Source organism: Metopolophium dirhodum, chromosome 1, assembly GCF_019925205.1.
Source record: "Metopolophium dirhodum isolate CAU chromosome 1, ASM1992520v1, whole genome shotgun sequence".
NCBI lineage: Eukaryota > Metazoa > Arthropoda > Insecta > Hemiptera > Aphididae > Metopolophium > Metopolophium dirhodum.
This window is the reverse complement of record NC_083560.1, coordinates 67,036,673-67,108,761: the sequence shown is the minus strand read 5'-3', so window position 1 is coordinate 67,108,761 and position 72,089 is coordinate 67,036,673. Positions and strand designations below refer to the sequence as shown.

The following is a 72,089-nucleotide window of genomic DNA, read 5'->3' as shown; positions in this document are numbered from 1 at the left end:
ATTTTACTTCCAATGACAAACATTTTGTCGTCTGAAAACGTTTGTAAGGACATTTTAACGACACGGAAGCATGGTATTTTAAATGGAAAGTAAAAATAATTAACGAAAAATCTTCATAATAACCTTTACTTTTAGGCAAGGCGTAATCACTATTAGATCCTTATGTCAAATAAAATTATACCATCGGTATTGGTTACTAACGCCAAATACTTAGGTTTGATCCTTGACAAATGCTTAGCTTGCGCGTTAAAATTAGGCGAATGGGAACACAACTTATAAGGCAGTTCGCAGTACCACAGCATTCTGAGATGTAACATAGCCATTGAATCTTGAGTACTCTCACGCCACTCATACACATGTTTTGTACAGTATATTATTATTACCTTGTGATTTACTTAAATTAAACCACCATTTGACATTTCTATTGAAATTGTCTTAAACTAATTATTTAAAAATATTACCATCTGGATTTCTGGCAGATCTTACACAAAACCTATATAATTGAATAAGCCAAGATATTTTTATCTATAAAATGACGTACACAACAATTTTAAATACTTCTATAATACTTTAATAATGTAACAATTTGTTTTAAATTTAACGATAATGGATCCGTGAAGTACGGATTAACGATTTACGGATTAATATTATAATATATTAATATGATGTTATTATATTATGAATAAAAAAATATGACTCATCAACTGATCAGTGTTTAAAATGTAAACACGTATATCGAATGCGATATGATATAATATGGTTAGAAGAAATGAGAAATTTATTTATTTTATATTTGAGCAATTAGAGCGGTTCCCTTTAGTATCCAATAGCTCTCTGGAAAGTCTGTCGGTAATAGCATGGCAATCACAAAATGTGTACTATGTCCAGTGGTCGAAGGAACACCTGTTCGAGCTGTGGTATTATACACAGGACAATTATATCGTAATCTTTTTTCATATATTTCTACGGATGGAATTAATTGTACAACCGGTAGTTGAGAATACAAGTCACCTGGAATCAATTGAATAACGTAGACAATAATATACTAAGTTTTGCAAAGGTCGCAACAACAACGTTTTGGTAGTAGAATAATAGGTATAGTAGGTACACGTATTAAGTTCGACGGTAAAATTTGAGAATAATTACCGGGAATGGGATCAACGAGACGTTTGCTGGTCAAGTCGATGCGTCCAGCGCATAGAAACAGCCCGTGTATGTAAACACCATCACCTCTTTCCGTCAAACCTTTATAAACTTGAGTTTCTTCTTTTAAACTGGTCGAGTGCATGGCAGAAATGTCCTCTTGTGCCAGAACAGTGCTGGTAAGTTCAAAATCGACTTTTAAGCTATATACGGGTATGCCATATTTCCTGGCGTGCCTTTGAAGACATCCGGTGATAAAACATTGTGGAAAATACAAACCAGATATCCAGTAAGAGGGAGGATTTCCAAATTTTGTCCAGTTCTAAATATATGTTTTGTATTATTTTCACTTATTATTACCACTTGATAAAAACCATCAAAATATACAACTCACATTAATAAAGTCAAGTCTTAATATCAAGTCTTTGATCCAACTACCCAATGTCTTCAGCGAGGGATACGCTCTGTTCTGCCACATTGTCGGTACCTTCAACGTTTTCTAATTTATTAAATGTTACAAATTATTATTATTATTATTATATTACAGTATTGTTCATGAATGACCAGTAAACTGTTTCTAATTCTCTAGACATTATCGTATGTCCTTCGACAGCATTACGTAGGTCAGTTAAAGTATTGTGCACGACGTCGAGTAATGTATTAAAACGTCCGATCTCTTGTGATAAGACTGTAGATAATGGAGGCAATCGTCCTTTTTCGTCTGGTTTCAATATTGTAAAATGGGATTGATGAAAATCTATAAAGTTAGTAAGTCTTTTGGAAATATCGACAGCTACGTCTATAACGATTTCGTCATCTGGTTTACAAGCAGGTACTGTTAGTGATTTCGGGTAGACACAAACGATTGCACGTAACGCCTCTTGTGTTTCTCTAGCCTTTTAAATATAATTAGGTCATAATAACTATTTATATACCTACATACAAATTTCACAAATCCAATTCATACTTGATACGCTATGTTGGCATTTATGTGCATTCCGAATATTTCTAGTTCTTCCGTTATTGGTAATTTATCAATTAATTTCTTATAGTTATCGATCGTGGTACAGTTTTTTATTTCCGGACAAATGTAAACACCAGACTCTGAGTATTTATAATCTGAAAATATATTTAATAGTCTATTATTAGATCTATACTCGTATTTAACAGTAATTTGCTCTCGTTAATTACTTGAATCAAGTGTACGAGGTCCTAAGAAATTCAATAGTATCGTATTCAGAGTTTTTTGATCCCAATAATCGTTAACTCTGCTACCATAGTTTATTTCAACAGTGATGTATTGCAAGGCTTTCCAGGGTATTTCTTTTGCAGTTAAGCAATACGTATGTAGTAAGTGCATAGTGTATTCTTGGTCACTGTCAGTAAATGCGTACGGTACGTTCCACCCAAGTGATCCGAATTTCTTTCTTTCTAATATGACAGCGTGGAAAAAACATAGCCCGAATACCATTTTTTGCCAATCAGATCCAAAAGCTATTTCGGTACCAGTTTATTATGTAGTTAATAGGTGAGTAAAATAGTAGAAATATTATTGTAATACTATTCAGTAAAATGTTGATATTACCATTGTCTTCAAAGAAATCTATGTTCATATTTGCAAAAGATTTTTTCATTTTTGCTCGCAAGCTTTTTGGCGGTTCAATAGTAACTTTCAACGAATTTTGTAGGACGAAAGTAGGAAAAGTTTTTGACGGCACTGAACTCAAGAACAGTCTGAAATTTTGGTTGACATCCAACGGGTTATTGATCAGTTCTTGAACTAAATTGTCCATGTGATGCAACCACGACGGTGCTAAATGACAATTCTAAAAATAATGTTTGAAATAACTTGGTTTACCTATATGTTACAGTGTCATAACAAAACACGATTTATGACTAGGATATTACTTGTAAGAAAACCCAGTTCCCCTGTTCTTTGCCATCTTTTATTAGCTTTTCTGCAATAAGTCCCTGGCCCTGGCCTAGAGATATTGTATGTAACTTGTCTATTGTTCCGAATTCCGCTGAAAACTTTTGGAAAGACTCAAATGGATCTGAACCTGGACTGAGTATGAAAATTAACGGTAATGTCGAAGACGTATTGGTGTACAATAAACGATGAGAAACTTCCGGACTTTCGACAAACTTTTTACCGAGTTCGACACTAACGTAATTAGAGATCGCGCAAATTAATTTTTCTTCTTTAAATGCTCTTATAATCATAAGTTTTTCAAATGAATTCAAAATTGAATCCCAATTTACTGCTGGGTTATTATTTTCAGGATCTAAATGAATATTCAGAGCGAAATCGCCAAGTTTGATTTGTATTCGCCCAGTGCAGTTTTCCGAAAGACTTTTAAACTTAGGAAACACTTCAGTCATGTAGTTTACAGTTTTCCACACGTCTTCCGTCAATGCCAATACCAATGGTTTCTCCGGGACGTGTTTCTTTGCTGTAGCCGCAGGCCCATGAACCAAAAAATTCCATTCGGCATTGGTGATTTTACCGATTTGTAAATTTACGTTGATGCTGAGCAAGAAACTGAATATTAATTTATGATGTTCAAACAGGCCTCTAGAAATATTCGAATAAATTGCCAGTGTAATATCTTCGATCATGGTTGGCAATTTCACGTCGATTTTCATCGATTTGTTACTGTTTTTTATTACATTGCAAAGTATCTAAAATTAAGTAATTTTATTAAGACGATAATATTGACATTTATCGTTTTTAATACTTACAGAATTAAAATAGTTCAATGAAAACTGATACATAATGTTGATTTCAGATAGTTGAGCCACAATAAAATAAAGGCATGAACCTCGTTTTGCTATCGCTCGATAACGCTCTCGTGCAGTACTGACGCTTTTTTCGGTTTCTTCCGCATCAATCAAACGCCCAGCGATAATAATTGACGATTCCTGAAAAATAAAAATAAAATTACAAACATAAAAATGTAAATAAATACAAAACGTTATGTTAGTAAACCTTGCTGTTGTTGAGCGTATCGATGAGTTCTTCATCATCTAAAATGTTCCCCTCTGACATGTATAGCATTCTCAACATTTTTTCTTCCATTTCTTTTAATAGATTGTTGTCGTTATTTATAATAACATTTGTTTCAGTCCGTTTCTCTTCTAAATCGGGCCTTTCTAATCGTACAACGTCACTATTTGAAAACAAAATTAAAATTAGGTACCTACATAATATTATAGTTGAAACTTCTATTTAGATATGTATATATAATTACTAACACCAATAACTGATCTTCTAATCCTGTTGGCGTTACCATAAAATTTATCATCGTCACGTGTATCCACACGTTTGGTTGGTAATGAGGATTTGACATTTTGGTCGTCATGTAGAATCTGAACTTGCAGTCGTATTCGACGTCGGCATTTCCGATTCGCATCAAAAGACGTCCATCCTATTACCGATTTAACGATTATAAACAATAATATTTATACATCACAACTAGTATTTTTCGGAAAGTCTATGGAATCAAGTTTTTTTTAAATTTTAAAATTATAAAATTGGTAGTTATAAATTACTTATGTGATTGCGATATGCATAAAATATAATATGATAAGTTAATTAAGTATGAATGACTTGTTAATACATTTATTTACTTATGCGACTATATGTTATGGAATAAATAGTGTTATTATTTGCTATCCGATCACGTACTAATATTTTGTTTTAGATTTCTTGCAGGATCTGGGAATAGTACGAGACAATAGGTTTAGAGATAATGGGATTTGTGTGATTTGCTAGATTGGAGTGAAATCTATAGTGTTTTGGCCTCATTTTGGAATGTGTATAGATTTATGTTTGAACTTTGAATCAAGTTACTCGTAAAAACGTGACGTTCTCCAGCGTGGATCTGAGTGCAGGGCTTATGTGCTCATCGAGGCCTTCGATTAAAACTGCACCACCCAGCCTGACAGCATCGACAATCGCGTCCGTCAGGTCATCGACGGAATCCGTACCTCTGCACGTCCTTAGAGAGTTGTCTGCTTCTAAAGCCTTGATCCATTTGTTTGCCTGCCCTTGAGGGTCTATCATCAGTGGCCATCGACTTGCTCTTGTCGCGATTATCATACTGTCCGTTGAAAACGAATCCTGGGGCAGACCACAGACATTCCACAACCGCAGCTCAGAAGGATCGACCAACACAGAACTCAGGGAATAATTCGGTGAATGTCCTAAGTTGTGTCGCGTTAACTCATGTAACCATGAAAGGGTTATCTCCTTACGATAGCCATCCGTAAATGGACCCAGATAGGTGATGCTTCCAGCTGCTATTATTATGTCTCCAGCTATGGTCAAGAGACGTCGAGAGTACGTCTGCAACAATAAAACGCGTTTGTCAGAATACATGCAGTTATACGCGTGAATAAAATATTAAAAAATACCTTCAAACTGTTTTCCCATCTCTGCTGTTCGTCGCTCAGCGCCGCGACTAGTAAATCTGACCGGTTTAACCGCGATTGCGTTCTCTCTATGTTCAACTCTAATTTGTTCTTTTCTGAAACGCTCTGGTCGTAAATGTCTTCGAGTTTTTGTAGACGTTCTTCTACATCAGCTAACATTTTTTGTTTTGTTCTTAGTTCTTTCAACACGACATTGAGTTCATCTTCAGCTTCTTGTTGCCTGGAGTTATAGGCATATTAGTTATACACAATGACATAAGAGGACTTAACTTATTTTCCAAGCTTAATAAAATGAACGATGATTATAATTAATTGTTTAATGATATTATGCCAATTTTATTTTAAAAATATTTTCATATTTCTTTTTATATAAAAAAAGCGGGCAAGTGGGTATCTTAAAACAAGTGGTGTCTAGAAAGTTGTAATGTATGTGTGAAATGTTAATTAAATTATATAAAATCATTGTAAACGAAACACGATAATGAGCGATTACGATCTGTCAGCCTATAATATTACTTTTTACTAAGTAATATATATTTTAGTGATTAAAGTTATTTATTTTACTATTAGGAATTAGTACTACAGAAGGTTTAATTAACTTTTGCTGAATAAATTGCATTTGAAAATGTCATTGTGTGTATAAAATATAATAGTATACCCTAAAAGTTTAAAGTATAGGTGCCTACGAATAATATTTTTAAATAACAAGAAAATATCTAAAATCGTTATCCTTAAAAATATCTAATTTCATCCAAATTTTAACTTAAAATGTCAGTAAAAAATAACTGTGTTTATATAAATATAGACTTTTTGGTAAGAGTATTAAATATTTATTAGAATTCTCATTTTACATTTTAAATCCTTAGCTATAAAAATTGAAAATTATAAAATTTTTTACTACAATTTTAACATTTTTGAGATTTTGATAAATGCTGTCAACATTTTTAACTTTAAGTACTTATTAAAAAAAACCGTTACTATCTATTTTTATTATTTTTCAACTGCTACAACTCATAAGGAACCTTGAATTACATTTTTAATGATTTTTGAATAAGCGAAAAATTTTTTATCGTCATTAATTAAAATAAACTAATATAAATCGCAAATTTTATATGCCTATAAATAGCTCAACATAAATTCAAAATATTTTGAAAATTAATGATAGTATAAATATTTTGTGAACCTTTCATGTATCTACGGTAATTTTTTAGAGTATACCAATACCCAAAATAGATTTTTGTTGAAAACAGGTTTTTGAAAATATGCCTGTTTTTCCTTAATTTTTTTTTGATTTTCCTGGAGCTTTTGAAAATTACTGTGAGTTTTAAATGTTAACCTCCCAAATGCACTAACTAGATTCACTTTCCCACTAGAAAAGATATCGAAGTTTAAAATCAAAGCATTATTTCAACTATTTATCGAGTACACAAACTAAAAATATAAATAAAAAACACTCTTCATTGTTAAATCAATACATTCATTGCTCCGCTCAGAATCTAAAATGTAAAGAAATATTATACAATTTACATACATTTAAAAAAATATATTTATATGAACTATCATTAGCTATAAATGTTATGATCATTGATCAATACAAATATAAATATAAATATATAATTATTTTTTTAACAGAATATAAATCCGGACACAAAACATTATTATTATTTATTATACTATATAGACGTCATATTATAGTCATTAGTCTTTACTATTAATGAAGGTGACCCTAGTTTTTTATACTTAAGGCCAACGTTCTTAAGTTGAAATCCATTTTAACTAGCCAACCCATTCACATTTAATTACATACCTTTTTATATCAGTAGAACGATATGGTCCATAGGTCCATTCATTAAGGATGAATTACGAATAATATGATATATATTTATTTTTATTGTAATGATTATACGATAATTTGAATTATCATTATGATAACTATATTTTCGGTGTTAGGTAAATTAAATTAAAATTAAATTGTTTACTTCTTTCTTTTGGGTTCTACTATTCGATATACTAAATAGTAACTGTGAACTGCTCGAACCCACATGCACATCGATTTGGCCACTTTTGATTGAGTAGCTACTTTCTGTGGATTGAAATCTGGATCTTCTATATAAGGCTTAAGTTGATTGATCATTTTATCAGATATATTGTCTGTATCGTAGTCTTGTAGAGCTTTTAGAAAATTGGCATCTCCTAGTACGGTTTTGGCTGAAGTCCAATCAGTTCTAAACAAAAAAATAATAAAATTATAACAGTTATTTACCCTTTAAGTAAGTTACTAAGTATGAGCAGAATCGTATTAAAAAATTTATCACCACGGGAAAATTACTTTATTTATATAGTCATTGCAAGCAATTAAGGAATTATGACCATATGTACTGTTATGAATGTATTTATTAAAAGTAATTTAAAATTTATTCAGGGTTTTTGTTCCTTATTAATTGTAAAAAGAAACTAATAAAAAAATACACATCTTAAAAATGTTACTACCCGAGAAAACGATCTCCTAACATGACCTTGTATATGTATTATGTATATGTATTCAGATTACTTACTTTTTTGCCAATAATAAACACACGGCTTCCATAACGGTCTGAACAAGTTTATGTGGCTTGCTTAACATCCGAAGCTCGTTTATATCGTTTTTGTTGAGTGACTCTAATGCTGCTTTAGCCGCTTCCATGGCCGGCATAGCCAAAGTAAGGTCTCTTTGCGCGTCTTCAGCTATTTCCTGCGCGGCCGAAGCTTTCATTTTCGCTGCTGTCTCTTCCACAAGCACTATTTGCCGCACCTTATCTACGCTCGCCTTTTCTCTCGTCAACCCTTCCATTAATTTTGAAGTGGCTTCATTTTTCTCTAACAGTGCCGGTGCCATTGATTTTAATTTTGTTTTCATATCTCCGACCATGTCAAATGTCTCGTACAACTTACGCAAGCCATTCGAAATTCGATCCGAATCGTCTTTAATCTTGTTAGTTTGTGATCCCCGCATTGTCACGTATAACTTGAGAAATTCCAAATAACTCCTGAGAGTTACGTAACAATGCCTAGCCGTTTGTCTGCAAAACTTTTCAGTGGCTCGACTGATCGTCAAATGCATGTTGTGACACATACTCGTTAGACTATCGACGAGGTCTGGGTTTTCTTGTCGTCCAAAAGCCTCGTCTAAACTTTGGTGAGCCACAGACAAAAGAGCTTCGGTCGGCCAATCGTCAAACCAATCTATTGTCGAGTTATAAACCAACGAAGGAAACAGCCGGCATCTTCGTCTAAACGCATCGCCGATCGAACTCATGGATACTACAAGATGGAGTTTAGAACGTACGCGCTGAATGAAAAACCTGAACATCGCTTCTTGGTTCTGGCCGTCGATTCCCAAACTCAATGCTGCCGGCCGGCAAGCAGTTATCACCTTCTCCAAGTCATCAAGTTTAAATAAATTTGGTACTTCCCCTTGAATAGATATTATAAAATATTAAATAAGTATTATTCATAAATAATATTTAATTACATTATTAGTTTTTAGTATCATGCTTGTGCCAAACATTGATTTACCTGAGATTAAAATATTGTTTATATCTTCTAAAAATTCTTCTTCCACTATCTGATTATCCGTGAATAAAAATGTGGTGTTTTCAAATTTCACACCGGTGTTGAGATAAAGACTCACTAGGTCTTCACGAAAAGTAGTATGATTATATGATTTTGTTAACTCGATTTGAAAATATCTGAATATAATAAAAATTAACGCGAAATAAATTAATTTCCAATATAGACATATATTTGTTTTTCATGTTTGTATCTATATTATGTAACCATAACGTATACTTACTTAAAATTGTTAAGGTGTGAAGATAATTTTGTCAACGATTGTTTGCCTATTCCATTAACTCCGACGAGTAAAGCGTTTCCTCTTTCGGATCTCAATATCCTTGCAATGCGTGTGACATGCTCGATGGCGTCCATGAAAAATATGATGTGCATGTTTTTATTATAAACTATATTGAAATCTGTTAAATTTTCAACCAATGTGGTTTTTAATTTATCGATATTAATTATTTCTTCGTAAATCCGTCTCTCTTTTGAAACTGGATTCACGAAATCACCAAATAATAACACTGGAGGACGTGATGAATTTTTGTTTGTAGATTCGGAAAAGTCTAACACAGTAGTGTTAAAATAACGCATGCACACATCCTGAAGAAGGTTAAAGAAATATGACCTGTCTTTTTGGCAAACCAAACGGTCGTGATACACACGCAATGTTTCGTGATACCATAGCCTGCGAGTAAAACAAATAAAACATTCTATCAATAAATATTATTCTTAATGACATGTTAAGCATATTGTGTTATTTATGTTTTTAACATAATTACCCCTAAAATACCCCTAAAAAACTTAAATTTTAAGTTTTAAATATTATTTGTGCATATTTTCAAAAATTTGATTGATTCGTAGTTAACAATACAGAATTTTTCACAATATTTTTTTTAAATTTTGAATTTATAAGTGAGTTAATATCTTGTGTTGTGAGTCATGACTACTGCAATATACCTGTATAAATGTGTTTTATCTGGTATTGTGATGAAATTAGCTTGCAAGACTCCTTGTATGGTCTTCGACAAATCTCTAAGATTAAAAATATAGTGTGGCTTGGCCGGAGTCGGTAACAGGTCTTCTGAAATTCGCAAATAAATTTCAACACTGGCTTGCACTATTTCTGAACTAGAACCAGCTATATTTGGAGGAAACTCTTCAAGAAACCCGTCCAAAATAGAGGTGAATATAGTTCTCAGAGAATTTTCACTCATAATGGGCATGAAAATCACTGATAAGTGTCTTGTAAATCTCGGAGTTAATAGATTTCGTCCTCCTCCTGGAGGTGCGCAGATGGTGCACAAAATAACATTCTCTATGTCTTTCCAATCGAGCTTATCTCTATCATATATGCCACCAGAATCCAAAAGCTGTCTTAGTAATTCAATAGGAGGTTGAGCACCGTAAACTTCGGGTATCGGCATGTTGACGTCATCGATAAAAAGCGCCAAACGTTTATTTACCGGTGCACCGAAACGATTTCGTTTTTTTTTTACTAATTTTGATTCCAATAATTCTTGGGTCCTGTTACTATTTGTGTACGCAGAGAAATCGATCGTTCCAGTTATCCAGTCACCCTTAGATGTCAAGTATTGCATGACAAAATTTGCTACCGAATTCTTACCTACACCTAAAATTATTGTACGATAATGGTATTATAGATAGTTTTACTCATGTTTAATTATTTTTACACACCTGTTGTTCCAGTCAACATCACTGGTTGACTCATTTGTAGTATCATTTCTACAACGTGTGTATACCGAATGCTATCTACTGTAGGAACTAGTAATTCGTGATAAGGTGTACCGGACTTGTACACAAAATCTGGGACGATGGTATTCCAATCCTCAAACTTTTTATTTTCCATGTTTAGATACACGTCGAATAGTTTCATTCCAGGTAGAATACCATATTCAGATTTGTCTGCGAATTGATTGAAAACGAAATTTTCGAATTTTATTTGAGATGAATCGACTAAATTCGATCCCAGAGACCACAAATATGAAAATATAAATGATTGGTAAATATATTTTTGGACTTTTGAAACTTCTGTTGACGCATCAAAACTACCCGGGTCAGTTAATAGAGATTCGAGAATGGTGCACATCGTAGTAGCTTTACTAATTTCAACCTGAAACAAAGTGTAATTATAGTATCAACGCAAATCTTTTTACAATTTTTATTTGAAGATTAATTAAATGAAAAAATAGTGGTACCTGTTTAATGGGAGCCAAACAATATTTGTCAATAAATGAAAAACCTTCGTTGACATAAGTTTCGAATAGTGACACTAAATAGTTTTTTAATTCTGCACTACTTTTAATAACATCATTTTGTAATCTATTTGCCCACGAGTGTACGTATGGTAACCATCCTAGGTCCGATATGTCCATATAAACAATTCCACATCTGCTAACTGTAGCAGGTGATGCTTGTGACAAATCACCAACCTCAAAAATCATTCTAACCTGTAAATTATAATTGTACGTTATTTTATAATACCTATATAATCTATATTAATGTTAAGCCGATAATTTAGAATATAAAACATTAAAACCCTTACCCAAGAGCTCAATTTTATGCGTTCGGAATTGGCCAGACACAAAATCTTAGTATCGTCAAGTACGGTATTTAGATTTTCGACCCATATTGCATCTACGGGGCCGTCGCATACCACCCACTGAAATTCCTCCTTTTCCTCTTGAACTGTTTTTCTTATAATTTTTCCTAGTAATCCGTCTCTCCATTCCATTGTATGGAGATCCAGTCGACCGTAAAGTTCGCTGATAGTAATCGCTTTAGGATTCAGTTGGTATATGTTCACTGGTCTGTAATGTTGGTTTCCTATTTTCTTATTGTAAAGCTCTGATAATGTTTTACCAAGTATTTTTAAAACCGCAGTTTTTCCACTTCCTGCCGAACCAACAGTCATGATACCATGTCGGACAATTATTGTCTGCAATAAGTGTATAACTTTTACATAAATGCATTCTTTAATTTGATAGCCTTCACTTTCCATTACGTCTTTGGCAGTCGATAGAAATATTTCATAATCTTGTTCTGGTAAGAAAACTCCGGGAAATAGATCGTTTAATATATCCTAAAGTTTGAACTATGTTATTATATTTTGTACATTATGTTTCAAAGGCAGTTTAAAATTGTATTCCATACCTTGAATAATATGGCATCATCTTTTAGAAATTTCGGTAAATTACTATCTGTCAATGCTTTGATTACGACTAAATTATCTTCAATGAGAAGATTTTCTCGTCTCAAGAAGCCCGCCATTACTAAAACACTTTTTATAGCTCTACAATAACACAAAATATTTGTTGGATTAAAATATAATACTTGAAATAAATCAAATACTGATTACCTCATTCCAAAATCATAGTGGTTTTGAATGGAAAGCTGTTCACTGCACAATTGATACATTTTTACTATTTTATGAGACAGCATTTTTGACAACTCAAACCCTTCAGAATACAATACAACCTCGGCAATTAAACTATAGTCTGGGATCATCATTGCCACAGATCTAAACAATGCTTGTAGATTATCGGGTAGTTCGCTTCTTCCAACATATCCTGGATTTATCGTTATAAATGCTGCACATGTCCTAATAAGTCTAATCTCTCGACCTTCAAATGTGAACTTATTGGCATTAGTCAGTTTTGCGTTCGTGATAGTGATTAGCTGTTGCGCGATGACCGATAGTACTTCAATCCCTACCCGGTCAAACTCGTCGAAACAACACCAAGATCCCGATTGAGCTAAGCCAGAAAAGAATCTACCCATCGTCTATAATAAAAGAAGAGATTAATGTTTATTAATTTTTTCACATGAATGTTGCCGTTGTAAATCTGAAACAACTCTGCACCTTATAATTCAATCCATCAGAACAGTTGAATACGACACATTGTGTAGCTAACGCTTTCGCGAGGTCCTTGACCGTTTCAGTTTTTCCGGTAGCTGAGGGTCCAGACAATGCACATCCTAAACATAACTGAAGCGCAATCATCATGCATAAGTAGCATCGGTCAGTCAACGGCGTTATCACTAATCGAGGGGATGAACCTAGATATTCGAAAGCATACAACCAACGAGCATTGGCCGAGTACGCGACACAACCGTCCACCGTATCCCAATAGTAACGAAGTTGTTTCAACCATTCGAAGTGCTCCTCGCTATTAATTTTTCGGACGACCATAAAAGATATAATATCTCTTGCGTGAACATCGACGGTGATCAATGCTCGTACTCCGGAACATTGGAGTTTGGTCAAACGTCCTTGTCGAACCATTGTTGACAAATCATTCAAGTCCTAAAACGACAAGCCTTCAACATTAGTGATAAAAATCGAAATTATAACGCAGATTTTAATGCGATTTGTGGTAGAAATACTTAATTTAAAACATTTTCGTTCAAATTCGATCAACGATTCTTGTATGTTGGATTTGAGCTTAAGGATTTCGTGTACGTCGCGACACCATGTAATTTGAGATACTAAAATTACTAGCTGAAAAAACGAATAGTTTCATATTTCAGTACTATAAATCATTCAAATTTTAACCTGGTCAGCGTGTAGTAACACCCATTTTTCTCTAGGAATTTCGTCACAATCTTTAATGGCTATGGACATGAGCGATCGTAGTGTATTTATCATTTCCTTTTCTACCCTCGATAGCCAAAATTCAATGTTCCCGGTGGCTTTAATCAGTGACACAAACTTTACGATCTCTCTTTCCGGAGATATCATAGCGATAATGTCTGTAGATGTATTATACTTTCCATCTATTACCGATTGTAATGGTTTTCCTTCTTCGTCGTCGTTTTCAAATTGAATTCGCCAAATAGCATCAAAACATTTATTCATGTACGGTTGTACAGCTCTAGGATTTCGAGCTTGAGCAATTAATTTTAAAAGCTCATCGTTTGCTAAGAAATTGAACCGCGGGAATACAACTCTTTTTGATTCTAAATATGCTTCTAAATATAACATTATTTGTTCTAATTGTTGGTTGTTTTTTATAAGAGTTTTCAACAGGTCGGTTTCAGTGCATGTGCTTATTGCTAAAGAATTTTTTACAACCTTTTGCATCATACTCTTCCATGAATTGTTTACTTGACTAAATAATTTAGCTTCATTCGGAAGTTGTCGTTGTATGTCCGGTGCACCGAATATCAATTCCAAATGAATCCAATTATTCTGGCACAACATCCATTCCGTCTAAACACATTATGTTCAAACAATTGAATCGGTCTTAAAGTTAAAAATGATTTAATATTCTATAAAATATATTTATTATATTACTTACTAGAATGTCATTCATAATGGCCATAGAATTTATCCATTCTTCAACTTTTGATTTAATCATCGCTATGTGTTTTGAAGAAATGAGAGTATTTAAGTTTATATTTGTTTCTTCTAATGTTAATTGAACTTCCTCCAATGATCCGAGTATAAAAAGATCATTAGTATTTTTGTAGGGAAGTACAATCAAATCTACAGCTTTCCAAGAATCTTCAACTTTCTTTAATATCGCCTCTAAAGTAGCTTCAGAACTTGCTTGCATTGAAACATCTATTATTTCAGAATCATATTTGAAAGCACCTAATTTTTCGAGCATAATAAGAGTAAGATATTGATTAGTCGGAAATGTCGTCCCAAGGATCTGCTCGATTTTAATCCAATGATGGTCCTTCAGATTTGGATTTCTTAACATTGTTATGATCGACATTTTTTGTTTGAATGACTGTACTTTTTGGTCAATAAGATCAACAAGCTTGCATGCAGGAATACTTTTTTTAAATTGCATTACGTAATTTAAATTTACTGCTAAGAATGTGTTCATTTGTTCTACTTCTAAATTATGAAAATGATCTTCTTCCCAAATAGACATTTTCTTTTCCCATTCGTCCAAACTATCCCACAGCAAGATTCTGAGTCCTACAGCTTCACTTGCATCGCTTAGAATATCAAACTTAGTCATCTCTACTAAAAAGAAACCTTGGTAAGACTCATACAAATTCGATTCTTCTTGGCGTTCTACTAATCTGTTATTGAGCTTCGATAATGCCAATTTTACTTCTTCTTTATTACTGTTAATATCAGTTAACCACAATTCCTGAAAATCAATATAACTAATGATACTAAATATTTCATAATGGTTCATACATTGTAAATGTAAGATATAGGTAAAATACTCAAATGCTTATGAAAAATAGTATATTAAATAAAGAGTTTAAAATACTATACAACTATTTCAAATACGCTTAAAATAGTTTTTGTTTAGATATTAAAAAAATTATACTTTTTTTGGGAATATTTGGAATTATAGCCAATGTTTAAATATATTATATTTGTGTAACAATTTATAATCATAATAATTTATGATTTACAACAAAAGAAAAATTTATTTTAATACTATAAAAGTATTTCAAATGCTTTCAAAGGTATTCAGTATATTAGCATTAAATACTTTTGGAAAAAATATTATTAAAACAATTATTACGAATACTGTATTTGGAATACTACTCCCTAGGCTGTATATTATATACATCATATACATTTTATCTTATACATCATTACATTGGCCTCAGCATTTATTTGTTCCACATCTTGAATCATGTCTGTTATATGAATTTCAATTTTTTTGACGAATTCTCCAATTAGTTTGTCTTGTTCATTGTTAATGTCCTCAAAAGCTGTATGTAAAGTAGTTAGCGCTTCTGCAAATTTCTGTAAATACATATTATATACAAATTGCATAAATTATTATTTAACTATAAACCACAGAGTAATAATACTGTTATTAACATCATAATTGTCGATATCCTCATCAGGAACGGGCACATCAAATTTTTCAGCCAAGTCATAAAGTTCTCTAATATAATTTTGATTTTTATCTATCTTGTCCAACTGAAATATTAAATCACGTTAAGGATTACTGTTAATTTCCTTGGAACGTTAGTGTGTAGGTAATATTATTATATTGTTCAAACGCAAACCCTTATGGAAAAATGTTCCAGGAACTTTTTATAATCTACGTATTGTGCAGCAGTAGATGGTGAAGTGTGGAGGTACTTGAGCGAATCATTTATCTCGTTTGACAGTTCATTCACCAACCGTTTTCCCGCTCTAAATGAAGGTATATTTTATTATAAGATAGTTTTTTTACATACTGTTTAAGTATGATCCCGCACATACTTTACAATCGTTTTTTCCACTAGCTCTAATAAATATTCGCAGGTCGGTTTAGCAACATTTTTTAAAAGATGTAATTTTAAATGAAACATGCCCAACATTTGTACGGTCTTTATTTTGTCTACGTCAGTTATTTGTTGTCTGTATTTTTCTAACATTATTCGAAAATTAATTATGCCTGAAAAAATAAAAAGATATTATATATCTATTTACATTTCAACGCTATCCAATTAGTGGATTTCGTGCAGATGCATCAATAAGTGGCTAAATACTTACTGGTTTCGTTTTCGATACTTCCTCGATCGATATCTTCGTTGTCCCTGTAAATAATGTGTACATATTCCAGACGTTTTAAGTACTTGTGTACCGCCTTAAAATTCGTAGTGAAATAATTCAATATTTTTTCTGTTGTGCTCTGATACGCACCGTCAATTTCGAACACAAACTGTAATGATGGTCCGTTGCCGCATACTCGATCATTCTGATTACCGCAAATTGACGGGCTAAAATTGTTATTATATCAAATCTTCAGATTATATTAAACAGATACTTTAAGTATTAGTAACGGCGTTACGCTTAGTTAGGCTATAATGTTAGTAATTGCAGTAACGAAAATAACTAACAAAACAGTGATGTATGTAATACCACTAATTAAAAGTAACTAATGAGTTAGGTATTGACTAACGTTTTAACCAATACATATTTTAAATATTATAAATAATTAATTATTTATACAGGTCTATACATTTTATGCACTAAAAAAAATGTTTATGAACATTCAAAATTAGTAATATTATGCTCTAGAAACCTAAAATGATCTAAAAATACGCTTAATTAATTATTAATTAATTCAATTGTTATTTCGAAAACACGCAATAAGATATAAATATGTTTCAGTCATTACGGTTGATTTGTTTTATGTATAATTTGGACTTTAGAGTACCTGTTACAGTTATGGTTTTATTTTAGAAAGAAAACAGTTCAAAATTAAGTTGACTATATTATTTTTTATTTGGTATCCATTAACTTAGTCAAGCGCTATTGATAGGTATCTAAAAATTAAAGCAAAATTACTATTAAAAACGACGTTCATGATAAAAATTAGATAAAGTATCAAAAAAAAATGTATAAATAAATAAATTGTTAAAATACCTGAGAAAAAAACTTTCAGTAATATGCTAAAAACCTCAAATATTCCAAAATACGCAAAATTAAATTTATATATGCACTAGCTTGTATAGTTATTATGAATAGGGCATAGGAACTTAATGACCTAAAAGTAAAGGTATTATGTAATATGAAAATATGAAAAACATATTATATTCATTTTTTTTATAGATATGTAATTACAAAGTATCAAAAATATACGCAAATGCATTTATATTGGTCACGGTTTATTATATTATTTGTATTGCCTACTTATTGGTTAATAAAATAACCACAAGTTAACCATAAAGTTTTTATGAGTACCAACGACAGTAACTTAGAAATATATAAAATCAGGCACATGGTTATAAAACTACAATTGTGATTTCAAATTGGATCATCTTATAGTCTATATAGGACTTATTTTTTTAGAATATATATCGTGTTACAATGTATTTTAGCCCGTACAGCAATTTAATCGGTTGAAAATGAATGGACCTAATAATTAAAATCCTAAAAAATGAATTACATAAAACCAGTATCAGAATCGTTTTTCAAAAAAGTTACAGCATTGTTGGTTTTGAACATTTTTGTAAATTCATTCTTAATTTCGTAGTTACATAGAAAGTACAACGTATAACGTATAGGGTGTAAAAATACCAACTGTAAAGTTCTGATTTATAATTAATCTTTAAAAGCAGTTAACCCAAAACACTGTGTGATGGTGAATTCATATAGGTACCTATTTAAAATTGAAACTCACATTACGAAATCGTTGAATTCGGTGTCGTCCAGGAGCGGAGGAACGTGTGTGATAATGATCCATTTCCAGTTTTCCATTAATAACGATACGTAATTGAAGAAATCGCTTTGTGAGTTATCGAACTCGATACCGTTTTTCGTTAAAAACGCTTCCAATACGAACAACGGTGACTGTGCATCGAAAGTATATAATATAATATAATATATATATATTATAATATTATAATATTATATATATAATATTGTATATTATATCGAAATCGAAATTGACGATTATAATGTTTTCTATTGTAATATTACGATCGTTTCTACCGGATGTATAATAACTATTATTCTCACCTTTGGGTCGTCTGAAGACTTGTCACTTTCCAGCATGGTATCGACGTCGTCGATGCGGCCGTTCATTGGACGTAGTTCGACAGGAACGTACTTGTAGTGCCGGCGCACGTCCGCCTCAAATCGAACGATCTGATTCCTGGCTATCTTGTGCAGATGTGATTGCAACTGGAAATCGACGAACGCGATGAACCGGCAAATCTTCTGGCAACATTTAAGTTTGGACCTTTGTTTTACGAACGGCATCGTGTAGCCGGTGGTACTGCTACTACCGCCATCTGCACCGTGGAATTTCGCTATACGCGAGGCCTTTGTGACTCGAAATTCCGAGTCATCCGTGGTGAACCCGCACTCGGCCAGGGCACTGGAACACGCGTTCAACACTAAGCCTTTGACCGCCAGACGCAGGTTCTGCAATTGTTCGACGGCTGCCTCGGTGCTATTCTCCTGTACGTAACACGTAAGGTATATCGATAAAATAAAATAATGATATGGTTCAAATCTTGGGCAAGAACGTTATATGTACCTTTGGAAATAAAAATTACATTCTACGTAAGTATACGGTTTATAAAAATTAAAGTAAAACCTATTTCTAAAGTATTAAAAAGTATTATATAATTAGGATAATTTCTGAGGATTTATTACGCTCATAATATTATAGGTAAAATATTTCAGAATAAAACGAATTCACCCCGACATATGAATAAATGGTAAATATGCCGAGTAGTAACTACCTATTATAGGATATAATATCCTAATTAATATCAAGTTTCTAGTGTGAAATTGGATCAAGTTGGTATTGAAGAAGGCTCCTTTAAAGTTATAAAATAATTGAGAAACACTAACAAAGTGTGAATACTTACCTGCAGTTTTGACAAAATCAACCTTGGTTTTTAGATGAAATTGTAAGAGTAATAAATAATTATATTAGTTAGATACTAAATTATTTTTTAAAAACCTATATTTTCTGTCTTTTAGATATCTATAATTTATAAAAGCGGTTGCAGTTTTAGACTTTTTTAGTTTTTTAAATGTATGTTGATAAAATGTATTTTTTTTAGTCAAAAAGCTTGAAAAACTAGTACAAAATGTCTAATAAGTTGTTTTTATAAAATAAATGTACCTACAATTAATATTCAAAAACATATTTTACGTGTGGTTTAAGTTAAAGTGTACAACGTACAACTTTACATCCTAAAATTTAATTTTTCTAACCATCTCCTTCACGTGAATTTTAATTTGTTCGGTATTTTATGAAAGTAAAATGTATTCTTTATGTATTTGTTATAGAACTTAGTTTTCTAAGTAAAATATAATTTTTATGTTTAGGCACAACAGATAGTTTGAAAATAGATTTTCAATTTCGACGTTTTTTGGATTTTAGTGTCACTCATTACAATTATTGGTCATCTATTTATAACTATCTAGTAATAATATAGGTAGTCAATATACATTTTATTTTAATTTAGTTGAATTTAATTGGTAGGTACACATTCACATTTTACAAAGTTACTAACTTTAAATAACTTTTTTTTGTAAAAACAACATTGATTAAACGTAAAATAATTTTAGGTAGGTAAAATTAAAACTTACTAAGCATCACAGAAACTTTTCCATTGTATTTACTTTTTATCCTGATGTGATGCTTTATTATAGTTGTTACATAAGTACATTTATCCAATAGTTATACATCATATTATAAAAAATAGGAATAGCAAGTATGACAATTAAAATTGTTTTATATAGGTAATTAAAAAGTTAAACAATTGATAATTAATTGTAAGTACCCATTTATAAATCGTTTTGTGTTTTTAGTTTGGAACAGCATAAATAGCAGGCTGTTCCATTTGTATTATGGCATTGAAAAGTTGTTATTGTATTAATGACTAAAAGCTTTGGACAAAATGTGTATGCAATAATAGTTACTTTCAAATATTCTTTCCTACTAATAAGTGATAAAATTTTAATTTTAATTTAAAAATAAAAATAGTAATAAATACATTATTTGGCTACGCTAAGAATTTAAAATTGAATCGGTTAAAAAATAATATCAGTGGAATTTACATATATTTTTACAGAGAAAAAAAATTAGTACCAGTGGAATTTACATGCTTTTATAGATAAAAACTCATACCCGTGGAATTTTTATTAAAAAAAAGGCACTTATATTATTTTGCACTTAGTACAGAGTGCTATACTATAGGATGATAATTTAATAATAAAATTATTATAATAATATAATTTAATACCTTAGTTATACGTTTAGTTTGCCGACAAGTACAAACAAAAGTTATAAGTATAGCTATAGCGTGGTTGTAATAGTTGTTATGAACAGACGAACAGTATCATCTTATAATAGATATTTGGAGTTGCCAATAAAGTGTCGATAGTTGGGTAAGGTCAAATTGCACTTGAGACAGAAAACGGTAGGTAATGTCCGAATTCCACTCGTTTCTATCATCACATAAAACTTATTTATTGTCCTATCAGGTGACAGTCAGAAGAATAATATTTATATTTTTAATATGTAATATTTATTGTTTTTACTGTAATAACCGTAGTATAGTCGTATAGAAACAGCCACAGCGCTAAGCAATTAAAACATAATAATATAAAAATGTGTATATTATATTTTCGGTCGTGAATTTCAAATAAAAAAATAACATTAATATAATAGCCGATACGTATTATACCAACTGAGCTATAAGCTCGCATATGGTATACATAAATTAGGTAGGTACGCCTTGTAATAACATCGTTGTAATATTAAATCGATTGACACATAGGTACATGCAATTTTTCAAATAAAATGAGTATTAATTTATAAGCTATAAGGAACGATAGGGTCGAGTACAATATTAAAATATTTTCGTTTTTTTGAGTGAAATTTAAAAATCCTCCAAAGGTTATAGCCACCTGAGCACCTGACCAAATTAAAATATGGTTAAGATGGTAAGTCTTAATCCTTATGAATGTAAAGTGAAATTTTATATTTTATTTTAAATTTTTATAGCTCATTAAAATAACGTATAAAGTGTGTGATTTTTTTTTACAATATTATAATCTATGTATTATTATCTAGGTACCTACATAATATATAATAATTTTTATTGTGAAAAACTTAACTATTTTTCACAAATATATATATGCGAAAATCAGGGACTGGAACCTTTTGAATTTATCAGTACTAGTTCGGTACTGGTTCTCCGAAAAAAAAATAACTGTTCTGGTTCGGTTCTGGTTTTTTGATAAAAAAAAAATAAAGGTACCGGTTCCAAATAATTTCGTTATCGGTTCCAGATAATTTGGGTACCGAAAAGTATGTTAATTTTCAATACCTAGCCGGAATGCGGGTTTAATTAATAGTATGAGAATATTAGAAAACTCATAATATGATCATACATAGTTCATACATAGTTATAAAATTATTTTATTTTTGAACCTAAAAGAACCGATTTAGTTTAAAAATTCCGGTTCGGTTCCGGTACTTTATTTATTAAAATAAAGGTTTCGGTTCCGATTCTGGTCCTGAATATTTTAAAGGTTCCTGTTTCAGAACCGGTTCTTTTAGGTTCGGTTCCTGTCCCTGGGCTGAAAATCCCCATTGACTTTTAAGTAATTTTACACAAAGTGGTCGTAGCTTTGTTTACGACCGCGACGGTTATCCTTGCACGCATTAACACCAACCTGTTGTTCTTTAAATCCTTGAAGGGTGTTTTCTTCGGTAACCGAACCGTTGTACAAGCTTATTGCCGCCGTCTGGTAAATCAGGGCAGATACCTTTAACGACGCGTCCCGTAGTGGAGAGGACAACATGAATAACGATAGCGGACCTTGTAGCTCTTCCCGCGCCCAACAGTACTTGTTCTGCGAAATGTACTTGTACCAGAAGTGCAGACACTTCCACTGTAGGTAGTTTTTAAACAGCGGTATCTGCGTACAAAATTATATACACAGTTGTATTGCGAGTTCAAAGATAAACAAGGTTTTTCAGGTTCATATAAATCGCACAAATCCTAAAATAATATACAGCCTAGTATACAGACCGTTAATCATTAACAATATATTTTCACCATATGCCACCCGTACCTCGTCGCCAATATAAGTAAGAGTCAAATTCTTATTAGATTTAGATTAAATATCCGAACAAAAGCTTCAAGAGAGCTGTGAAACACATTGTAATTAATTGTTTTTAAAACTCCAAAGTACCTAATTTTTTTTTTTGACACTGCACTGCCAAGTGAGAAGAGCTTTAGTCAAAAAAAAAATATAAATGGTATTCAATAGGCACTTTCAAATTTTTATTTAATTAGCTTCCCTTCCTCCCTCCCTTCTATATGCTTATATCAAATACACCATTGCTACCATGTTAATTCTCAGTTGAAAAATTCAAAACTTTATTTATAATAATTATACAACTGTTAATATTTAAATTTGCTAGATATTAATGCTATATAAAATATTATTATTTAAAGTTCTTTATTTAATTTATCACATATAAAAACCATGATAGGTATGTTGCTAAATAAATAGTAGTTAAACCTTAGTGCTTTGTGTAGAATTGTAAATACCTACCAACGCAAGTGCCAACTAACATGTATAACTTGTAACATTTTTTTTGTTTAAACATCAATTTTGTAGGTAAATTTTTAGTTCAAAAACATTGTAAAATGGTTCACCATACTTCATTGTTGTTAGATAATTTATTATTATTATTGTAACTTAAATTTGAATGCATTTCATATTAAGCCCCTACTGCAGGTTATAACTTATAGCCAATACGTTTAACTGTACCTATATATACGTAGTCAATATAAAAACCTTCACTTACTTTTACGACTTTCTTATATGATCTATATTCCTCTTCAAATTGTGCAAATGGCGTGAATGTCACTTCGTTTTGAATGTGAGACAACATACCTTCGTTACTTAGCGTAAAGAAACAACGTTTGCTGATATTTTGAAACAGAACAATTTTGAAATTATACGGTGAAAAATATTTAGATTTTTTGCTGACTGCGTAAACTAGATAAATAAATTTGTATTCCGTCGCCGTCTTTAACTCTTCAATGGTTTTGTCTAGGTTCAATATTTCTGGTGGTTCTTCTTTAACTGACGTTTTTCCGATGATGATGCAATCTTCTGACTCGCTCATTTCGACGGCTAAACATTAAACTTGGCTCGTTAATATCCCGATTGTACGAGTTGTATACTTGTATTACATAATAAATAATCAATTAATATATTATAAGTGCCTATGTACTTACGATTCAAGGCGTCTAGTTCGACTTCTTTACTAACAACCCTGTATGGTGCATGTTCTTCTCTCGTTTTTGTGTACTGCTCTGAGTAAGACTATAATAGAACACAATACAACACATAAAAAATGATTCCGTTCAAAATGATAATGACGAGGATTATAATGTATAATTCAACTCATTTTTTTAGAACGGAATAAAAGGTAAAAAAACTTTATCAAAACTCACTAAATGTCTAGGTTCCTCTTTTTCGTTCGGAATCGATCGCAAACACTTAGCGTTTGTCCGTTTTGTTGTAACGATGTTTACCTCGGAACTTTTCGAATTACTAGCAAACGAAAAAGTTAAAATTTAATATAACAGTCGTGCGATGGACGTACAACTCAGTAGTATTTAAACAACGGTTTATCATACTTGCTGTGTATTTTTGGATTTTTTTCCGACGAACTCCTTCGAGCTGCCATTACCTATAAACGACTACACGTATCTAAGGCGAAACTAAATGATGATGGCCTACTAAACAAGACACACATAGAAACATACCGATAGGTTGAATGCACCCACATTAATTCTCTATTTAGTTGGTATTGATTCAAAGGTCGTCGCTAAGGATACGTTTCTTAATAAGCATTCCAGAACTGTGGTAAAACTGTAGTAAAACTGTATAGAATTGTCTAGAAATAGTTAACTACTTTTTACTTGAAAAAAAAATCAGGCTATAAAAATGGACAAATATAAATTATTATAAATATAATCATATACCTACCTCTTAATCAAAGATTTTTATTTTTATCCAAGACTCAACTTTTTTATAATCAAACAATTATTATACCTTCACATAAAAATATCTAATAGAATGATATCAAAAGTAATCTCAAAAGAAATTTTTTAAATTAACTATTTTGACAGCGAGGTGAAATATTGTCTAATTACAAGGGAGCTAACGGTATAAGGTTTTTTGAATAATTTTTATATTACAAATCGATAAAGCTAAGTAGCTAAGTAGGTATATATTTTAATTAATTTATTATAACAATAGTAGGTATTATTGATATTTACTATTTAAAATAATAAACTAAAATATTGTCACACCAATGCATTGAAAATTATTATATATTTTAATAAAATTATTGTAATTGAAATTCACGAATATTTGTTTTTAAATGAACTAATTGAATAAAACAAAAAAGTAGTGCTTATACAAAAAAATAAAAATAATTGATTCACTACAATAATTCTTTTAGATTTTGAACTGAGGGATGAATGTATTGTCATATCATATGAATGCACTGTAATAGATTGTACAATGAACTTTATTTTTATTTTTGTGTGTGTGTGTCTGTACTCTGTACCTATAGGTAATCAAAAAATAGTTGAAAAAATGTTTCAACTTTCAAAAATTGAGGGTGGTTTCTGATACAAATATGAGTTAGTACCTTTGAAAGGTCAACATTTACTATTCTAAATATTTTTCAAATTAATTAGGAAAAATACAAAAAAAATAAGGAAAACGGAAATTTTTACGCAAAACCATTTTTTACAAATCGATATTGCTTAAATAGTGTAATTCAAACACGAATAACTATAAATAATTAAAATTTTCACCAAATATTTATAGTAGCATTTTCAGTACACTGTACAAGATGAAATTTACATTAACATTTAACTATTTCGATTTGATTTCTGAATAACTTTTTTGCTTAATAAAAAATTTGATAATTTAATACATACATACTTCATACGTTGATCATCGATATTTTAAAAATATTGAATATACTAGTACAATAAACATAGTCATAATATTTTTAAATAAGCGTTTAAAGTAAGAATCTTGACAAAATTCATCAAAATTGTGAATAATTAATTTTTGTATTATTGTAAACGTTAATAATTTGTAGTTAGAAAATAATACACATTTGATAGGTTTCTCTTAATTGTAATATACGATATTTAGACTTAAATAATAGAATGTGGTCCATCGTTTATTAATCATCCCGTGTTTTTATTCAAGTCTAAATATCATATATTATTGAAATTCAAAAATATCAAAGATTCACTGGTACAATATTTTAGAATCTGAGTGGAGCAATGAATGTATTGATTTTACAATTATGTGTGTTTTTTTAAATTTTATTTTGTGTTTGTCATCCCCTTTTAGAACAGTAAAAAAGCTTCGATTTTCTTCAAAAGTATCTTTTCTGAGAGGAAAGTGAATTTCGACTCGGTACTTTGGAGGGTCAAAAGTAAAATTTTCTAGTAGTTTTCAAAGCGCCATGAAAAACTAAAGAAAAATTAAGGAAAAACCGGAATTTTTACACAAAACCTATTTTGGTTTTAGTTACAACACTAAAGCAAATGATCGTAGATACATGAAATTTTGACTGAATGTTTATATTAGCATTTTCTATTCATTATAATATTTTCAAAATATTTTGATATATTTTGAGCTGTTAACTGACATTTTCAGTTTCATATTTTTGTAGTTTTTTGTTCTAGAAAATTTAAATATTAAATATTAATAATTTTATAATTTTATTTATTGGGTAAAAAAGCTTATAAATTTAATAGAAAGCTCCTGATATATTGTTTCAAAAACAGATGAAAAATATTAAAAATCCATATTCACAATTTTTTTTTATTAGCATTTAAAATTCAAATATTTACAAAATACATAAAATTCACGAAAAAGTGCAAATTATTATAAGTTAGAAATTCATAAAAATTGTTTTATTTAAATCTAAGATTTGAAAAACCGTAGACACTTGAAATTTATATCATATGTTTATTTTATCAATTCCTATACTTGATAACATTTTGAAAATATTTTGACAATTTTTGAGCTGTTTACGGATATTATCAGTTTTCAATTTTTGTAGTTTTTTTTTCTAAAATTGTCAGTAAAATGTTATTTGTTTGGTAAAAAAGCGTGAAAATTTAATACGAAGCTCCTGGTATATTATTTCTTTATAAGCTTAAAAATATTAAAAATACATAGCAACATTTTTTTTATAAGCATTTAAAGTTCGAATTTTGACAAAATTGATCAAATTTAAAATTTAATAAATAGTTTTATGTAGTTAAAAATATATAAGATATTCTATTTTTCTAGCTAAGAATTAAAAATTCAAAACGTGTTCCATGTAAATACGTTTTATATAATTTACTTTATTCACATTAATAATATCATCAAATATACTTTGTAATATCATAGACAGTCTTCGCTTAGAATCGTTTTTCTTATACAATGATATTAGGTATATATACCTATTACCTTATATTTTTTAGCAAATTGGATCAAGATGGTACTTTAGAGAGGTCATTTTTCGATTTTATCAATAGTTATTTAACGCCACGGGAAAATCCACGCTCAGAATCGATTTTTCTTATACAATGATATCATATCATTGAATTCAATTTTAATACAATTCATTATACATTGACCAACATGTAGCCCACTGTACAGAAGAGCGACATCCACTTACACGTTTTTTTTTTAAATTTAAATTTCAATGAAATTCTCCAAAGTTACAAACAAACCAATTTGTAGTTAAAATGTATAAAATTTTCAATTTCAATAGGTACTTATAAGGACTGAAAATTAGGTTTTTCATAGTTCATTTTGTAACTAAAATATCTTAAAAATATAAAACACATTTAGACGAATTTAAAAATTTAAACGAAGGATAATGATGTTTGGTATTTTGTTGTAATTAAAAAAATATTATTTGTGGGTGCTTGAAACTTTTAAAGCATGTAATATTTTATACACACAAAGACGTTTTTAAATTTAATATTTTCGTAAAAATTAATTGAACCTACTGAATTATTACTAATAGCAAATAATATCATAAAATATACTTACCTAGTGACAAGGTTTCTTATTAGTTGATATTAGTGTGTTAAAAAAAAAAATTTTTACAATAATTTTTATGATAATTTGGAGTTTGCATATCGACAAAATCCATCAAAATCACTAAAATTTGCAAATTATTTTGAGTTAGAAATTAATCAAAATTATATATTTTATAACAATATTTAAATATTTAATTCGAGATTCCTCATGTGTTTTCCTACCTTTAACATAACAAAAATGTTTACCGGAAAGTCAAACAATTTTTTTAAGAGCATTAAAAGTTCAAATTTTTATGACATTGGATATTTACCCGTAAATAGACGATTTCTCATTGAACGATTTTCTTATTTTGTTGTAATTCAAAAAAGAATAACTGCAGATACTCGACATTTTCACCAACTTTTTATATTATCATTTTATACATATGATAATATTTTAAAAAATATTTTGTCCTCTTTTGAACTATTTTTAGACATTTGAAATATGAAATTTTCGATGGGTTAAAAAGCTTATAGTAATTACATGTAGTGTACTACAATGTAGTAAGTACAAGGAGGTTTCTCATAAGTTGTTATAATAGTCGTTCTCAAATAGTAACGCTACATAGGGACATATTTTTGTTATAATCATATAAAGTAAAATAATTAAAAGAAATGTTTCCGGCATAAATTAATTCAACCTACTGTATTATTAGTAATAAAATAAATTACTTTAATAGAAATAATAGAATAAAATATATACTTAAGCATAGTAATATTGGACTGTCATCGCTTTAAGTCATTTTTCGTATACAATGATTTTATACCATTAAAGTTAAGTTTAACCCATCATCAATTGCAGTGACCCACTCAACACCTACTGCACAACAGACTGAACCACTTTCCCACCTTTTTTACTTTGGTGTTCATGTTAAATTTTGAACATTAGAAGTTATATGAAGGGCAGAGTTAGAAAAATTAAAATTAATTATAATATTATTATGTTAATCACACAATTTAAATAAAGGGTTCTGCTGTATAGTAGGTTTCGAATGAATACCTCTACATTAATAGTAAGACCCTCTAACGGAAATTATGTTAAGCTAATAAATTAAAACTAATTTAACTTCTAATTTATTTATTTGTTTATATTTTTAATTTCTAGCATTGGATGACAGTAATAGTGGGCGTATTAAATTTAAAATTAAATAATAATTAAAATGCCTAGGTAACTATCTTAGAATAAGTCTAAATATTTGAAAAAATTCATTGAATATAAAAATGATCATTTAAGTGATAGTGATATGTTTCAAGTCTCTGCGATTAATACTTTTTAAGTTACAACCAGGGGCTGGAACTGAAATTAAAAGAACCGGTTATAGAACCAGAACCTTTAAAATATTAAGAACTAAAGAACCATAACCGAAACTGAAACCTTTATTTTAATAAATTAATTACCAGAACCGAACTGGAATATTTAATTAAATAGGTTCTTTTAGGTTCAAAAATAAAATAATTGTATTTATCATAATTTAATGGGATTACTGTTTTGTGTATGAACTATATATTATGATCATATGAGTTTTCGAATATTTTTCATACTATTAATTAAATCCGCATTCCGGATAGGTATTTAAAATTATTATACTTTTCGGAACCTAAATTAACTGGAAACGGAATCAAAATTATTTTTTTTATCAAAAAGCCAGAACCGAACTGGAACAGCTATTTTATTTTTGGAGAACCAGTACCGGAATCGATACCGATAAATTCAAAAGCTTCCAGTCCCTGGTTACAACAAAACAACTAAAATAATATCATGATTTACTATAGCAAATGTCCTAATTTTAAAACTTTTAAGCTTAAGTCGCTTATAAACAATTTTTGGTGATTTTCACGAATTTCGTATGAATTTTAACTTATTTAATACTTATAGAAAAATACTGTTACTATGTATTTTTAATATTTTTTGATTTTTAAATAATCAATTTATGAAGAGTAGTGTGATAAGAGCATTTATGATAGACCTCAAATATAGATGTCACGCTGGAATCCAAAGTGGGTATCGCACTATCGCTGAGAGCCTTGCCATCGATGATGTGAGCCTCCAGCCTACCTACAGGTAGCCTCTTTAGAAGTTGGCCTATTCCATCAAGCAGAATATTAGGCATGTAACTAGAGGCTGCATCAGGAGGTTTACGTAGCCCCTTTCAGATTTTTTTCCCTGTTTTTACAAACTATTAGGACTGCGTTTATATGATAATGTCTTATTAATATTATGATTTCATTAAAAAACAAATAACATTTTCATCCTAATAATATTTATTTTATATTTGATATTTTATATATTAATGGTATTTGCGTAGATAAATAACTATTGGTTTATACTCAGATAACATAATGAAATACATAACAGTTATAATAGATAGCAAATTTAGAAATACTTTTTTTCCCATGAACATATATAATAAATATTTATATTAGATAAAAAAAAATGTAATATTGTATAATTCTGTATACAAATGCGTAAAAGCTAATAGCCATAGCTGGTATATCAATATTTACTCATGTTCATTAACCTAACTCTAAGACTCTAATAGTATTTAATATTTATGAATCCCGGTTATCTCATAAATTTCAATAAACACAACAGTGTTAGTGTCAGTGCTGTGGCCGCAGCTGTGGCAGCTTAAAGCTTTGGTCGGCGGCGGCGGCGTTGTCATCGCACCAACGGCGGCCGTGTACGCAACGCCTCAGACGATACCACTCCCGGTACCCTCTGCACGCCGGAGATCTTTATTCTTTGGCCGATTTTCGGTGGCGTATACGCTGAATTCGTCCGTCTCCTGCTTTAGTTGAACGTGGGCCGTCACAGATGCCTCGGCCTCGGCTAGCTGGGCAGTGAGGTTGTTCACTAGTGCCTGGGCGTCGCGGACGACTTCGCGCTGCTCAGCCAGCTCGCGGGTCGCCGTGTCGGCCGCCGCCACGGACTGACGGTATTCGCAGTTGGCCGCGTTCATCCGGTTGGCCACTTCGAACAGCACGGCTGTCGATCGTTCTCGGTCGTCCGTGGCCGCGACCAGCTGGCTGTCCAGTGACCGCACGTTCAGCGCCAGTTGATCATCGAGGTTCTGGCTGGCGATCGCTTCGTATGTTAAACAATCGATGAGCTCTCGTTGCCGCTCTGCAGAACACTCACTTTCCACGCACGGCACCATCACGTGCGGTTGTTTCGACGATGAACCTTTTTTCACGTTGCAGCTGCTGTTGAACATACCCAGCACACATGGATAAGCGACACGGGCACGGATTAATAAGGCGCATTAACAAGCAGTGTAGGCAATGGAACAGTCGTCGACTGTGGATTTTGGGGAACCGTCTGCGAGTTTTTTTTTATAACAATAGGTAAATATAAATATCAAGATTTTTCACTGTCTATATTCTAATTAATTGCTATAATATCGTTAATAATTAACTAATTAATTATACATAGCCTACTACTTCTAAGATTCTACTACTTCTTAAAGACCTGCAAGATCCTTAAAAAGCCCGGCCCGTAGTGACATTAGACCGGGCCGGATCCTTAAAATAAAATAAAGGGTTGGACCGGGCTTTTTAAGTCTTGGAATATTATTCCGGCCCGGGCATGGGCTTTTTTTTGTACAATTTTTCGGGCCGGGCCGGGCTGGACTTCGAATAATAAATCTGGGGTCGGACCGGGCTTTATAAGCATTTTTCTTCGACAATAAATAATCACAATTTAAAATAATAAATAATAATGATAAAACCGACGTTGGTACAGGTAGATGCATATAGAGTGTACTCTATGGATAGATACTAGATAGTAGATACAACCACAATGAATATAATAATATATTGATTGGTGGGTATAATAAAGCTATTTATATACCATAGTAATATTATATTTTTTTTCACGATATTTTTAGACCAGGCCGGGCCGGGCTTGAGAATACAATTTATGGACCGGACCGGGTTTTTTACGAGCTTAGCACTATTTTAGGACCGGGCCAGGGCTTTTTTTCATAATATTTTTTGGACCGGACCGGGCCGAAAATTTACGGCCCTTGCAGGTCTTTACTACTTCTATAAGAGTATCTAGGTATGTGTAAATCAAATTATATGTGTAATAAATTACGCGCGGAGTATTTCGTTATTGATATTTCCTTTGAAAGTTATGCAAATTAGACTTTCACGACCTGTGTTTCTTTACGAAGTAAAGTGTACGACTTATAGCCCGGATTCTATTTTTAGAAAACCGGCGCCACTTCTATATATGCGCCACCACCACGTCATATTATTATCTAAATTCAATGGGTATTAGGTGACCAAAAAATACCGAACTCCCCTTCAGAATACATAACATGCATACAGAAATATAACAAAATAGCAGTGAAAGAAAACAATAGTTTCTTAAAAATGTATTATACATTAGAGATGCCATCAGTGATCGATAAAAATATATGAAAATGGGTATTTTATCGAACGCCACACTTAATTTTAATAGAGATTTATTAAAATTGAATCCACTCCCGGAGGACCTATATGGCTATAATGCTATATAATATACTATATAGAAACAATATTGAATAGATTAAAATCTATTACGTTGTATTGTATTGTTGTAGTTTATTCAAAAGGACCTTGTTTTTATTTTTATGAATTACTAGCTGATCCCGCTGGCACTTCGTTGCCCGTTGAATGTATCAATTCTATATGACTCCAACTTTGTTCAATTCGTATTATTTAATATTCAGTGTATGGTGTTCAAAATTTATCTTAACTTTTTTGTTGCCCGGAATAAAAATTCTGATTCGCAGCAGTATAATATTATCAGGTAGGCAATCTACCTGCGGTGGATCGCGGACCCCGTGCTGTTTGTACGCAAGTGTATGATTTAACTCTAAAGTATCAAAATTGTACCAAGTTTGTCATTTTTACTAAATTCCACCTACGGAGGATTAATATAATCAATTAATACAAAAGCCTCACGCAACCGTACTAAAATCCGATGAATAAAAAAAAACAAATTTAACACTTTTTAAATTAGCGTATCTACTTCCCAGAGGTCTAATCTACACACAAACATTCATTTTTATCTATACTAATATATAAAATGATAGTATAAATAACTTAGGCCATTTGGTGGTTTTTAACTGTGGGGGAGGTACTGTAAGTTTAAACACGTTACACGTGTGTTTGTTAGTTTGGCAGATTTTTAGTGGGCACCTGCAGTAGGTATCTGCAATGCCAGGGTGGGGGATGGCGGCACTTCTCTCCGGACACCGTGACTTAACTGAAGAAAAATACCACCCGCAGCTGAAGTTTTGAACCGGCGTCGGTACGCGTTGCAACCGACGCCTTATAGTCTGCTCGGCTACTCCGTCCCCGAAATAAGTATATGTATATGGGTATAATGGGTGGCGCGGCGTGTGCAGTGACTGAAATCAATCACGCGACGTGATTGAGAGTAAGCAACAGCCTCTAGTTATCGGATGGGTGCCCACCCGGGTTCGTAGAGTGCAAAAACCTTGCCACATATACATGTGTTTCCTAACCGATCGTTCCAACAATTCCAACCCTATTGTACCAACCCTACCAACTTTACAGTCTATCGACCTCAGTCAGCCTTAAACCTAATAAAAAAAAAAAATAGTTATAATAGTTTAGTGATAATCATATTGTGATAAAAAATACGTATCGATTGAATAAGTATCTTTTAATTTATGAGCTAATTTAGAATAAAAATGCCTAATAAATAGAAGTATAGGTAGGTACCCCTACATATCATACATATTACATTTTTATTATTAATTGAGAAAAAAATTAAATTATACTCATGTAACTTATCATCTGAAAACCAAAGATCGACAGTACGTAGTTACTAACCTTTGCTGCGCGGCTGCGATTTGTGCTCGAGACAAGCCGCATAGATTTTCGAGCGGAGGCACTGATGTTATGTTATACAAGGAATATATAAATTCCGAATGTCCAACGTTGAACATTACTGCAAACAACATCACCACAACAAGCCACATAATCTTCGTGATAAATGGTATTTAAATATTTAATTTATTCACAGATTTAAACGTACACAAAATTAAAAATTTAATCGATCGAATAAATATTATTTTTCAAATTGCCATGGGAAACAATCAGTAGCTCACGTCATAATAATTATAAGGTGTACACATTTTGAGTTTATTAATGAGCTAGAATAAAATGTTTTCAATATATTATTACAAACAGTTGAAAAATATATTTTCAAAATGTAAACAAGTGTTTAACCAAAAATCACAATAGTTACTTTATGAGACCTGATATCCACATACAATAAACTACTACCTACTATTGTGTCACCATGAACCTCGAATGTCAAAATTTGTTTAAAACTTTAAAACATAATATTATTGTTTGATGCATTTAGCTTTTATAATTTTAGATTCTGAGTGGAACGATAAATGTATTGATTTTCAATAATGTGTGTTTTTTTTTTAAATTTAAAATTTAATTTTTTATTTTTGTGTCTGTGTACACGATAAGTAGTTGAAATAATGCTTCGATTTTCAACTTCAGTATCTTGTTCGATGGGATAGTGAATATTGTTGGTGCATTGGGAGGTCAGAATTTTAAATTCCCAATAGTTTTCAATAGCGCCGGGGAAAACAACATAACAATTAAGGAAAAACGGGAATTTTTACGCAAAATCGGTTTTGGTTTTTGGTGTAACTCTAAATCAAATTAACGTATATACATTAAATTTTCACTAGTCGTTTATATTTGAATTTTCTATACACGATGGCATTTTCAAAATATTTTGATTTGTTTTGAACTGTTTAGGAACATTTCTGTTTCCAATTTTATTAGTCTTTTTTTCTATGAATGTCAATAAAACTATATTTGTTTGGTAAAAAAGCTTAAAAATTTAATACAAAGCTCCTACTATATTGTTACAACGACATTTGAAAAATATTAAAAATCCTTAGTTACAGATTTTATTTATAAGCATTTAAAGTTCATATATTGACAAAATATGGAAAAATCACGAAAATTAGCAAATGATTTTGAGTTGAGAATTCATAAAAATTTTTATTTTTAAATCTAAGATTTGAAAATGTAATACGAAATTCCTCATAAGCTTGTCTACCTTTATCAAAAAAAAAAAAAAATGTCTACAAGCAAATCAAATTAAATTTTTTTGAGCGCTTGAAATTCCTATTTTTACAAAATTGGATATTCACTCGATTTTTCATGTAGCGGTTTTGTTATTTTATTGTTATTCAATAACGAATAACATTAGATACATGACAATTTTACTGAATGTTTACATTTTCATTTTTTATACACCATAACATTTCGAAAATATTTTGACTGTTTTTGAACTATTTACGGACATTGTCAGTTTTCAATTTTTTTATTTTTCTTCTCCATAAATATCAATAAAATTTTATTTGTTGGGTAAAAAAGCGTGAAAATTTAGTGCAAGACTCCTGATATATTGTTACAAAAGCATTTAAAAAATATTAAAAATACATAGGCACAATTTTTTTTATAAGCATTTAAAGTTCGAATTTTGACAAAATTTAATAATTATTTTGTAGTTAAAAATGTATAAAATGTTTAACTTTTATGGCTAAGGATTGAAAATTTAAAACAAGGCTCCACGGAAATAGGTAAATATATAAATTACTTTATTCACAATAATATCATCAAATATACTTAGTAATATTATAGGCTGACCGTTTTCGCTCAGAATCGTTTTTCTTATACAATGATATTATATCATTGAATTCAAATTCAACACCATCCATTACAGTGACCCACTTGTAACCTACTGTACAGCAGAGCGAAATTTTACTTACTTACTTACTCAACATCACTTACCCACTTTTTTATTATTACATTATATTATTTTTACTGAATTGTTAATGATATAGTTATGATAATTATAAATTCATGATTAATAATAATATATAACAATTATGTTAAAAACATTTTTTTTTTTTTGGATTTACTTTATAGTGGAGTGGCAGGTACCTAAACTTGCCCAACTGTTTGTTTTTAAATTGTATGATAAATATAATATGATAAGGTTTGATTTTTATCTTCACTTAACTTCTAACTTATTTTTTGTTAAATCGATTTTCAGACTGTGTCTTCCGAAAACTGGGTTGAACTTAGGCCAAAATCAGGTATAGAAGTAAACTCATTTGCATTATCAACAATCAATCGGAAATCACCATCTAAAATGATATCAGAGCTCATGGTCATTATATTCACTGATGATGAATTACGTAACGGATCTGTTCCTGGGAAAAAAAGCAATTTTATAAAAGGCGGAGAACTAAAAAAAAAATCTTGATGGTCAGAAAGTCAAGGCAATAAAAGGTATAAATATAATTTGTATAATTTTAATAATTATTCTAATATTTACATATAATTATGATATTTCAGATTTTACACTAGACATATTCAAAGATGTCACCGAAGAAATAATGAACAAGGCTCTAAGGACAAAACTAAATAATTTTTCTAAAAAAACAAAAAACACTGGACTTCAATGCTGGTTCAGCTGCCAGACTTTCAATCAATAACATTTAATATTATAATATTCTCTCATAATCAAATCTTTCTTTTTTTTTTAATTTTATAAAAATAATAAAATATATACTATTTTTATATTATGTCACTTGTATTGCAATAATATAATTTTTTAAAAGTAAGTTGTCTAGCACCTCGTCTTCTTGTTGCAAGTAGTAAATTATAAAACTATTTCTAAAAGCAAACTATATTTTATTTTCTAATAGTTAAGTACAGTAAATATGCTAGTAGTAAACTACTAACCCCTAATAGTTAACTACTAACAATTTTCTAGTAATAAACTATTTGTTTTTTAGTTAACTATTAAAACTTCTAAGTAGTTTGTCCAAAAAGACTACTAAGGACTTTTACTAGTTTTTTTAAATATTTTGTAGTAGTTTTTTTTCTTAAAGGTTAATTGATGTTTCACGGAAAATGTATTCACTATCATTTATATAGATACCAGCTATTGAGTATTATTGACTATAGATAATATATTATGTTTGAATGAATACTTATTTAGTATTCTATGAAGCAGGGATCGAAACCGTTTCAAATTTGAACAGTTATGGTTTCGGTTTCTGAAAACGGTTTTCTACATTTTCTGGTTTTGGTCTAGGTTTTAAAATATGTTTTTCAATTTTTTGGTTATGGTTTTGGTTTTAAAAAAGGTTTTTTAAATTGATCGGTATCAAGAATAGTTTTTGAAAATTTTCGGTTTTGGTTTTTGGAACGGTTCTTGAACATTTTGATTTTATTTTACTGTTCTTAATAACTATAGACCCGATTTTATTATCTATTAGTTAAGGGCTGAGCCTAAAGTACTAAAATGTGTCCGATTTGTATAATTAGTGTAGGTACATACAATATAGCTAATTTACGTTCAGCAGAACTAATTTCGTATTGTTAACTTTAATATTATGTTGTACCTACTTTTGCATACAACATAATATTATGGTTGAGATCGAATTATTCGATTACATTAATATTTAATTGTAATTTACAATATCATGACACTATATTACAGTATAACAAATCTTTTGTTATGTGATTAATGCTTATGATATTTGAACAAAATATTAGTTTAAATGGATACTACAAATGTGTATTGGACTATTGAAAATATTTTATTTTGAAAAGGTTTACTGTTGACACATTTGTAATTCAGGGGACACACTGAGAAGACTGATGATAATGACAAATTACATAAGCGATTGAAGACAGTCGGGACGGACGCGAATAATCGAATATGAAACAATTTCGTAATAACATTGATAAATAATAATATACACAAATACTTCAAATAACAACAATACAGACGTGCATAGGGGCGAATTACATATTAATATTGTGATATTTGTATTTTAATTTTGAATCAATAAATATAGTAGTAATATTATATAAAATATAAATAGAATAATATTCGTATTACCTACTAATATTTCGTAATACTCAGTAATAGTATCGGGATTCAAACAAAATATTATTTTCATCGCATAATTAATATACTCGTTTTACTGGAAATATAAATAATATAGGTAATTAACGTCATAAAATTCGAAGAAACCGATATAAGTTGTAATCGGTTATTAGAACGGTTTTTCAATTCGATGGTTTCAGTTACGGTTTTTTAACCGGTGTATTTAGGCTTGTGGTTTCAATACCGGTTACGGTGTTCGAATATGAAAACCGGTTAAACTGGCTCCGATCCCTGCTAGAAAGGTATAATTATGAACTATGTTTACAAACCATTTGTCAATAGATTTTCGAATTTATCTAATTGGTCTATTATCACTAGGTCTATGATTCTAAAATATATACTTAATAATTGAATCATGTGAATTGAATACATATACCTATAAATAAACCTATATTAATAAGTCTATGATTGAATTTTTTTCAAAAATAATAACGGGTATCAACGATTAAAAAAAAGTAACGTTATTCGTAACACACTACTTAAATAATAAAAAAAAGTAATGTAACGTGATAAAAATAATTTTAAGTAACGCAAATGTAATTTAAATAAAAATACTTGAAGTAACGAGTTATGTAATTTCATTACTTTTTAAAAGTAATTTACCCAACACTGCTCATATTCATACAAGTAGGTACCTAATACTTGACAAGACTACTAAGTATTGAACGTTTCGTATCTATCTACATATAGAAGATGTAGCAGAACACACCTGCTTATAATATTAATATTATTTGCCTTGAAATGATTAAAAGCCACTGTAGATAAAATAGTGACGATTGTAGTTAGTAAAATATACGCATAATGTTACACATATGTAGAAATATTATTATTGCGTTTATTGGAATGGCGATTTGTATATATATAAAAAATAAAATAATTATAATTATAAAAATGTAAAATCTAATTATTATAATGTATAGTTCTTAATATTTATATTTCTCGAATAAGGACATAATATAAATACGACGACATCCGATCGTTTTTATTAGTATAAAACGAATTAGGTGTGTCGTTAAATGAAACTGGTGGTGGTGGTGGGTGGTGGGTGAAGGATCGCTAATAATCGGCAGTATTGAACGCCATCATTTCCTCTCCCCATTCAGTGCCAGCTTGTACGTCCGTTTCCTTTGGTCGGCAACACGGCAAAATGCACCGCTCGTAGCAGCAGGCCTTGCGCAGCAGAAACTTAACTCGTTTCGGTCGGATGACGGTCACGTACAGTACCAGCGCCGCTTGTATGGGATTGAAGACAACGTGCACGTAGAACAGCGAATCGTGTTGAGTCCACGACAAGATGAACAGTGTCAGGTCGATCACCATGATCGCAAACAGTTTGGAAAACATGTCGAAACTGCGGATGAGAAAAATAAAATAATTTATACACTTATTATGGTTTACTGTAAATTGTAAAACTGTAGTAAATCAAGCTAGCTGTTAAATAGGGATGGGATTGAGAGGCTAAACTTCTACCCCCAAATGTTTTTCGGGTGTTATGCAATAGTTTATTTTTATGATTCTTGATTATTTATTACCAAAGTATTGATAGTTATAATTTGCTGAAAAGAATAAAGAATGTAAGAATCTTATATATTGATTTATTGTTGTATGCTATTTTTATTACTATTAAAATTTATTTTTAATATAATAGGTAGGCACACGTGAATAGATAGGTACATCTTTATTTGATTAGCTATATAAATATTATATTATTTTAGGTGTCATTGGCGGACAGGGAAATCGGTGGTAGGCCCTCGTTTGTGTTGTATTTTAAGCCCCCCCCCCTAAATTCAGCCCCGGTACTAAGTTGTACAAATATGAGGCCCTAACAAATACCTCTCGGTAGGCTTAAAATTTCCTATCCACCCATGATCCGTGTAAAGATAAAATAAAAAACTAATAAAATACAAAATTATATTAATGTTTGTAAGTAGTATAATATTATAAAGGTGTGGAGGCACATGAAATCTTGGAGATAATATTCAGAATTATTACACGTATCAGTAAAATATGTTCGATGACTAAGTATTACAGGTAGCTTTACATCGGCGTCTTATATTTTACAACCGTACAACATAGCAAATTTAAGTTAAGCAAAACCAATTTGTATTTTGTATTTTTATTATTATTATTGGCAGACTTTTTATATAAGTACGACCATCCTACGTATAAAATACTTTTTTTATACACATTTTACTTATTATAGGTTATGTGAAATGTGAAATGTGCATATCTACCATTGTCCATTTGGTATGATTGTTAAAATCCAAAATACTTGTTTAGGAAAACATTCATAGTGGATTAGGTTGGGACACCACGAATACATCACAAATAGTATAAAATTGTAATAAACTACTTATTCCGTATTCGTGATCTGTATATTGATATAATTGAAATAAATAAAGGTATTTTATGACTACAGAAACTAATTTATTTTTTGTTAGCGATTCCAATACATTTGTTAAAAATCTAACATTTCCCATATTTATTTAGTCATCACGTAGAAACGACGGCAATCTAAAGTACAAAGTTCTCATATTTCAATATTTGAGAGTAATTTATTTGTAGTTTATATTATGAATATTATCATTGAGAAAAGTTGGTAGATGTTTGATTTTTGTAAAATGTGTGTAGTAAATATTCGTTTCAAAAATAATAATTTAAGATACTTAATATTTTATTATTCATCATATATTATTTTTTATTTCAGATTCCTTACTAGATTACAAAGTTTTTAATTTTATTTTAAACCGAAAATTTTCCGGGAAGTATGTTAAAAAATGATTATGTTTTAGTAATATTAACTTTCAACTTTCAACCAAAAGGGTTTTCGTCACGTTGAGAAATAATTTGTTTGAAAGTAAGTACGGTTGTAGTGATGATTAGTTAAAGCAGCTTGAAAGTAAATAGTCTATTTTAAACTTTTCGAAGACATTTTATCACTGAACTAAAAGTAACTATTAAAATCATTATAATTTATTGCAATACTTGTATTATTATTATTATTGTGCTTTTTTAGTATATTTGAATATTATATTAACTTCACACTTATTCACACTGCATAAACTTCAAAGTCAATAAGGACGTTGATTAATATTAATGCAATAACACTGCTCTTACCTATATTTCATTTTGTGATGGATTTGACCGTATGTCGACATCCGTTTGATCACTGTCTTGGTGGAAATGTAAAAGAACAAATTGACTAGAATCGTGCATATGACCGGGACGAATATGACGGCAATTCCGAGCCACCCTGCAAAGAAAAAAACATCAAATTTAGTTTTTGGACATAACAATTTCATTATAGCTTATTATGGTAGGTATACGTCTTTTAAGACATCTTGAACATAGTTTTTTTCACTCACAAAACCATATAATGGGCTATGCATTTAAAAGGCAAAAATATGTACTCGTTATTTTTTAATTTCCTGGATTTCCATGTTTTTATATTGAGTGTTAAGTTTATTTAGAATTAAAAAAAAATATATTAATACTAGTCCACTCTTAATGACTTAATATCTATAATCAATTTACAATAGATATTTACGTATAGTATTATATTGATACTCTAGCTTTGAAATATACAATTTAAATTTAAAAAACAAAAAATCTCTAAATAAGGGAAAATATGTATCGATGACTTTAAATATATTTAATTTGTAAAGTCACGAAATTAGTTTATGCATGTAATTTAAATAATAACAAAAAAAAGAAGCATAATTATATACAAATGCAACAATAAAATTCAAACACTACGAGCAGTTATTGGCAGAATATTTGAATTCTGTCGAACGACTCCATCACAATATTATAGAAATAACTGAAGACTGTCGTATTGAACACACGTCTGCCGAAGAGGAAGGTTTACAGGTATAGATAAATGGAGGATATACAACATGTATATTATTTATCAACCTATGTTATTACTATAGTCTATAATGTATAATAATATTATTCGAGGTACGACTTACCTATGGCTCCTTCTATTGATGTGGTCGTAGACGGATGCGACGAATAGCTTCTATTAGCGTTGCTGTCACGTGAGTCCAATATTAGATGTGCGAAAAGCGCCATGCCGCCCATGGTTAACGTGCAACCCCACACGTACAGCGAGTAATAACAGTATTTGCGTCCGTCGGTAATGCGCAGGAACACGTTACGTGACTTGAACGTACGCCAAATGTAGTAACCCATCGCGTTCAGCCAAAAGAACGAACCGAGCGTGGACGTGTAAAGAAACGCGTCTATAAAGGGGAAAAAAAATCAAATAATATGGACATAATATTCATATACTTTAATATAATATGATTACACGTATAACTTTTCGATCTATTAGTATCACCCAAACGGCTATACCGTGGTCGCAAATAAGGCGAAGCTTATTCACTATCTATATTATCTATACATTGGTAGATTACATTATTTATTGAAATTAAAAAATGATTAATTTTGTGCACGTATTATTGAAAAGTAGTATAATATTATTACACCACTAATAAAAAGGAATATACCACTTTTATCTACAACAGGAAATTATTATACTCATTAAACGACACCCGCCCGACGACCGCGACGGTGAAAGTATATAATATTATTTATATATATACGTGCATAATAAAATATATGTGCACGAAACTACAAAAGCATTTATAATAATAAACGCTTAAGAGTTTCAAATTTCAATCTCATGAGTTGTGAAGAATATCCACTCGATATTACGCGTATATTCAATCACATATCGGTATACAAGCGATAAAACGGAAACGCGATACTTAGGGTTGCGTATAATATAGTATAGGTATATTGGATAATTTTGGCCGTCGGGAAACGGAGTTATATTATATTTCTCAATAACACATTTATCCAATGAGATTTTGCGAGAAGGTATAATAATTAACTATTAATTGAAATCTATATTGTACCTTAGATGCTTTGTGTTTAAATGCTGTAAAATATTTACTTTTACGCGTCGTTTATCGGTAGGTATTTACCGGAGTATTTATCTTGTCAGTTTGCACGTCAAATGAATTAATTATAATATTCGCTTTACCCAGCTGCAACAGCAATGTACCTATAATACGCCTTTATGTTTCAAATTACATTAATTTCTTATTAATTTATTCTGAGTCACGATTATAATGGTACACAAAAAGGAATGAAATACAAATCATCGTCTGTCGACAAGCCGGATTAAAGGTGGTTGGTTGCTAGTTTGTGGTGGGGTTGTAAGTCCCTGGGACTCTCGGATGTAAAGTGAATGCCGGTTTCGCCGCCTGAACTTAAAATATTATAGTATTCATCAATAATTGTAGTTGGTCGTCATCATACTTTTTTAGTACTAAATCTATTTATGATTCTTATTATGTTTTTATTATTATTACTACCTATACAAATTATTTTAAACGCCACCTTCTGAAACCTAAGTAATATTACTTAAAAGACTTCCCATTATATAACTGAATTATTTTCAGCTCGTTATTATTTTAAATAATAAACTCTGCAAAGAGATGTTTGTATTTTATCACGTAATTTATAACGAAGAGATTTGATCGACATTTTTAAATTAATATTTTTTAACCATCGAATAGAAGGTAATATCTGAGAAGAGAAAGAGGGTACATGGTTCCAGACGCCATCCCCCTTACAATAAAAATTTGTATGGCTTGATACAGCCTTAATTGAAATATAAAAATGTATAATATGTATTTAGACGAAGTAATTATATTTGAATATTTTCTGTAAATAAATTGTGCAAGGTAGATATGGCCGCCAGAGATTATTATTGGAATATTAATATTTATAGGTATTTATAGCGACTTTACCGCTGTATAAATTATAAACAATTTATAAATTCAGATTTTGATTTTGGGTAGCTAACATGATGGTATTATAATATGTATTAGGTACTTAAACGTTTAAATTAAATGATAGTAGTTAAGTGTAAAATTCGTGTGAGTGCCATAATAATATAATATTATTATGTTCATAACATAGAACTGTAGGACTATATTTTTTTTATTCAATGAGAGAATAGCCCTGGCTAAGCATCGGCTTCCAAGCTCTTAAAGGACTTTAAAATTGGAACTTCGTACTGTTGACTGGAATTTAACTGAAAAGAATCGGTTCTGGAATCGAAAATCCTTAAAATATCGGAAATTGGAATCGACTTTAAATATTTTAAAATTATCAGAACTTTTAATTATTATATACGAAGAATATTGGGTTTTAAATTTATTAATTTATTAGTTTTGTTTTTACCTCCATGATAAATGTTTCGAGTACATATACTTAATTAAGGAGTGCTTTTATAAAAAAATCTTAGAATTTTTCTCAACTCCAATTTTAACAGGATTCAGATCCAGAATCATATTTTTTTATGAAATAATTAAGTACCAGAACCAGAACTGGAACAGAAAAAAACAAAGGTGTAAATTCCTGGTCAGTTGTACAACTAGGTATTTATGTATTTACTGTATGGTAAACATATATAGGTACGAATAATAAGTAATAACTAATACATTAATATCTATACAAACAATACACATACCAGCTGTCAAATAGCTGACAGGACCGTTGTACTCGACGAATATGCGAACAATGTTGGCGATCCGGGCTACGATCATACAGCCAGCTAGAGTGGTCACCATATTTCCGATCAAGTCTCTGAGCTGTGGCAAAACGAAATGGACGACGGCGACGAGCAGCAAGCAAGCCATCGCGATGGCATGGCAAGCAGGGTTCACGATCCTTCGCATGACAAAATCGGCGTCTGTCCAGGGTGACGGTATCTGTGGCGTACAGATGACGGCCACTTGTGCGTTCATATCCGGACGATCGATATCAATGACCTGTGACAAATATTATTGATACAAATTTAAGTGGTGAAAACATTAAGTACCTAAGTACTTAAAAAAAACTACCAATATTTTTATTTATAACCGTCTGTTGTATGGGTTATAATTAATAAATGTATTGTTACGTATAGTCGTATAGAGTTAAACTTATATACAACTTGAACTAATGGCAAGGATGTTTTGAAGAAACCGCCTCAATTGTGGACGGTCCATAATATATTATATTATATAATATTATTAATATTATTGTTACTATCTTTATTTTCTCTCTTTTCTTTCTACATAATATTCTATAATATACTGTATACAGTATTATAATAACATTTCAGAGATTGTTCTTAAAGATATCAAAAAAGTTTAGAGAGTAGTGCCACGTTAAAAAATACCAAATGCTATATCCAATCCCCGACACCGACAGGTGGTTTCCCATCTCGGTTAAATTAGTTCACAAAGCGAGTTACACCGATACCGATTATTTTCTGTATTATTTTCCCGTGAGTTGAGGCATATACTAATAAGGTATTAAAAAGCCCAAGAGTTTGTATGTTTGAACACACTAATCTCAGAAACTAATGGACCGATTTATAATAAAAGTTATACCATTATAGATTACACCCGGAGTATCTTTTTTAGCTTCATTTTCGATCAATATAAAGATTGCATTAGGGTAGTTTATATACAAAGTTTGTTTTGCTTACGAAAATATAATATAATTTATTGTGTATATAATATATTATGTTATATAAGGTTGCCATCTGGTTAGAAATACAATTTGTAAAATATGGTCACTATTGGGTTTTTTTTTTTAAATAAAATATAATAATATTTAATTTATATTGCTTGTAATCAAAATGTTCTACACAAGGCGATGTCTTTATGTTCGTAGCTTATAAACTAAAAAACTCAAAAAATAATTAATCAACCGATCTTAACGAAAGTTTCAGATATTGTTCTTAGAGATGGATATAATGAAAGTTTAGAAAGTAGTTTGAACTTCGTTCAAAAATATACCAAGTTCTATATGCAATCTGCCACAGGATCCATTAGCTTACAAAGCTAGGCATATCTACCGATGCCCATTTGGCCGTAAACATGAGGTACATCAATATAGCACCGTATTTTATGTTTGATAATTTTTTCCCGGGTGAAGTCGAGTTATAGGTACAGTCAGTATATATAATTATATTTTCTTAATATCCCAAAGATTATTGTCATATACTGAATTTTCAGGCAAATAATTTGAAGCTCATGTGTGACGGTAAATACGTAAAAACAGAAATGAGTAGATATTATATAATACTCCCCCTCCCACCAATTAACCAAGCCCTAATCATACCACTAATACCAACAAGCTCCTAGAGCAATCAAACTTTATATGTACTCGTCAAGTCATGCGCAGATCCTAATGATCATATAATGCATAATAATATTAACATAATTCTTACTTTGTCCAAACAGTAAAATCCTTGTTCGTAGTCGAAGGAACGTTCGTGATCCACGATGAAGTCACGGTTCTGTTGCTGTTGTTCTTCGCTGTTGCCGTGCTGGTGTTTGAGGACATAGTGTCTGAGTTTTCCGTTCGGATACAACACTAGTCGGTCGCCGGATCCACGGTAATGGTACACCAACCATTGTTGACGGGTCTTACAGTTTGGGAATCCGGTGGCTAATCTAAATTAGAATAAAAGAAAAATAATTATTAATCATAATAATAATTCGACGGCTAACAGGCAAACGGCCGTATCCGCCATAAACACAATTTTTCAGGAGAGCGAAAAAATATATTTTAATTATATAAATACGTTCAATTTTGAAACGCAAAACATTAACGATCTTAGTACTCCACGAAGGAAATGTATAGGTGATGACTAATGGCTATAAGTCGATCATAGTAGGTATACCTTTTAGGGTTTTTTTCCCGTAAATTAACAAAAACTGAAATAATATTTTTAAATCTTATAATTGTATATTTTATAAGATTTTCTAACGTTGTATTTATTGTTATTCATTCGATATTAGAATTCACATGTAGCTACAGTAGCTCAGCGACTCCGCTTATCATCAAAATTTTATTTATTTTATGTACCCACTATCAAATTAAAAATTAAAAATGTAAAGCTGTTACTATATCTTCAATGTTAGGAAGTTAAGAAAATTAGATATTCTAATATACCTATGATTAGATTAATTTTTTTAATTTAGTTATTATTACTTATTAGTGCAACATGCATCTATTTATTTATTTCATACTTCAACTTAAAAAAAAACAATTCTTGTAATAGTCAATTGAAAAATAAATGAATTTAAGACTTAATAAAAACGGTGAAAACTATTTATTTTGATTTAATTTAAAAAAAAAAAAAACTAAAATTTGATAAGTAAAAATATTTTAATGTTTTAAAACATAGTATATCACGTATGACCTACCTACTATCTGTATAACCCGACTTCAACAAGGAAAAAAAGATGTTTTGTTTAAAAAGACTGAATATGACATTGTAATAGGTACAAGGTTACTCAATACTTTTTTTACAATAGTACTTTAAAAATATTAAAAACGCATATGCACGATTTTGGTTTATAAGCATTTAAATTTCAAATTTTGACAAAATTTATCATATTGAAAATTTTCAAATTATTTTGTAGTAAAAATTTATAAAATATTCAATTTTTATAGTTAAGGATTGCAAACTTAAAACAAGGTTTTTCCTTAGTTATAATTATTTCATGCTGTGACCAAAAAATTTAAAAACTCAGTACAAATTTTTCTTAATATCTATTTTAAGTTTAAATTTGGATGAAATTAGATATTTAAACGGAGAATATTGATTTTGGTTATTTTGTTGTAATTTGGAAAAATTATTCGTGGGTATACCTACTTGGAACTTTTAAAGTATATTATTGTATTTTATAGAAACAATGGTATTTAAAAATTCAATGTTTTAGGAAAAAATCAACCAACTGTATTACTAATAGTATAATAAATTATTGCTTTAATAGCAATAATATCATGAAATATACTTAATGATATAGGCTGATAAATTTTCTTCGCTCAGAATCGTTTTTTGTATATCTACCACCTATAATGAGTTCAATTCAAACATATCCATTATACGGTGACCCACTCGACATATAATGTACAGCAGTGTGGCGCCCACTTGCCGAGGTACACTCGACACCAGCTACTATGCAGCAGAGCGACTTCTACGGTTTTTTTTGTATTGATCATTACATTCATTTTTTGCAGTGACTGAACGACTATACCAGCCCGGTTCCTCTCCCCTAGTAAATACACCACTATTCTACCCTCAGTGCCACCTGAAAAATATAATATCTTCGCTGAAACGTGCGAACCGTGAATTGCAGGGTTTTCACGTTCTGGTGATAGTCCATATATGTAGAACATTTAAACCTAGTGTTGAATTATCAGATTTCCAATTCAAAGAGGCTGTTGCAGTATTATTGCATTCAACAGAGCGAGTTTATCGCTGCACAACCTCGACTACCACCACGATCGCACACGAATAAGTTACCCATCTACAACGCATATATATATTTTGGGACGGTGTGGGTATACGGTTAAGCGCGTGCGGTCCATATCGATCTGTACCTTTTCAGCGACGACATGATTGAGCACCCTCGCCTTATTGGATTCCGTATACGCATTATCCGCGCACACCGTCGCAGTCGTCACAGTCAGCTCGTATAACAAATATATATATATATATTATATAACCAGCCGGAGTCCCACCCACTGATCCGGCCGGGGGTTCGATGCTGAGCGGAGACCTCGCGGAGGCACTCGTCGTCGTGTGCAGTGTACTTTTTGCGCGTCGTCGTTATCGTCTCGTTTCGAGAGTATGACGTACACGCACTATGATAATATTATTCCTCGAGCAAGATATTATGATGAATATTATATAGGTATATATAATACATAATATTGTATATTTGTATAGAAGGACGTCAATGTTTCGAATTTATTGACAGAGGTACATCTCCTAACGGTTGCACCATATATACGTATATAACCACTGCAGACCAAAGTCAATAATGTTTATTATTTTGTTATTATAACGAAACATGATTTTTAAGGGACGATAAGGAGGGCGTCTCCTCTTTCGTCCACGAAAGTCTATTGATCGCTGGGTCCTGGACACTGTAAATACACACTATGGTCAAGCGCTAAGGAAAACAGTCTTCAGTCTACTAAACGAAATGAAAATTGTATTTCATTGTTATTTGTTGTAAATAAATGATACTGCATGGGTGCCAAGTCATGTGAAAACAGTTCAAGTCTCATATGTAATAGTTAATAAAAAAAAATACTAATCAAAAATATATTAATTGTATAAATATATAATATAATATCTACATCAGTAACAGTCATTTATAAAAACACACAAGTTGGATTCGATAGATATTTTGTTTTGTGTAGCGATGTACATGAAAAATAAAATGACGGTATGAAGATAAGATGATCATTATTTCATTACGCCTTGAAATGAAATTTAGTAACTACCTACATTTATATCCACGCATTTAGACCAACAAATTAATTATATTAGGTTCGTTGTGGTATAAGGTTCAAATAAAATTTTAATAAACCAAACTTTGTTTGACGACATTGTGGAAATTGGGAATAAAGTTGAAGTAAAGTATAACAAATTAATAAAATATAACCATATATAGGTGCCCATTTATACCTAATAATATTATTTTGCGATCAAAAATGTTAATAACTCAAAAATTAAATTTTTAAAAACGTATAAAATAACTAGTACCTACCTCTAACATTGTTTTTTTTAAAAATGTCAAGTGTAATAATTGGTTTAATAATTTAAAAAAATCATTAACGTAATTAATGTATACTTTCTGCAGCAAATACTATAGATGAGAATATGGGACAGCTCGATTACAAAAGTGCGACACATTTTGTCCCCCAGAAAACATTTTAGGGCTACCTACTTAAAACATTTTACGGCGTTGAATCTAATATTAGTTATTACGCCATGTATACTTACCTATTCATTTCTGATTCAAATATGTATAAGAAATAGATTTTCATCTCATACCGAGGTTGTTAAATTGTTTACACGTAATTGAAAATACTATAAATAGATGTCTGTATTCTTTGGTAATATAATTTTTGAGGTCGACTACGCCCAAGGGATTTCTCATATAGGCAAACCCCCACGATTTTTTGGGGGAGGGGGATATCTATGTAGCAAGCATTTTAACATTGACTGTCCCGTATTCACATACATAGTATTTGTCAGGAGACTCTTCTTAAGTAGTACAAAATAACTCAAGAAATATGGTCTTTAAGTACATAATATAATATTTAAAAATTCCAAAAAACAGATTTTGAATAACTGCATTATTAAAGAAAAAAGTATCGTGAGCATGCTTAGTAAATCACCCCACATGAATATATATTTTTTTAGTTAACTAATCCTTATTTTCAAACAAATAATATCATTAGTTATTACTCGCTCGAACATATAGTACAAATAAAAACAAAAAATCGGATTTCAACACTGTTTTCAGAAATTAATATTTTATTTTATTTATGAAATACAATACTTTTTACAATATATTAATATATCGTATGAATGACCAAGCACGAAGGCATTTAAACAATAATTCTCATGAAAATGATAAAATGTTAAATTTATAAATCAGTATTAAAAAATCAAATTAAAATTAAAATGATGTCAACATGCAGTAATGCAATTGTATACCGGTGTACCATCACATAAGTTTAATTAATACGATATAGTTTATCGTAATACCGGTTACACCGTAAAAAACCTATACGGGTGTACCGTGATACTGATCATAGGCATAGTACGTTTATATGATGGTGTTAAAAGTTAAAACGGTTATAATATATACACGGATACTTGTATTTTTACTGGTAAATAAATAACTCAAACTATATCTGCGTGAAGAGAGAATCCATGGATTTTAAACAGTTTTAACCCCATCATATAATCTTCTAATATTATCGTATCGGCATTGATGAGCATGATACACAATATTGTTGACATATATAATAAAATACTTAAATACAAATACCAACCATTTTTATCAATAACATCGCTGTACAGTTTTATAAAAATTACAAAGGGTCCTATGTATATAATATTTATCAAACTATTTAAACAGCATAAATACGTGTGCTGTCATATTGAGAGACAAATATTTAATAATTTTTTTTTTTAACTAGTTCTATAAGAAATCTTCTTCGGCTTACGAGACGTTCTGTTTTCTGTCTTTTTCGGTTCTTTGTTACACATTCATATTGTTAGTGTAAAAGTGTTGAAGTACATGAACAATATTAAAATAATTTACACAGCAAGGACAAAATATATTGTCAACGGTTCAATGGATATTTTAACTGGGTATCACAAATTTATCACGTTTTAGCTGGGCAATCGTAATTAGTTTATTAATTAATTTCATAATCTACCGTTGAAAATCATCGTTAGGTACGTTTAGAACTATTTAATTGATGGTTAGTACTATCTAAAGAGTACCTATTATTATATTGTAATTTGTAGAGTTCTCCGTAATACTTAAGTAGTACACTTACATACCTACATTTTAATACGGGTAATGATGATTAGTGCATTTATGGATGCAGATGGCATTACAGACGATGAACGAACAATCAAATTGATTTGCCTTTATACTTTAAAGAATGCCAACATATTTGTTTTTAAATGCTAAATGATTAAAATATGCTTAATGCAAAATATGCTCCGTGCGCAATCATCATTATTCTTAATTAAGACCGCAGGTTTGAAGTGCTTTATATTGATATATCACATTATTCATATTATGTACCTACACGTCATGCTCACTGCAGCTCCATAGTGCGGACAGTCGTGCATTATCGTTTATTAATTTCACAATTATTGTCCATGCGTACATACCAACAAATAATATAAAAATGACCAATTTTATTTTAATTTTGCATTTAACAACGATTTATCAACATAATATAATTGTAGTTTATTCCAATTTCTAGATACATTATTGTCCGCCGATCGGGGAAATATTATAACCATTACACGTCTTATTTGACTATACCTATGGTATTAACTTTCCGGTGATAGACTATTTTAGAATAATAAAATTAAACATACTACAAAACTCGACACGCGTCGTTTAATTGACTTTCAAGTGCTAATACAAAAGTATACGCTGTAAGAGAAAACTAATCGATTTTTCCTCACAAATATTGTTTACACGTTTATTATATTATATAGGTTAATACAACTCGAAATTACGATTCAATCCTCTATGTATACATGTCAAAGTTGTACGATATGTAATTATAATATTAATCAGGATATGGATACGTGAAGCATAATTACTAAATATTTTTTTAACATTCGTACCTATGGAATTTAAACCAATCTATAATATAGTTATTTAAGAATGTTTCTTTGTACACCACGATGTGTACGAAAATTTAATTTTATAATTCCAATAATAAAACCTAAAAACATTACGGAGAGGTTTTAGTATAAGCGTAGTATGCAATAAATAAGTAATTGTATTGATGATTGTTTTGATTAAGGCATCTACGGTAGGTAGGCATTTTAGACGTAAAGAATTATAATATTATTATTTAATATTAAATGTATTGCAGAATTATTTTGTAAAATTATGCTCAAAACTATTAAGCACAATATAATATTGAAACTTTTCCACACTAAAAAAAGTTTGGAAGCCTTTGCAATGCCATTATAATATACACCTATATACCTACTTATACAATATGTTCGTATAATACATCACACCGCTATATTGAAACGGTTCAATCGTAAATTTATTCTGAAAAAGTTGTTTGGTTCACTACAGGTTACCCAATATTTCATTAAACTTTAGGTAAATGCTCATAACTGTGGAAATACTGAAAGACTTATTTGTTTGTTTTCAAGTCGTATCTTAATACTCGATATAACACCATAATTTAATAAAATATTAGTAACAGCTGTTAAAATGTGCTTGACTACAAAGAGTCAAGATGCGGCATAATATTGTTTGCTAAATTAAATCTTTCTAAGGCCAAAGGCGTGCTTGTAAAGGACTTTGTATACGCCTGTAGGCAGTATAACATATTATTTTACTTTCCATCCTTAACATCATCCTCCTCAAAGTTACGAACACTAGCTGATATCGGTCGGTTAATTGTGTCTGACTAAACTTTAATACAATAATACCACCACCCTTAGGGTTTCTCACCCGGGGCAACAAGACCGAGTACATGCATGTTGTATTGTTGTATATACTATATATATATATATGTCGTAATACCACCCCTCACAAACTATGTATACAGCACTGCCTACACGAATGGCTGAACGTCGAGCTGAACGTATATTGCTTTACATTATATAAAAAAAAATCAATTCGTTTTTACGTTTGTTTTGCGAAAAAAAATCAGAAAAGCAATTTAGATTCGGGTTTTTTTGTTATTCATTGTAAACACAATAGTCGACATAAAAATTTTATTAACACGGAATAAACATTGTTTTAGAATAAATGATTTCATGTGGTTTTATACAATAAGTAATAACACATATATTACCTATATTATACCTAGCATCATGAGGCGTTCAGCAAAGTATGTTCTTTTTAATATATTTATAAGTACAATTTTTGTATGCGAACAATGATGTACTTAAATTCGAGAACAGCTGAACCATAAAAATAGTCGGAACGAATTTTCTAAACCATTTCGGTGGATGCCTAGAAAGGTTCAATATTATTATTATCTATTATCACTGATATTAAATAATATAGAATCACAGAGGCCAGCTATGTTGTTCAAACCGAATATATTTTATATCATATTATACTTGTGATGAAAAATGTTGTAATTAATGAGATTAACTGACAAGAAATTGTGCAAATGGCGATAGATTACATTATGCATTATTCTTCACATCAGAAATGACTCTATATATGGTATATAATATTACACTAAAAAACATTAATTATTAAGGAATTATTACGTCTATAATGATTAATGCGAGTAATGATTAGTACAAAAACAATATTTTCCAGTTTTAAATAAAATGTTGCATAGGAAATCATGTTAGTGTACATATTTATTTAAGGCGTGATGCATTTAGCAACATTTCCTGGGTAATGATGATAATCGAATATTCCTTATCAATATTTGGTACAATATAATTTTTGTATAATACAATGAACACATTAAAAATAAAAAAATAATAACATAAATGCTAAATAATTAAAATGAAGGAAATACTAGAAATACATTTGATTCCGTATCCTGAAAATATATTAAATTATAAAAACAATATCACAAATTTCCGAGAAAAAAATTACTTTTTGTGAGGTTGCTGGCTAAATCACCGGATGATCACAAGACTATACTATCCAAGTATAATTATTAAAACGTATAACAAAAATAATAAATGTGTTTGCAAAAATAAAATGTATTACTAATGTGATTTGAAGTGTCATAAATAAATATTATATTTGATTAATTTATGAATCTAATATTAGCACCACAAATACAATTTAAGTCTTATTAAAATTTAAAAACAAAAAACCAATTAAATATTATGTATCTATTATCTATATATTTCAGCAATAATAGCAAACCACTTGATTTGTATAATATACATTTATAGGCAATAATAAAACTATGTAAAATTATTTATTTGTACCTAAATAACATAATTGACGGCCACGCGTGTAGGTAGTACTAGGTACCAATGCGTATAGGTATACAACGTTGATAATATGTATCAAGCCTTTGAATATTAACAAAAGTAAAATAGCCATTATAAAAACCACTATACCCTGTTGTATTGTTGACGTAGAGTATAGAGAAGAAAGGAAAAGCGTTTTACTTTCGGTTAGAAGTTTTAAAACTTAAGCAGGGTACTTACATTAATTTATACTTTTTTAAATGCTACATATTTATTTAATCAAAAGATCCAATTATATTATAATAATATTAACTTTGAATAACTACATGTGTCAAAAAAACTTTAATCAAATAAAAACATTTTTTTTTTTTTAAATAATTAAAATATCGATAATTTGAACGGTTTTCTGCAGCTATTACAGCTATTACAGCACATGTAGGCATAATATTAGGTATGTAATACTATTCATGTTTTTTATCGAAATACTGAAAAATATAATAATATATTTATACATATCAAAGGTATAATTCACTGAAAAAAAAGAAGTCTTATGAATTATATATACACATGACGGTTATAAATCGAAACAAAATTGATTTTTCATATCATAGTTGTCATTTATTGTTCAACGGTATTTGACTCAGCTGTTGAGTATAGGTATTTGTTTTATGTAACAATTAAACATTATATAAGTAATAAATCGACTCAAATTAATTAATTTTCAATCAGTATAAGATCTAAATTGTGGATATTATAGAAGGTAAAAATAATGATCCTATTAAAGTTACACTTAAACGATAATCGCTTAAACGGCAAATGACGCAATCTATTGATCCAATTCGTATACCTAATGCGAAAATGGCGAAAATGCACTACGTAGGAATCCAATGTATAGGCAATAAAATTAAGTCAGTTCGAATAATATTGGCGTGCTTATACTTGTTGGAGAAATGGAAAACATTTATTGATAAACATTTTATTTGAAATGTCGATCGATTATAATTTTGAAAACGATATTATACTTTAATATTTGGAATTTTTAGGCTTCGCCGAGGAAAGTATGGGGCGGATATGGTATCATATTTCCCGAACAAAAGATACGATCAAGTCTGTATGGGTATAGAAACACAATGATTAAAGGGTATAAGTACTTATAATAGCAAACGGATATCGGTTTAGTAGCGGTAGAAATTATCGAACTATTTTCTTTGTTACGATGGAATACTTTTCCGAAATGATTTGTCTTTTACGTTTAGTTTTAGTACAAATAATATATACCTACTATAAATTATTGAAATTAAAAAGGGAACTTTTTTTTATGTAAGTTACATAAACAAAACCATAACACAGACCATCTCGTAAACTGTTCTTGTTTATATTTTGTTTCGATATTTTTCGTTCGTATAAATCACACTTCATGGATGAATAATGATATTAAGTAAGTATTAAGTAATATTTAGTACAATAGTACAAAGAAATTAATTGTTTTTTATTAAATATACATAATTAAAATATGGTATAGTATAATAATATGATTTAAATCGTATGTGTTAAACACGGTATTACAAATTGAAAACATTTAAAATCAATAAAAAGTAACAACATTTTAAAAATGATTAATAGGGTACTATATAGGCATATATTATTATTCTATTAATCGTAGGATCCAACAAAAAAAAATCAGAAACATTTTCTTCTACTTTCATAGAAAAGTTCTTAATAATAATAACCTATAACACAATTTTCTGAAATTAACGAAACCTTTTTGATATAAAACGCCTATACATAGATACAAAGTGATCTATTTAAATGTATACATTCATTATTTCAAAAAGTTTTTGTTTGTTTGAAGGATATTATTTTTACATACAGTTTAAAATTTAAATGGACAAAGTTGAGTGTTGCAAGGGTACCCGCAAATTGTTGTTCCGCACTACTACGCTCATATAAATATTAAATACTTATAACTATCTAATTAACTTCTAGTCTGAAATTAAAATGTTATAAGCTTCGGAATATTAAATTTAAAATGTATGTAGTCATTTAAGAAAGTAATAAACTTAAAAAATGATAGGTAACAATAAGTAAATAAACAGTTTTTTTTTTAAAAATAAGGCTTTGGCAATGACATAAAATTATATAAAAATAATATTTTCAAAAAAGTTAAAATTTTTTGAAATAATATGAGTCTAGAGTCTAGACATTTACATAGCACCTATAGTATAATAGTATAAAATTAAGTCAAGTATAACTATATCATTTAACACGTTAATTTTCGTAAAAGGTGAAATAATTTAATAAAATATCACAAAATAACTTTCGATAATTTATTAATAATACCTATTTAATAAAACCGGTCTAGTTTGTAATTTTTTCCAAGTCTTATCGAAATAGAATTATGTAAACGAGGACACATTTCAGATTATAGAGATTATAATATCATTTTATTCAGTTTTTTTTTAATATACCAGCTAGGTACAAACTAAAATTATTTAATTTTTTATTACTTTGATTAGGTAGGTAGTTTTATACCAATATTGATAAACAAGGTTTGGTGAGCACAAATATGTATTAAGGTTATTTGTGATTTGCGCTAAGAAATTCACCTTGTCTTTATATATCTAAAATCTTAATGAACCTACTTATAATGTTGTGGGGCTTATTATTTGTATGATGTAAATTCAAGAATGGCAGAAGTCGCAGAACCAATCGGAACGATATTTTTTATCATGTTTGGTGGATGTCAAGAAATATCACTTCAGGGTGTCAGCAGTCTGCTGTCTCGTATGTCAGGTATATTACATGTTGTACCGTTATTATGTTATTTATACCTGACAAATTGCATACGCGTTTATTAATGATACTTATAGGCGTGGGTATAAAATAAATTTATTAGGTATATATTTCCGAGGAATGAAATACGAAAGTTAATAAATCAGAATTACGTATTCAGTATTCGCCAGATTATATAAGTATGGGCAGTTCTAAAGATATATAAGCTTTTCGAAAGTGATGTATTAAATCTTTGAGTTGAAATGCTTGGAAATTGTCCTGTGGTCATAATACGTTTGACAAACACAAACAGTCATGAAACGCTCATTAGATTTGAGTTGTGTAGCTTCAAAACGTCCTATAGTGTTATATATGATACGTAATTTAGTATACGACCTTTAAGAAATGAGTTTTCAAAGAAGTAATCTCAAGATAAACACAACCCACGGGCGATTGCTTTTGTTTCAATCCGTTAAATCTATACCTAATAATTGCATCAGCTGGTTGATTCGCGATTGGCAAATAACGTAATAACAAATGAACTGCTTTCAAAAGACATCTTTCATCAAAACCATAACCATTATTTTTATTTATTGTTGGTTGATTTTAAATTTGTAAACGTCTGAGTTTATAATAATATGATTATGAACCATAACTGTTATTCGTATAATAATCTAAATGCTTATCAACTAGAATTCCATTCATTTAAAACAATCTTATTCTACTCACAGTTGATTTTATCTCTGACACTGCGAATAACTGTCTTGGACAACCATGCTATTTATTATGTTTTTTTTAAATACGGATTGGTATTTGGTACTCAAAGTACCTACTCGTGTATAACTGCAGTACCTAATTAAAATCACAATAGAATAGTATACAATATACTTAGTAATATAATAGAATAATATTGAACATTATATATTATACTAATTGTATAATTTATATAAATAAGTAGGTATTAGGTTTAGCAAATTGTTAGATAAATATATTACAGACTATAAGTTTAGTATAATAATATTATAAAAAACAAAAGCCGACACCGAGGAATAAAGATCATCGAATGTCTTACAAACGTAGAAATTAACAATACATTTTATTAATACATTTTACAAATAAATGCACACCTAAAATCGTAACTGACTAAAAAACATGTAGATTAGTAATACTATTATATTTAAATGATATTATAATTTATCAATACCGCGGGTAAGGAAATAGGACATTATTAAAATTCTATAAATAAACAGCATTGTAAAAAGTTTTATGATGGATTATTATGTATAGGGAATAAATTAAAATTTGTTTTTTAAAAAATATATTGTGTGGAAATTATTAAATAAAAGTGTATATATATGTATCGTGTACGCATGTTGTAAAAGATGGAAAAATAATAACATGGTATTGTGTGTTTTTATATCGATATTGACGATATTCGACAACGAGCTTTATAAAATCAAGGTTATATTCTTCGTCTTACCACTGAAATAAAATATAATTCACCCCACAGGATAAAATAAAAATACAACCCAATTCAACGAAATGGAAATAAAATAAATGAGGTGGGTACTATATACGAGTTTGACCTCTTGCTGCAGTGTCAACGAACCTAAAAAAAATACTCAGACCAATTGGACATAATATAACAGCCCCAAGCCACTAAGGGTCTAACTTGCCTCAGGTTTTATAAATGTAGTTTATTTTTAAATGCTAAAAAAAAGTTTTAGGGGAATTGGTCGACACATTTTATTTTTTATTTTCAATATTATAATTATTTCCAAAACCATAACCAGCAATATTTGGGAATTGCAGGGCACCTACCTTTCAACGAATTTTATTCAACGGAGTTTGGTAGATACGTTATTGAATAATTTTGTTATTTTGTAACTTTATTTTTTACACTCAAATACGTAGGTGGGTTGTTAATTTAATATACACTATATTATACAGTATAATACTATTATATAGTATTAATATATAGTATAGTATTAATATTTTAAATTAAGATAATGAAAATAGTATTTTGCACTTGTTAAGTATATTTAAAAATAATTAAATTACCAATACATTTTTAGATAAGTAACTAACAATGTGATTCAATTTTGGTGTACAATTTCTAATACATCATAAAAATGACTTTTTATTTTATAGTGTAACTAAAATGTACATTGTATTCAACTCTAATCAAATAACGTTGACCTCTTAGCTTACAATTTTATTTTTTTGAAAAGATGCTTTGAACAAAATATATAGATCTAACTGATTTAACGTGTTCAATATTATAATTTTATTATGAGTTACTTACCTCAATTGTTTGTTCATTGCTTATTTTATTTTTAAAAATTAGGGCTTTTAATTTAAATTAGGAACTTACCAAGAAATTGCTATACATTCAAATTGAGAAAAATGTGCTCTGCTAAACCCAAGATAGGTTGGGATGGGATCTATGCAAAAATACTCAATAATTTAAAAAATGATAAAATATACATATTATAATACAATAATTATTGTAATTTTGTTTGCTTGGTGTCGTACTGTCGTATAATCATTGAATTTCGATATCGATTTACCTATATATCATACCTAAGGGTCAATGGGTTTTAAACTATAGAATACATAAGTCGTGTGGTAGGTAGGTACTGACAGCATGGAAAATTAATAAATAAATATGTTTACTAATATTTGTAAGGAATCTAATATTATTTTATGTTTTGCGTACCTAAAAAGATACTAAATATCGTTAAATGCACCTAAATTATTATTTTCATACAATATTATTGTTATACATTTATTGCAATTTTAAATAATTATATTTTTTGTTATCCGTATAATACACATAATGAGTTATACGCGAAAAAAGGTTTGAGAACCTTTGGTAATTAAAAATGAAATATAATATAATATAATGTAAGGTGAATATATAATATAGAAAACTAATAATAAGATACCAAAGTCACCCAACCGTAGGCTATAATATTGCTATACAGACACTTTTTTTTGTACCTGTTACGATGGCGAAGTACCCACTTGATTTTTTTTTTTTTACCAATTAGGAGTACGAATAAAATAATTGTACTTAAAGTTCGGCACCAGTGCGCCACTACTGCACAACAATAAAATATAATAATACATATAGGTATGATATCGGCTCGGTAAAAAATTTCCAAGAGGGCGATGGCTGCAGAGCCTGTCCTTGTATGGGGCGATTCTCATAACTCGTTACACCACATAGGCATACTTACATTATAATAATGTACGCTGTATAATAAGACGCGTATTATGTCGTATTGAACGATTCGTCAGTGTTAAGGTCAGTGCCACAACACACTGCCGAGCGCCGCGAGGAGTGTGCACCGTGTACGCAGAAACCCTCCCCTCCCACTCCCACGTCATAACTCATTCGTGACGAATATAATACCCACCCGTCAGAATCCGTCAGACGACAATATAAAAATTTCGATTTTAGATTCGATGACGATTTAATAACAACATAGAAAGTCGATAAATAATTATTATTAAGGATCGGAAATTGTTGCATTGAATAACTTTTAAAATTGATTAAAATATTGCGTCGGAAATTGTACAAAAACATTTTTTCTTTTTTTTTTTGGCACTTTGACGGACAATTCCAAAATGAACACGAAACGAAAAAGCCATTACGGATAACTGCAACTGTTATAACGTCTTGTATTCAAATGAGACTGAAATATAAATACCTTCGTAAGGTTGACTTAAGGAGGAATTTTCGAATAAATAAAAAAGATTATTTGTTGGGAAGACGCAGTTATGTTTAGTTAATGGTCATGGTGAATGTAATTCAAAATATTATATTAACCGACAAACTATTATTTAGAAAATTTAAAAATTGGTAAAAAGTAACGATAATACTAATAATACATACACAAGAGTTTTATAGGTACAATAAATATAACACGGAATTCAATGTTTGTGGATTTATTTTTTTTAGTAATTTCATAGTTTACTATCACAGTATCACAAATGCATATATTATATAATATCTATATATTATTATTGAACACAAAGATATTAACGTAAAAATTCATAATGGAAATTGAACTAAAAACATTATAAATAAGTTCCTTTTTTGTATATATAATGGATTTGTATATAGCATAAGCGATTTGTTTTGCTTTGCATAGCAATAAATAACTTACACAAAATAATACTTACACAAATGTCATAACTTTTGAGGCCTAATTAGGGCAGTTAATATATATAATATACGTTGCTTGCTATAAAACGATATATCATAAGCCGGCACATATTATAATCGTCTATTAAATTATATTTCATAGTTTGAATATTATTGCTCTGCGAAATGGATTTATTTGTCAAAACAATAACAAGCCCTATTCGTTCGGGTAATAGAGTATAAAGTTTTTGATTTCAATTTCCAAGCAAACAACAAAAAAACTTTCAAATTTATTTTTTGTACGAACGATTTTACACCTGATTCTTTGCATATTTCAGTTATTAATTGAATACAACAAAGTATGTCAATAATCGCAATTATAAGTTCTCAAAATAATCAAAAGAGAGCTCGCAATATGTAGTTTTAATAGAATCTTCGCGTTCAGAAAGGAAATTATTATTATACCATCGTCGTCATCAAACAACCATAATAAGAACTAACAATAAAAGTATAAAAACAGTCTTACGTCGTAGCGAGTGAACAGAAACAATAATTGCAGATAGCCACATGTATGTCTATATTTTGTATCCCATCTGTTCTTATATAATTGTTATTATTATTATTACTTCCTTTTCGAATAAAGGATATAAATAAAAGTCATAAAGCTTTTTTCAAGCCATCAGACGATGTTGCCTACATCATAAATTTATATAGCACTAGATGGTCTGAATTTTTACATATATTTTTGTGTGTAGATATAAGACATGTGCTTGACGAGAGTAAAAAATCTGAACTAGTTTTTCATCTTAGAAAGCACATTCCAAAAAAAAACGTTTATTTTGCATATTATAAACACATATTTTAGGGTAGATAGAATATTGTAGATAGAATATTTCAAGAATTTGTCATATTTCTGAATATATATAATATGACTTATTAGGTATGCGTATGTGTAATCTGTGTATAGAAAAGTCAATATTTTTCGCTTTTGTAAAACAAAATATTTCACGTTGTAAATATGAAAAAAATGGGAAACTAATTCAACAAAATATCGTCATAAATATAAAATGACTTTAATCAGCGATGTGTTCATAGTTTTTATTTCCAGGATAGGTGTATCGTATATGCATCATACTACACAATATATTACTATAGCATAATTATACTATAAACACCAAAAGAGTATATTCGCTAGAATTTGTATACAAATATATCCAATTACAAAACTAAAATAAATCAAGTCAATACCTACTTTTTATTAAAAAAAAAAAATAATTATATACCTACAAATATTATAATATTATGCGAAAATCGACCTATTTTTATAAACCTATGATGAACTGAAATACGAAATGTGAACGGGTCGTTATAATCCATATTCCGCATTATTTCTATAGCGTAGAACGAATAATTTTTGAACATTGACCATTTGATAGTAATTATTGGAATATTTGTACTAAAAACGCGACTGTTTTGCATATTTTAAGAGTCCAAATAGAGCATAACATTAAGGCGGAACCCTTCGAGGAGGACGAATGCATCATAATTTTTTTTTTAACTTTTCGAGGACATTAAGATCCGCAGGACACCACAATAGTCATTACCTATATTATACGGCCGTGGCGCTGCGGGCAACGCGTAGGTATGGATAACCGTCTGGCAAAATGGCAATCTGTCGCGTATCTATACGTATAGTATTATATTCACGGGATGTTGAGCGTACGAAAAAACAGCAAAACAATGCGAATCGGCAAACGTTTTTGCAAACCGGTTACCGGAATGTCGGTTCGCAATGCCCGTAAACGCAATCGCATATTATACGTGTATAATATTATATATAAAATAAATGAGACGAAGAAAAAAACGCACGGCACGACGACGACTGTTATTGCAGGATATTATAATCGTCATTACGTTCGCAACTCGCAAAGTCGCATGGCCAATTATTATTATTATTGTACATAGCCGTATACTGCAGGGTGGTTCTCGGACAAAAGAACGAAAGCGGCAAAATGTGCGAAATAAAGAAATCATATGAGTGCAAATCCTATTACATATAGTAATAAAATATTCAGACCTCTTTACCATAATATAATACTATCCATCTATAATAATATATCATCTATCCATCTTACTGAAATAACGTTTTATTTAAATCATTATTCACACGTTTTGGAAAAATGTGCTGAAACGGTTTTCAGTATCGCGGTTTAAGTATACCTGCATACAATTCCTCTACTAACACATCACATCAACAGCTCAAAGTCGATGTCATTTCACGTGCGAAACGTATCATAGTTTCGTTTGTTTTGGATTAAAATCAATTTCCGTCAAAGTAAGTCTGTATATGACTGCACGAGCGTCACGGAAGAGGTGCTAAAAACATATTCACCCTGAGTAACGATACTCGTATTAATCCCCCGACCGGGTGTGCAGTTTGGTAAAAAATGTCAAATTCACTCGTGTGAATCGTATTATTATTATTATTATTACTATATAATATATATATATATATTTTATATTGACGTTTGGTCGTCACTGCCACCACCACTCCCGCCGCGGACAGCTGACCCAATAATCAATATTAATCGACTTCAGTACCGGTAGGAACATCGGACAGTATCGGAACCATTATATAGGTAGTTATTTCATATTATTAACATCATCATAACACACTGACAACAATAATAATATTATATATATTTATTGGCAGGTAAAGCTATAGGTTTACGGATTTTAGGGGGCCACCTAGCAAGTAGGAAGCGGCGCATAAGATTTAATATTTGCAGAAACCCTATATACATACACTATGGTTGTATACTTACATAATGCGCTATGCGATTGTCTGCGATTCATGTTAACGACGGTTATTGACACGGCTTAAAGTTTGACATGGTTTAACTTAGGTAGTGGGGCTAAGAGTGAAGAGCGATTTTGAGCGTGCCATGTGGTACATATTAAATGTATAAGTAATGTGCATGCCATAATATTATACTCATGTATTGGCCAATCATTTTAAATTACACTGTGCCCATGAATATTGGCATGAGTTACCTATACTGTATTCTGTGTACATTATATTTTAATTTTAAGATATTAAAAAGTCTTACAGTATTATACGATCCTCACCAACTCACTCAGCAAACTTTAAAAAAAAATACACAAACCACAACTGCCATCGCCAGAGTTATTCAGGGAAAAAACATTTGAAACACAAAATATGAAAATAAATATCAATTACGTGTGGATATCCGGCCACAGGGACATAGAGAAAAAGCAGATCGAGAAACCAAAAAAGCAATGTTATATGATCCACAAACACACCGGTCTTAAATAATTACAATCTTTGCAGACACGGAAATCCAAACAAATGACCTATTCATTAAATATATGTAGGTATACATGAATGGTGCTCATATTAATTTTTACAGCAATATTAATGGCCATTGTATTCTATGTTAATATCAATTATGATCAATAATATTATAAATGTTTATCGAACATTATATTTTACATAGGTTATAATGTTTAAAAATAATTTAATACATATAACTTACGCAGAGGGACATTTTAAAATAAAACAACCTTCTAAATTTATTGAAAGTCAAGCATTAACACAACACTTTTGTTGGACACAATTAAAATAATGAGAACAATGATGTTTACCTAATTTTTAAATGTTACATTTGTTATGATTGTATTGTTTACTTGTTTTGTTTTCTAGAAGAATGATAACGGTTTTATAAAGTATCAGGTTTCATCAAGATCTAAACATATATAGTATCTCACCGGAAAAAAATGACCCTATGATAATTATTACAAGGCTACTCAGATTAATGTATAATCAAAGCCTAAAATACAATTTAACAAAAATGAAAGTTTGAAATTTTGTACGAATATACCTGGAACGGGTTGCATAAAAAAGTGCATTTATTTAATGGTTCACTACAATTTAATGGACCACTTATGGACCACTAAATCATGTTTAAGGGACCATTGCTCATTAGTTATTGATTCATTAAATGCTTAATGATTGTTTATGCAACCCGGGACTAATATTTTCATTTGGCAATTATTTACCTGAACGGGCTTAACATTGCTTAACTAAAAGCTTTACCGCGTACTTTTCGGAGAAAATGTTAAAAATAGCTGCCAGCTGATGCAAAGGACCGAGTCCCCGCACCCCTTGCCACTGCAATTAAAGTGCAGGTGGAAAAATGTTTTAAAAAAATTTAAAGTTCTGGTTTCAGGCGACAAGAAGAAACAAAAATATCTATTGTACTAAATTTGTGACTAGTTGTGTGAATTTGTAACGTGAAGTTGGGTCGTTCACCGTCATCGTTGTTGGTGTAGGCCCACTGGATTTCAGATAAAAAAACAAACACGTGTGGGTATGTACTATATTATGGTCATATTCCTGTTTCCGATGACTCTTGGATGACGAACATCATATTATCATATTATTATTATTGTGTAGTGAGTCACTCGAATGTGAAAAGCATTTTTGACAACGACACAGAAGCCAATATAATATAGCAAACGTTCGAAAATAAGTTGTTGTAGGTATAATGTATATGCATAAAATAACTACAATGCAAATTGCAGATACATATCGTTAAGACTAGCGATAAATTCTATGATAATAATGTAATAAATACATAACAACAAATAAATAAAACGGATAATTGATGTGTCAATAAGGGGCGAAGGTACTATAAATAATACCTACTAGGTATTATAGTTTATAATTATCCAATTACGGTCTTCATACACAAAAGTGTAAGATATATGATAGAAGAAAATATACTTTATGTTTAGTGATGAAATAGTTACTAATAAAAAATATTATTGTGTCGTATTTTCAAAAAAATAATAACATATTATGAAATATGAAATCGGAGCAATAAAGATACAAGTCTATAAGAATGTATAGTTACAATATAAAATCAAAGAAGTATTTAATAATGATAATTTAATAAGTTAAAACTGAGCTGAACATATTATTTATGCATTTCATAAATATTAGCTGTTTTGAACGTTCGCTATTTTGGTTTTCGACTTGCTACCCTTTTGTACTGCATATATATTATATACGTAAATACGTATATTACGGAATATAATAATATACGACACCTAATGTATAATAATATGACAATGGTCGTGTTTGTTAGGCGTGTGTGTTGCCTGTCTCTCTCGCCTCGACCACCCTCCACCAGCACTGTTTCACTGTCAGCGCCGTCGTGACGGCTTTCTTCACGTGTGCCGGTTATTATATTATTATTATTGTTATTATTATTATTTCTTATAGTGCATATACAGGCGAATCGACAAAATAATATTAATTACTATTATGTACGCGTATACGCTACAGCGACGCGTCCTTCGACTCGGTTACATCATATTGTGCATAATATACTCGATGATGATATATTATCGCTCATAAAATAATAATATTAAACCAAGTATAAACTGTAAAACCACAATACTTCCAAACCGCGTCGACACATCTTCGTATTATACTTACGCCGCTTTGTATTATTATTGTTACTATTATACTACCACCCGGAACAGCGGATGCGCTCCCGGAGTACCTACACCGTACACACTGTACACACACACATACACACGTGTAGTACCGTTAAATTCTCATTCTATACGACACGTTTCGTCGAGCGAGTGTTCGCGTACGGGACAGTGGTGTAAGTACTACCTACTACTATAGGTATTAAGGTATGTATGATATACATAATAATAATATAATATATTAAATGGGTTTGCGGTGTGATCGATATGAATATTCGTGACATTATGGGTCGACCCGAGCAGCTGGTACACGAAGTATATAGTACGCACTGTATTGTATATATTGTACAATATGCTGTGGTTTCATAACCATTATTGTTGTTGTCTGTAGCGTCGAATTATGGGTATAACTGGCAGTAATTCCGGTGCAGTACAGAAATCGCGCCGGAAACGCTTCCCAAATATTATTGTAATATTATCGTACATAGGTACGTCGCGTGTGCTGCACATAGACAAATTGGCGAGGACTCTTGATATGGGGTGTAAATAGTGGTCGAGGGTCGAGCGGGTTATCGATTTAGTAACGGTTTTTTGTGTGGGAAAGATACAAACAAACAGACGGACAACGCTCTGTCGTCCACTGCATAATATTATATAATAGTATATCGCTACAATTTGAAATGCCCGTGGCCGTTAAATTTGAATACGATTTATGCAGATACCACAGGACACAAGATCTCGTGCGGTTTGCGAACGTTACCTACCCGTGTAAATTATTATAAAACTCACAACAAATTTATAAAAGACGATAATAACCTTAAAATGCACCGGCGACCTAAACATTATTATATTATTATGACGATCACTCACTTATAAGGCACAGACGAGGCCGGAAGAGTGTTTTGTCCGGCGGCTGGTTCGTCTTCGTGGCTGGCGTTGAACTCGGGCGTCCACGGCGTGGAGCCGGTTTCGTTGGCGCTCCGGCACCGGTTGACGACGACGATCTCGTCGCGGCCGCAACACTTGTGCACCACCGCTGTGGCCGCGGCCACATCCTCGGTGGCTGCGGTCGTCGGCGCGGCGTTCTGCTGCAAGCTAGCAGCGCAAGCGTGCAGCTGCAGGAGCAACACAAAGGCCAGCCGCAGCAGAACGCGGCCTCGGCCGCCGTTCAACGACCGGCTGCTGATGCGCATCGCGTCCGCCGCATGATCACGCCATGGCGAGTGGCCGCCTTCGGTTCTGTGGACGATGGCGAAACGCGTTCGCGGCTTGATGCAGAAGAGACGACGGCGGCAACGGAACGAAACGCACGCGCGTGTGATCGTGTCGCCTTGTGCGACGGTTGTGTTTCGAGTGCGCGCGCGCGCGCGCGGCGCCCGGTCACGATGGGTCTGGTTTTATTATTTCGTAGTATTCAGGTGGGTTTCGTTACGTTTTTTCATTGTCAGCCGTCAAGCGGTGGTGCGGAGTGGTGGTGGCGGCAACGGTAGTGGTTTCCGAGTGGTGGGGACCGGACGACGCCGTCGAGTAGCGGTGGTGATGGCGAGGTACCGGTGGCGGTAGTGGAGGTGTCGGTGTTTGAGCCGGACGCGACGCTTGCACGCACACGCACCGTTTGGTGGTGATCCATCGCGGAACGTGTTCATGACGTCAACGTCGAGTATTCGAATGTTTCGTTTTTTGGCAAATAAAGTATCCCGGAAATAAAGTGACGGACAAACATAAACTCCATAAATCTTAAAATCTGGAACATTCAAAAACTAAAAACTAATAGTGACCATATGTTCATACAAATTATTGTATACCTATCGCAGACATAAATTTTTTTTTTAATTGATCATTTAGCCCGACTATGGCCATTAGCTGTTTGTTTGTTTGTAGGGGAGGATACTGTTGGTTGGTAAACACGTGTGTGTAGTTTTGGCAGATTTTCAAGTGGGCACCCGTAGGTATCTGCCATGTCCGGGTGGGGGATGGCGGCACTTGTTCTCCGGACACCATGACTTGCCCGAAGAAAAATGCCGCCCGTGAACCGAGGTTTGAACCAGCGTCGGTGTGCGTTACAACCGACGCCTTGGTCCGCTCGGTCACTCCGTCCCCCATCATCATGTACTAATATGTGATAATCACTGTACTAACCAGTAACCAATTAACTTTTTATGATCAATAGAATATTACAATTTTGGACTCTACGCGAAGAAATACTATCCTGAGAAATTATTTCCGGATACTTTTTTCTGGGATGACTGTCATTGGCGGCGCGATGCGTTATCTGGATAAAACCAATGGTCGGCCAAGACGGACAGCCATTTGGTCGACAGATTTTCGGCAGTTCAATAGAATTTGGAATTTTGTGCCAATAGTTAATTAAAATGTGATTATTTTTTTCGTGGCGCTCTGTCAAAGTGTCGACTGCAATACGTTATAATATAGCAATCGGGAAATGTATAAAAAAAAATAATATTCTTAGATATAACTTACGAGAGTAATAAATGCAATATTCTTCTCTACTTTAAGTTACTGTTTTTGTTTTTCTGGCGATAAAAATTATTTGAGAATGATTTTGAGAAGGTTGGTTATAGTTTACAACACATCGTACTCGTGATGTCATTTTCTTCAAGAATTAGAACAATTTATCAATTTATGCAATTTTTTTATGTTTTCATGTGACTTCCATTCAGTTCATATACCTACTGTATTTGCCTACACTTTGTGAACCCTATAGTGTTTAAACATTCATAATAAAAACAAAATCAAATTACTTTAGAATGGCTAAAAATTGGTGTCATTTGTTTATAAGTTCGTAATCTAAAAATGGGTGTTTGTGTTGTTATCACCAGTGACTGGACATCATTCGGGAGTACCTAGAAATAAAATTATTTTTTTATGGACTTCTGGTAAACATCACGTAGGTATATGTTACATCTATAAAACGCACCTTAAACGAATCTAAAATAACGAAACGTTCTAGGAATATTAGGATTCCCGCGACTATCGTAATCATATACGGCAGGTACTTACCACAATATGACATATTACCACCAACGAATACAAACGTGTGGTATATTGAAAATTACAGCAACGAATTAAAACCAGTAATATATTGTTTCCAGATAAACCAATTAAAATCGTACCTACCTACTTGGAAGAATCAAACGTCCCAGACTCTAGACTATATAAATTAATAATTATAATAATAATAAAACCCAAAATATTCAATTATCACGACGAATTTAAAAGTTGATAACAATATTTGATAGAACAGGGGCGAAATTAATAGATTATTCATAAAAAATTACAGAGCTTGAAACCGAAATGGTCCCCCCCCCAATGACGCGATTGGCTAATAGTGGTCTTCATTTTGATTATACATTCATGGATTGGGTACCTATAAATTATTCATGTATCTATTACTTGGGTTGAAAGCAAACGTATTTCCTTTAGATTTAAATATGTCAACAATTATTTAAGAAATACTTTAGGTCAAAACGAATCTATAACCAAGTTTATTGTTATAATATTATTAAATATTAATTGTTATAGAATGTCGTCAAAGACAGTCTTTAGTCTGAGTTTATTGATTAGGTAATAACTAATATTGTAATTGTAATATGTTATTATTTTAAAATTGAAAATAAATTAATGATTTTCTAAAAATTGTCTTGATATTGGGTATAGGTATGCACTATACAGTAGGTATTTGCACAGTAAATATTAGGCATATTTGATGATAGTTACCCAGTCAATAGTCGTACATTTGTGAGAGGTTTTATTTTCCGAGTGGGGCCCTTCTTAAAACTTCTCAGAAATGGCCTATATCTTCCTCTGTTCTACAGATAGGTTTGATCTATTACGTATAATCTAGCGATCATCAGTACAATCGTATTACAGTCTGTGGACCATTATTTGGTCAACGCTCAACAATATAATATACAGTCCCCGAGAATCACGCAGATCGGCTATTCACCCTTATCTATCCTAGCCCTTAGGCCAACGAGTTTTAAAACAAAATGCATTACTGCGTTCTATTACTACGACTGATTCGCAAAATCTGTCAGGAATCAACCACGACATAATATGTTGTTGGACTGGTATAAGTTTTCCCACGAGACATCATAGCGGATAGCATGTACAAATCACTCTAATAATATGTAATAATTTGTTCCTACACGAATAAAAAACTTAAATTAAGTAATTTTTAGTAGGTAAAAAAATATTTTTACACAAAAAACATTCATGGTACTACCTATACTGAATTTAAAATAAAAAGGAAAGCATATATTATAATGTATTGTTGTAATGTTGTCTATAGTTTATTCACATTTCGTATCTTAAGTAGTGAATACCTAATACCTATATACTAAATTACCTATATACCTAATTAGGTACTTAGATACCTAGTATATTGATATTATAATATAGGTATGAATACATTATATAACAGTTTAAGACATAATACAATAATATGTTATTTAAATAGTTAATACAAATAACGCAAATAAAATATTTATACAAAATAATAATTCCAGTATTAGTAAGTATAATAATGATAGTACCTACATTATATTATTATATTATACCTATGTCCTATACCTATTTTAGATTATATTATCATGTATATATTGTATGATGCTATATGTATTATTACCTACTTATTAGTTATTATGTTATTTACTGCAGGTACAGTATAGAAAGTCAGTAAATAATGGATTTAATAATATTTCCGTGAGGCCGCGATGTAAAAGCTTACGTGTAGATATGGCAGTGTTTTTTTTTTCCTGTAGGAACTTACATAAATAACCGTTTATCTTCCATACATCTCGTGTGCAGGGAACTTATCGAACCCCATGTTGTTACAATAAGATTTGCCCCAACGCATTACCAAATACGTTTATAAAAATAAAAAATATTCATTTGGATCTTCGAAACAATGATTGTACTGCTCGTGTTCAAAAATATTTTTTTTACCAAATCTATAGTTATTTCTATTCATAATTGATTAATTTTTATTAATTATAAAGTTTACATTGGAATTGTATGTATAGATATTTCCTACATGGACAAGAAAATAAAAATACATTACTGGCAAGTAGCAACTCTATAAAGTAATCCTAGCAAATTCTATATTCATTTATAATAATAAAATGGACAATAATGGACTTATTTATTTTATTCATAAGTAAATTGGACAAATATTGAGTAAATCAACGAACAAATATATTTAATAATATTTAAAATACATTTTTATGAAGTATTGACATTGATATTACTCATTGTTACCTCTTAAGGTCTTA

The 72,089-nt window shown here is 30.7% G+C and overlaps 3 protein-coding genes across 3 annotated transcripts; all 3 read right to left on the bottom strand.

Moving 5' to 3' along the window:
- Window positions 1–566: 566 nt before the first annotated feature.
- LOC132937057 (dynein axonemal heavy chain 6-like) lies at window positions 567–13,625 on the bottom strand. The gene is made up of 24 exons (XM_061003891.1): window positions 13,055–13,625; window positions 12,551–12,975; window positions 12,346–12,484; window positions 11,738–12,274; window positions 11,391–11,642; window positions 10,870–11,305; window positions 10,132–10,804; window positions 9,410–9,859; window positions 9,133–9,305; window positions 8,133–9,030; window positions 7,557–7,802; window positions 5,560–5,797; window positions 4,997–5,491; window positions 4,399–4,571; window positions 4,133–4,313; window positions 3,886–4,065; window positions 3,052–3,825; window positions 2,729–2,969; window positions 2,335–2,637; window positions 2,111–2,262; window positions 1,689–2,039; window positions 1,538–1,630; window positions 1,147–1,465; window positions 567–1,011 (listed from the first exon to the last, which is right to left on the bottom strand). The coding sequence occupies exons 1-24, from the start codon at window positions 13,475–13,477 to the stop codon at window positions 788–790; spliced, it is 8,376 nt and encodes a 2,791-aa protein (XP_060859874.1). The 5' UTR covers window positions 13,478–13,625; the 3' UTR covers window positions 567–787.
- Window positions 13,626–23,578: 9,953 nt separating this feature from the next.
- Window positions 23,579–24,382, bottom strand: LOC132933820 (uncharacterized). Its single transcript, XM_061000097.1, has 3 exons — window positions 24,298–24,382; window positions 24,112–24,211; window positions 23,579–23,980 (listed from the first exon to the last, which is right to left on the bottom strand). The coding sequence occupies exons 1-3, from the start codon at window positions 24,345–24,347 to the stop codon at window positions 23,810–23,812; spliced, it is 321 nt and encodes a 106-aa protein (XP_060856080.1). The 5' UTR covers window positions 24,348–24,382; the 3' UTR covers window positions 23,579–23,809.
- A 14,225-nt stretch (window positions 24,383–38,607) lies between these two features.
- On the bottom strand, window positions 38,608–68,181 carry LOC132935586 (probable G-protein coupled receptor Mth-like 5). Its single transcript, XM_061002180.1, has 6 exons — window positions 67,666–68,181; window positions 46,092–46,317; window positions 44,340–44,640; window positions 41,764–42,036; window positions 40,910–41,045; window positions 38,608–39,143 (listed from the first exon to the last, which is right to left on the bottom strand). The coding sequence occupies exons 1-6, from the start codon at window positions 67,986–67,988 to the stop codon at window positions 38,849–38,851; spliced, it is 1,554 nt and encodes a 517-aa protein (XP_060858163.1). The 5' UTR covers window positions 67,989–68,181; the 3' UTR covers window positions 38,608–38,848.
- Between the last annotated feature and the right edge of the window lie 3,908 nt (window positions 68,182–72,089).

Coding starts and splice junctions, on each gene's coding strand:
- LOC132937057 (XM_061003891.1), bottom strand. CDS start 13,477: ATGGTTCGACAAGGACGTTTGACCAAACTCCAATGTTCCGGAGTACGA. Junction 7,803..8,132: donor TGTTTATTATTGGCAAAAAA/GTAAGTAATCTG, acceptor TTTTTTGTTTAG/AACTGATTGGACTTCAGCCA. Junction 2,970..3,051: donor GGAACTGGGTTTTCTTACAA/GTAATATCCTAG, acceptor CATTATTTTTAG/AATTGTCATTTAGCACCGTC.
- LOC132933820 (XM_061000097.1), bottom strand. CDS start 24,347: ATGGCAGCTCGAAGGAGTTCGTCGGAAAAAAATCCAAAAATACACAGC. Junction 24,212..24,297: donor AATCCAAAAATACACAGCAA/GTATGATAAACC, acceptor TTCGTTTGCTAG/TAATTCGAAAAGTTCCGAGG. Junction 23,981..24,111: donor AAGAGGAACCTAGACATTTA/GTGAGTTTTGAT, acceptor GTTCTATTATAG/TCTTACTCAGAGCAGTACAC.
- LOC132935586 (XM_061002180.1), bottom strand. CDS start 67,988: ATGCGCATCAGCAGCCGGTCGTTGAACGGCGGCCGAGGCCGCGTTCTG. Junction 42,037..44,339: donor TGTCAGCTATTTGACAGCTG/GTATGTGTATTG, acceptor TCCCCTTTATAG/ACGCGTTTCTTTACACGTCC. Junction 41,046..41,763: donor ATCAATAGAAGGAGCCATAG/GTAAGTCGTACC, acceptor TTTTCTTTGCAG/GGTGGCTCGGAATTGCCGTC.